The following is a 72,089-nucleotide window of genomic DNA, read 5'->3' as shown; positions in this document are numbered from 1 at the left end:
TACCAACGGGATCCTCTTCGTGTGCAATTCTTGTTCCTTTCGATCCAAAATCTAAACGGGCACTTCCTCATAAGACAGAGTATCTCTGAGTTCCAATAATTCATAACTGATTACATGGAAGGGATCTGGGACGTACTTCCTCAACATAGTTACGTGGAATACGTCATAGATTTTGGATAGAACCGGTGGTAATACTAACATGTAGGCAACTAGACTCACTTTATCCAATATCTCAAATGGTCTAATAAACCTATGGCTCAGCTTACTTCCCAAATCTCATAATTCCTTTTATTGGTACAACTTTCAAGAATACATGATCCCCCACACCGAACTCTAACTCTCTCCTGCAAGTATTTGCATAACTTTTCTGCCGACTCTGAGCTGCTCTGATTCTATCTCTGATGAGCTTGACTTTATCATAAGTTCGTTATACCAACTCTAATCCCAAAATCTGTCTTTCGCTAGTTTGATCCCAATATAACGGAGATCGGCACCTCCAACCATACAATGCTTCATATGGTGTCATCTCGATGTTGGCCTCGTAGCTGTTATTATAAGCAAATTCAATCAATGGCATGTACTGGTTCCAGCTCCCACCGAAGTCCAATACACAGGCCCGCAGGATATCCTCCAATATTTGTATCGTCCTCTCTGTCTGTCCATCAGTCTGAGGATGAATGTCAGTACTAAATGCCAGCTGAGACCCCATAGCCCACTGCAAACTCCTCTAGAATTGTGACGTGAACCGTAGATTTTGGTCAAAAATGATGGACACAGGCACACTATACAACCTAACTATCTCCTGTATATACAACTCTGCCAACCTACTCATGGAGTAGCTAGCTCTGATGAGAAGGAAGTAGGTAGTCTTCGTCAATCGATCTATGACTACCTAGATAGCATCTTGTCCATGAAGCACAGGTGGTAATCCTATGACAAAGTCCATCGAAATGTGTTCCCACTTCCATTTCGGGATGTGAAGTGGCTGCAATGATCCCGCCGGTCTCTGATGCTTAGCTTTCACCTGCTAGTAGGTCAAGCACTGCTCTACAAATTCAATGATTTATTTCTTCATATTACTCCACCAAAAAGACTCCCAAAGATCCCTGTACATTTTAGTGCTTCCAGGGTGCACTGTATAAAGGGATCAATGCACCTTCACCAGGATAATTCTTTTAATCTTAGCATCTACAGACACACAAAGTCTAGTACAAAACCTCAAAGCTCCATCGTCTAAAATACTGAATTCCGTTCCCTAACCACTCTGCACTTTATCCATAATCTTCATTAACTCCACATCTTTCATCTCAGCAACTTTAATTCTTTCCTGAAAAGTGGGCTGAAGTACCAGATTAGCAATGAGTGCCTAGTGATTTCCTTCTACTAGCTCCACACCAAGCCTTTCTAAATCCATCTGGATCGGATGTTGAGTCACTATTGCTGATATTGAGGCATTTCCTGATTTTCGACTCAAAGCATCAACTACCACATTAGTCTTCCCTGGGTGGTAACTAATGGTGCAGTCATAATCTTTAATTAACTCCAATCAGCTCCTCTGCCTCATATTTAATTCCTTCTATGCGAAAAAGTAGTTCATGCTCTTATGATCTGTAAAGATCTCACACCTACCCACATACAAATAATGTCTCCAAATTTTTAATGCATAAACCACCGCTGCCAACTCCATATCATGGGTAGGGTAATTATTTTCATACTTTTTAAGCTGTCGGGAAGCATAAGCTACAACTTTTCCTCGCTGCATCAGAACACACCCGAGCCTTTTGTGTAATGCATCACTGTAGATTACAAAATCCCCTTCTCCCAAAGGAATTGTCAAAACTGGTGCAGTGATGAGTTGTTACTTCAACTCCTGAAAGCTCTTTTTGTAGTCATCTATCTATTCAAACTTCACACTCTTCCTAACCAATTTTGTCAAAGGACCTAACAATTTAGAGAATCCCTCTACAACCCGGCGGTAGTATCCTGCCAATCCTAGAAAACTCCTGACTTCCTGCACATTTTTTGGTTGTGCCAAGTCCACAACCGCCTCAATCTTGCTCGAATCCACTGAAATACCATCCCTAGATATCACGTGTCCAAGGAAAGTAACCTGTTTCAACTAGAATTCACACTTTTTGAACTTTGCATACAACCTTCATTCTCTCAATGTCTGAAGAACTATCCTCAAATGCTCCTCGTGCTCTTCGAGGCTTTTGGAATACACCAATAAGTCATCAATAAAAACTACAACCAAATGATCCAGGTACTGATGGAAAACCCTATTCATCAGGTCCATAAATACAGTAGGAGCATTCGTTAGTCCAAATGGCATAACCAAGTGCTCATAAATGGCCATACCTAGTCTAGAACACCGTCTTTGAAACATCTTCCACCCTAATCTTCACTTAGTGGTACCCAGATCGTAGATCAATCTTGGAAAATGTTTGTGACCCCTGTAACTGGTCAAACAAGTCATCGATGCGGGGAAGCAGGTATTTGTTCTTAATGGTCGCCTTATTTATTTCTCTGTAGTCAATGCACATTCTCATCGACTCATTCTTCTTTTTTACAAATAATACCAACGCTCCCCAGGATGACATGTTAGGCCTGATAAACCTTTTATCTAATAATTTCTACAACTGATCTTTTAGTTCTTTCAATTCTACTAGAGCCATTATGTAAGGAGCTTTAGAAATCGATGTCGTCCCTAGAAGTAAATCAATAGAAAATTCAATCTCACAATCAAGTGGTAATCCAAGTAGCTCCTCTAGAAAGACATTTGAAAATTCCTTCGCTATTGGAATATCAGTAAGTTTTAATTCTTTCTCTGACATTTCCTTCACGCGAGCTATGTACCCCTGACATTCGTCCAAGAGTAGTCTCATCACTTGAATAGCTGACACTAGCTGTAGTGAGGAACGCACATGTGATCCCACAAATCTGAACTCCTACTCTCCAGGAGGTCTAAATACCACTTCTTTCTGATGACAATTGATGCTGACATAATTGGTGGCTAACTAGTCCATTCCCAATATCATATCGAAACCATGCATGTATAACACTACAAGGTCAACTGATAGCACTCTCCCATGTTCTCTGTAAGTACCATAAGACCCGTTTAGCTGCTTTCTAATGGTCTGCTCCTGGATTACTTAAATACCTGCCCAACATCCCAATAACATATGCAATACCCAGACACGTACAAACCTAAGCATTCATTAGACTACCTATAGCCAAAGCATAGTGAATCTTATGCATTTCCTTTACCTCAAAATCATTCTTAGGACACTGATTAAGACTAAATTTGTCTCCTTTAGCCACAGGGGTATCACCTGGTGGTTTGTAATCTTGCATGCCATATCTTTTAAGAACCTTATCGATATAGCTCTTTTGGGATAGTCTTAAAGTACCCCAAGAACGATCCCGGTGTATTTGTATCCCTAACACAAAAGAGGCTTCACCAAGATCTTTCATCTCAAAATTCTTAGCTAGAAATCTCTTGGTTTCATGCAGTAAACCTATATCGTTGCTGGCAAGCAAGATGTCATCAACATACAAAACCAGAAAAATATACTTGCTCCCATTGAACTTATGATACACACAACCATCAACTGAATTCATCTAAAAACCAAATGAGATAATTACATGATGAACTTAATATACCATTGTCAAGATGCCTGTTTGAGTCCATAGATGGATTTCTTTAGTTTGCTAACCATATTCTTTGAGTCTCCTGACACAAAGTTTTCTGACTGCACCATATAGATTGTCTCATCAATGTTACCATTGAGAAATGTTGTCTTTACATCCATCTGATGTAACTCAAGATTGAAATGTGTCACTAATGCCATTAGAATCCTAAAAGAGTCTTTTGAAGAAACCGAAGAGAAAGTCTCTTTATAATCAATACTTTCTTTCTGTGTAAAGCCCTTCGCAACTAGATGAGCCTTATACCTTTCCACATTGCCTTTTGAATCCCTCTTAGTCTTAAATATCCATTTACAACCAATGTGTTTCGTACCTTCTAGAAATGGGACAAGATCCCATACGTCATTGTCCTTCATAGACTTAATCTCCTCATTCATGGAATTAATCCACTTCTGAGAATTAGAACTTTCCATGGCTTGACAAAAGTTAATAGGATCATCTACCATCACTCCAATGTCTACCTCATGTTCTTGAAGAAATACAATGTAATCATTAGGCACTGCACTTCTTCTCTCTCTAGTGGATCTTCTTAATGGCATAGGTTCTCTCCTGGAATAATTTCTTGGGTGGGAGGTTCTACAACATTGTCTTGAATTAATGTGTCTTGAACAGGGTCAGGAATAAAATCATGATCAATGCCAACAACACCTGTGGGAATATCTACATATTCCTCTTCAAAGAAAAAGTCCCTAATTGTATCTCCCCCTACAAACTCAACATCCTCAACGAACCGGGCATTTCCTGACTCAAAAAATGACTTAATTCTGAGATCATAAAATTTGTACCACTCGAATCTTTCAGAGTACCCCACAAAATAACAACTTACCACCCTTGAATCAAGTTTCTTTTCATTAGGCCTATAAGGTCTTGCCTCAGCTGGACATCCCCAAATATGAAAGTGGTTTAGACTAGGTTTTTTACCCATCCAAAGTTCATAAAGGGTTTTGGCAGTCGCTTTAGTTGGGACTCTGTAAATTATATATCTTGCAGTCTTAAGTGCTTCTCCCCAAAGTGATTCTGGCAAGGTGGAATGACTAATCATACTCCTCACCATATCCTTAAGCTGTTTGTTTCGTCTCTCAGCAACACCATTCATAGTGGGCGAACCCAGCAACATTGAGGGACAATACTGCATTCCTGAAGGAATTTAGCAAATGACCCTGCATGTTGTTCACTTGAACCATCATATCTACCATAGTATTCACCACCACGGTCAGATCTGATGGTTTAAATCCTTTTGTTGAGTTGATTTTCAACTTCAGCTTTAAAATTTTTGAACACTTCCGGTGACTGTGACTTGTCATGAATGAGATATACATAGCCATATCTGGAAAAATCATCTATAAAAGTTATAAAATATTGTTGACCATTCCAAGCAACCATAGGGAATGACCCACAAATATTTGTTTGTATAAGTTCTAAGACATCCAAGGTCCTATTGGCTTCGAATCTCCTTTTATTAGTTTGTTTTCCCTTAATACAATTTACACAAACATTAAAATCTGTGAAATCTAAGGGGTCTAGAATTTCTTCTGACACAAGTCTCTCTATTCTCCGTTTGGAGATATGACCTAATCTCTTATACCATTAAGCAACTGAATTCTCCCCGGTTAATTTTCTCTTGGTACCACGTGTACTTAAATGCAGGGATTCATTAAATGAAGCAGTTGTATCTATCATATAAAGATTATCATAACCTGATAAAGAACCAAAACCAACCAATTTTGAATCATGAAACAAACTAAATTTTCCTTTCCCAAATGAACAACAATAACCAGACTTGTCCAAAGTAGAAATAGAAATCAAGTTCCGTCTAAAAGACGGTACAATAAATGTTTCAATAAGATCCAAATAAAATCCAGTTTTTAACAATAATCTAAATAGTCCTATTGCCTCAACTTGAATTGTCTTGCCATCACCCACATAGATGTATCTTTCAGCATCATTTGGCTTACGGCAATTCAGGCAAACCGGCATAGACACACTGATGTGAGTGGTTGCACCAGAATCTATCCACCAAGTTTGTTCAGGTAACAAAATTAAATTAACCTCAGAACAAACCAAATTAAGAAGCATACCTTTCTTAGCACACCAGGCGTGATAGTTGGTGCATTGCTTCTTCCTATGCCCTTCAGCTCCACAGAAGAAACAACCTGTACCTTCCTATTCGGTAGGTTTCTTTTGCTGTTTCTTTTGAGGTGTTGTATCTGCAACAGTCTTATCCTCCTTCCTCTTCTTCCCTTTTTCCTTGAAGGTCGAGGCTAGGTGAGCACACTCTGCCTTATCTTGCTACAGTCTTTCCTCTTCCTGTACACAATGTGAGATGAGCTCATTCAGAGACCATATCTCTTTCTAACAGTTATAGCTCACCTTAAACTGGCTAAACTATACCAAAAGGGATAATAATATGAAATGCGCTAACAAGTCCTCCAAGAGTTCAAGCGTAAGTGCTTTCAACTTAGAAACTAGATGAGACAGTTATAAAATGTACTCCCTAATGTTACCCTTACCCTTATACCTCATTGAAATTAGGCTTGTCAAGAGTGTACTAATTTCAGACTTTTCATTCTTGACAAACCTCTATTCAATATTGGCAAGGAAATCCTTAATTGTCATTATTTTATCTGACATAGTGCCCCTAAATGCTTCTGAAATGACTTTCTTCATGGTCATCATACACATGCGATTTGATTTCTCCCACCTTTCAAAGTCCCTTTTCTCATCAAAGATAATGTTGTCCATAATAGGTGGGGAAGAATCAACCCTTAACGCAAGGTCGAGATCCATGACTCTGAGAACAATTAAAAGGTTCTCTTTCCATGACTTAAAGTTCGAGCCATTAAGCATAGGAATAGAATTGATGTTAGATATAATATTAGTAGGAGTCATAGCTGAACAGAGAATAACGAACAATCATAAAAATTAAAACAAGCTCACATAAATCTTGAACCAAAATTAAATTCAAAAACAGGTAATTCACATCTCAAGATATTGTGTACTCTAATAATATTTTATCATTGAATAAATATATTAATTTGTAAGTGATATCTTGGTGCAGTAATCATATGTTGATAATAAGAATATGTTGAATAATAAATCTTCCTTTGGGCTGAATTATTATTCACATGTTAAATAGATCAAAAAATTATCACGCATTTATTACCACAGGTGCGCATGCAATTCTGTCAAAAATTTATCTTCCTATGGGCCGATCAATTTTAACATACGTTACACGCACACAAGTCGTTTATATTTTAAAACAAAATTGATTTCCACAGGAGTGGTCACTTTGGTGACTTGTTGTTTTAATCAACTTCGTTTCAAAACATATATATGTCCTTAAAAATACCCATATTTGAATTTATTTTATAACTTCCATCCTTTTACCATCCACCCTTTAAAAACTATTGGGCCATAATTTTAATTTGATTTGAATTTACTAAAAGATAAAATAAAAATTTAAACCAAATCTTTATCTCAAAAAATATATATATATAAAATAATAATAATAATAATAATAATAATAATAATAATAATAATAATAATAACTAAATTTAAACTTCAACTAAATATCTCACGATCCCTACAAAGAACAAAATTTCCAAAAAAGCTCTTACTATTATTTTCTTCTTTTTTTTATCCGAATTTCCAGATTTTAAAAAAAAAAAAACAAAGATTTATTCAAATCAACCCAAAATTGAGAAATTATTTCCCAATGATTCAACATGAAGTCACTCTGTTACCACTTGTAATAATTTAAAGTGTATTTCTTTAATTGATGAGAACCATCATCATGCCAAAATTAGTCATGTCAAATCATCAAGAACATTAAACTGAATGCAGAAGCGTACCTGAATCCATAGTGTTCCAAGATGTGTCGAGCCGTGCAGATGACCTTCTAGATCAACACGTAATGTCCAGAAAATTCCTTTTGCGTTCTCTGTATTCTCTTTTGAAGATGGGATGACAAAAGAGAAATTATAGAACCGTTTGTGTGATCCGGGGACCATAACCACTATATATATAATTGTTGGTCATATATGTGTATTTTCATTTTCGCTCATCATAATAAACAGAAATAATCATTAAAGTATCTACACGTTAAAGGTCCACAACCATTTCGGATACATTAAAACTCATTATAATCCAAAATAACCGATCACTTTTAAATAGGGTCTTTCCTAGTTAGACAGTCCACAACACATAATTGTTTCACATATATGCCCATAATTGAATTTTGATTCAACAAAATAAGGTCCCAGAGGAATTGGATAAGGATTCCTTCTAGGGGTCAAAGTTTCATATAAAGTTCTGGCTCTCAAATTTGATTTGGTGTCAAGACTATACATCTTCCTCCATAACTTCCATCTACATAATTTTATCTCGGCTCAAAAAACTACATCCTAAAAGGAGTGTGGGTCCCATTGTTAATGACTAAAGGAAGAAAGATCATATCCTCCAAACTATATCTCTGTGTTGCTAGATTAGTGCGTCTAGGTTTTCTTATAGTTACACTTATGCTGCATTTGGGAGTATGGATTTCAGAACTTCGATTTGCATTTGGATGGATTTGGACAAATTTTAATACAATTTTGTATTATATCTTATCTAAATCCAATACAAACCAAATTCAAGACTTCTCCAAACATGAGATTAGTGTAATGGCTATTACTCCTAGTGTTCAACTAAAATTACTTTTAGTTTTTAGCCTTATATTCCATTTAAACTCCAAGTGCAGACCTACTCCCTTCCACCAACCTTTACTGCCTCTTATTAATGCTCTATATCCTTCATCATAGACAATTCGACACCTTATGAAAAATTATGTCTTCATTCATTAGCACCTTCTTGTCCTCTAAGTCCCATAACTTGAACATTTTAACCCCTATTGTCAAGAGCTAAGGAAAAAAAAAAAAGTCTTACATTTAGGATCTGGCTTTTGATTGAAGCTAGGAATGTAAGCACATAATTGACAATCGAAGGTCATTAATATAGGGTAGTTATCTCCTAATCAGTACAAACCTTCTCAGTCACCCTAAATAAAAGGTAATCTATTAACAATATATAACAAGTCTAGTTGAATGTATCGGTCTCGAAACACTTAGGTGATTCTGCCCCTAATCTCATACTCGTAATTTTAATCATATTCTTGACCACCACATTCTACTAAGGAGTTCTTCAAATTTTAAAATTTTTAATAGTTCTTTGAAGCCTACAAAAGTCTAGAAACTCATTTAACTTGCATTGGGATGCATTATCTAACCTAAGCGATTTCAATAACTTTCTTTTTTGTTACTCAACTTCTATATCTTATATTTATGTATACTTCTAAATTTTTATTTTTATAATAAGCTCAAACTATCCTATAGGATGTTTAAAAGGTTGTACTGCTAATTTTCATTCCCCATGAACAATATTATTTACATTTTGTTCACTAGAAAAAAACTTAAACCTTCTTGAAACAATCACAAATGAAGGTAACAAAATGTACCTCACTGGCACATACAATTTAAATGGTTGTCACAAGACAATATCCACTACTTGGCAATGAAAAACGCCATTGGGGAAACACAACACGTGAATAGTGGTACAAAATAATGTTCAGTTTGGGTATCTCTCCTATGTGGAAAAATCCATTCAACCCTTTAGCTTATTTTCTTTGGGCTCTTTATCGGGCTTTTCTAGAGGCCTTTTTACACCTCATTTAAGTAAAGACAATTAGGGTTGGCAGTGTATAATTCCATTAGAAATTTGGGTTTTTGCTATAGTGTGCAATTTTGATCAACCGACAATTGGAGGATCGAGTTAGTTGCTTTTCGATAGATAGAGGACTCATAGACACTGATTTTGAATAGTCAGATTGGTCGTCCAAGCACTGTAGAGTTAGATATCTGTGGTCCAATCAAGTTGGTTGCTTCTCAACTTTCCCTTTTGATTTTTAAGATCTCTTGTTGTTAACTAAAAATAGAGTTATGTACTCATTGTGATAACTGAAAATTGTGATCTTGTACCCACACTTTTATCATAGTGAAGTTTTTGAGCGGACTCTCAAGTCCTGTGATTTTTACCCTTTGATTTGAAGGGGGTTTCCACGTAAAATTGTGTGTCTCAAGGAGACTTTGGGACTATGCCTTGAAAACAAAAGACCAAGTACTTAATGCGTTTGAACAATTTCAAGCCTCAGTTGAGAGGCAAATAGGGAAGAAACTGAAGTGCATTCATTCTGATAATGGCAGTGAATATAGTTGACCATTTGATGAATATTGTCAACTGCAGACAATCAGACATCAAAAGACACCATAATTGAATGACCTAGCTGAAAGAATGAAAAGGACGTTGATTGAGAGAGTCATATGTTTGCTTTTAGATGCAAAGTTGCCTAGATCATTTTGGGCTGAAGCCTTATATACAGTGGCACATGTGATTAATCTATCTCCTAATGTTCCTTTGCAGAGTGATGTTCCAGAAAAGTTTGGTCTAGCAAGGACGTCTCTTATGATCGCCTGCTTGTGTTCGATTGCAAGGCATTTGTACATGTTCCAAAGGATGAAATGTCAATGTTAGATGCCAAGACTCGTCGATGTGTCTTTCTTAGTTATGGTCAAGATAAATTTGGGTACATATTATATGATCTAATTAAAAAGAAGCTTTTTAGAAGCAGAGATGTAGTTTTCATTGAGGATTAAACCATTGAAGACATTGATAAAGCAGAGAAGATAGTTTCAAGGAGTAGTGATGACTTGACCGACATAGATCCAATTCCTTTAACCCCTTCACCAAATCTAATTGAGAATGACATGCAAGAAGATGTTGATGATGACCAATAGGGCATTGGTGAACTTAATGCTCCCATGGATGATGTTGTGGATGATCAACCCCAAGCACCTATGAATCCATCAGCAATTCCACTTTGAAAGTCTACTAGAGATCAGTAGTCTTCTATGAGGTATTCTTATGACCAGTATATTCTTTTAACTAATGAAGGAGAACTAGAGTGTTATAAAGAGGTTATGGAAAGTGACTACAAAGATCAATGGGTTGATGCTATGAAAGATGAATTTAAATCTTTGCATGACAACCATACATTTGAGCTGGTGAAACTACCAAAGGGTAAGAAAGCTTTGAAAAATTGGTGGGTTTATTAGTTGAAGTGAGATGAGAATTCTTCAAGTCCACGATACAAAGTTAGATTGGTTGTTAAGGGTTTTAGTCAAAAAAAGGGGATTGATTTTAAGGAAATATTCTCGCCAGTTGTAAAAATGTCCTCTATCATAACTATATTAAGTTTCACAGCCTACTATGATTTAGAGGTTGAACAAATAGATGTGAAAATTGCTTTTCTTTATGATGACTTTGAAAAAGAGCTTTAAATGGAGCAACCAGAGGGTTTCAGTGCACAAGGAAAAGAAGACTGTGTACAAATTGAAAAAGAACTTGTATGGCTTGAAGTAGGCTCCAAGACAATGGTATAAGAAGTTTAAGTCTGTTATAGGGGCAGCATGGCTATAAAAAGACTGCTTCTGAGCATTGTGTTTTTGTTCAAAAATTCTCTTATGGTGATTTTATTATTTTATTGATCTATGTTGATGATATGCTTAGTGTTAGTTGTAATGCTTCTAGAATTGACATATTGAAGCAAGAATTGGGTAAGTCCTTTGCGATGAAGGACTTGGGACCAACAAAGCAAATCTTTGGTATAAGGATAACACATGACAAAAAGGTCAAGAAGTTGTGGTCATCACAGGAGAAGTACATTGAAAAAGTACTTCAAATGTTCAATATGGACAAAGCTAAAATGGTGAGCACTCCTCTTGCTACACACTTTAAACTAAGTATCAAAAGAAGGAAGACATGCTGAAAGTTCGTTCTGCTTCAGCCATGGATAGTTTGATGTATGCAATGGTATGCACAAGACCTGACTTAGCCTATTATGTTAGTACAATCATATGGTTTCTTTCTAACCCAGGTAGAGACTATTAGAATGCAGTGAAGTGGATTATGAGATATCTTCGGGGTACTTCCAACTTGAAACTTTGTTTTGGTAATCAAAAATCTGTTCTAGTTGGTTATACAGATTCTGATGCAACTAGAAATATTGACTATAGAAAATCTACTTCGGGTTACTTGATCACTTCTACAAGGGGAGTTGTGGCTTGACAATCTAGATTGCAAAAAAGTGCTGCATTGTCTACTACTGAGTTAGAGTTTATTGTAGTGACCGAAGCGTGCAAGGAGTTGCTTTGGATAAAGAGATTTATTTATGCAAGAACTTGGCTCTACACAGGAGAGGTACATGTTATTTAGTGATAGTCAAAGTTTTATTCATCTTGGTAAGAATTTGACCTTTCATGCTAGGTCTAAACATATTGATGTAAGTTATCATTGGATACGGGATGTTCTAGATGCTAAACTACTAAAACCCGAGAAAATTCATATTGATGATAATGATGTTGATATGTTGACTAAAGTCTTACCAAGAGGAAAGTTTGAAACTTGTTGCTTGATCGCCGAGATGGCGAGCACCTCCACATAGTTGGGAGGGTCCCTCCTATGTGAAGAAGCTCATTCAACCCTTTAGCCATTTTCTTTGGGCTCTTTATTGGGTTTTTTTAAATACTTTTTTACACCTCATTAAGTAAAGAAAATTAGGATTGGTAGTGTTGAATTCCATTAGAAAAGTGAGAGAGAGAGAGAGAGAGAGAGAGAGAGAGAGAGAGAGAGAGAGAGAGAGAGAGAGAGAGAGAGAGAGAGAGAGGAGAAAATCTAGGTTTTTGCTATAGTGTGCGACTTTTATCAACCGATGATTGGAGGGTCATCCGTGGTTCGATCGAACTGAATTGTTATCAATAGATAGATGACTCATAGACGCTAATTTTGAATGGTTGGATTGGTCATCCAAACAATATAGCGTTAGATATCAGGTTTGAACAATAACCACGTTAAGAAAATCTAAATTTTTTTTAGTGTGCAATTTTGATCAATTGACAATTGAATGATCATTATGACTTTTTGTCAGTAAATAGAGGACTCATAGATGCTAATTTTGAACTAGGTATTGGGTTTAAACAGTAACCACATTTTTAGTGAAATTTTCAACTTTCCCTTTTTGATTTTAAGATCTCTTTGTTAACTAAATATAGAGTTATGTACTCATTGTGATAGCTAAAAATTGTGATCTCGTACCCATTTAAGTCCCATGGTTTTTACCCTTTGAATTGAAGGAGTTTTCCATGTGAAATTATGTCTCATGTAATTGATATTTGTGATCATTTTGGGCTGATTTTGTGCTACTGAAAATATATATTTTTGTACTATTATCATATCATAAGAAATGATTTTATTAATTGGAAGAGAAAGACTTCCGATTGCACTTCTGCGATTTTTCGGTAAGTCTCGTTTCTTCCCAACAAATAAGTCAACAAATCATGAAATGCGTAAAAAAAAAATTCCAAGAAACATTTAATTATTTATTTATTTTTATGTTTAAATATGAAAATGCTACCAGGTCAAAAAGAGGGCTACTTACAATGCTTCTTGGTAATTCACTTCCTGACACCTTCATTCTGTATTTAAGCTTCCCGTCTTAAAAATCAAAGGGAAAAGCTTTGAGATCAGTCAACAAAACAAAAAAGGAACAGCTTTAAATCAATCATGAAGAAATTTCATTCTGGAGAGTACCCAACATCTCTGCGATCAACAAGGTGAATGGGATGCTGTATACAATTTCTAAATTTCTGATAACCAGGCAATTTTTTTTTTTATATCAATAAAAGAATGAAAAGTATTTATTACTTAATTCTCATGCACTTGTAAAGAACCTCAGAAAACCTCTTGTACATGTGCCTCTTCAGGTACATCTTTTCCACCTTTCTCCTTCCCCTCATCCCCATTTGCCGACGCACGGATGGGTTTCTTAGCAGAAACTGGATATTTTCCGAAAGAACTTGACTTCCTGCACGGCCAATAGGATGAAGAAGACCTGTTACATTGTGTTCAACAATCTCTTTTGTGCCACCAGACTCTGTTCCAAGCAACTGCTCCACAAATTTTAAAAAGCAAAGCAGTACATCAGAATCAGCTTGATGCTCTTTGGCAAAAGCACGTTTTGATATTCGGAATCAAAATGATGGGGAAGAGGTTAAACAATTCAATCATCAAAGAAAGTTCAAGAATAGAAAATACCATTGACTAAGAAAAAGAATTAAATTTATCTAGAGTTATGGATCATTAAGGGAAGATATTGTTGAGAATTCTACTTGTGAATTTGTCCCACATTGAAAATTTTGAGTAGATGATGGGTGTTTATATACATGGTTAGACCCAATACCCATTAGGCTTGTATTTGGATCAAGTTGGTGTTCACTCATGTGTATCAAGCCTACCCATGGACTCCTCCGATACTAACAAGTGGTATCATAGCTGATAGTTTGTAATTTCTGAGTGAGCGACATCGTAAAAATCGAGACATGAATCCTGTGCTAACAGTGGGAGGACCAAGTAATAGTTGGAATGCAATCCGAGACACATAAGGCTGGCGTGATAAGTTTCATTTGACCAACTGTACCACATTAAAAAATTTGAGTAGATGATGGGTGCTTATATACATGGTCATGCCCAAGACCCAATAGGTTTAAGTTTTTGAATGTATTCTAATCTCTTGTCATGGAACAAAGGGTCATTACTTCCTGCAATGATAAAATTTATCCTAATATGACAAAACCTTTCTGCAGCTAATGGAAATTTTCTCACTCAAAATTTCTAGCCAAAAAGCAATCATTTGACACAACCTAATGAGAAGACGAGCAAAGTCAAATGCTTCCGAGTCAATAAACTTTGGGATACTTGATGGTTTCATATTCACTACCAGAAAAATCGGATTTTATTATGCCAGTGAGCAATTTCTTCAATAAGGCATGTCAAGAGGAAAAAATGCAACAAAATTTATCATAGTTGGCAAAATATGAATGGAATAAAAAAATGCGTTGACACTTATTTCACAACATCAACTTGGAAAGTCCCCTAGGAAACATCCCTGGGGACTTCTATTTGGAGGTGTGAAGTTCGAATCCTAGGAAGAGTGAGAAGGGCTATTGGATGCGAGATCTGCTACCTCCTTCATGTAGCCCAGACCCAGAATATGAAAAATATATATATATATATATATATATATATATAAGAAGCGACTAGAATGGTAACAACTGATAACTCCATAATTTAGTTGCAGTCATTTAAGTTTTCAACATACCAAAACAACAACAGAAGTTGAGGATTTTGTCATGTGATTGCATGAGAATTTACACGAGGTTTGGTTTTGGCATGCCAAAGATGAGGATAAATTGAAGTAAAATCATTTCTCATCTAACAGGAAGAAGCTGCTGTTTCCATAATAAAGAAAAGAATAAGCTCATTATCATACCGGAAGACCAAATGCCATCGCTTCAATTGTAACTCTCCCAAATGTTTCTCCAAGACCCTGTACAGAATCACAAATCAGTTTCAACGTAATATAATCGTAGAATTAATAATGGGCATAAATGCTTAATCTAGTGTGGAATCTGTTATATACCAAGTTCTGAACTTGATGTCTGAATAAAGATTTAATATTTAAAATACTAAGGTGCTATGAAACAGTTATTTCCAGGAAAATAATCATTCAATGCCTAATTTAATGCCGAGTTGGTATTTCATTTATCTACTGCTAAAATTACAGCTCAAAGGGCTAAATTACTTTAGAAATGTTTATTCGAACTAGTCTGGTTGTGCCATATGAATTCTGATGTCATGGATTAAAACATCTTACAGGAAGTGATTTGTTAGTCAAATAGAAAATTGAAATTTAGAAGGCACAAAGTCCTGGAAAAGGTGTATACATTAAACATACTGCTGTGGGAACAAATATGGCCAACAATAACTTCAACCAAGAGATAGAGACATCAAGAAATCTGTTGTGTTTGGTGACTCATTTCTTGGAATGGTTAACATACACAAGGAGAATGACATAGTTAATATCAGCATTCTGGGAAAAACCGTCAACGGTTTTTCTGAAACCGCTGACGGTTTCACTGAAATTTTAGAAATCTCAGAATACCTGCTCTCAGCATTTTCTTCCGTCGACGGTTCTGAGCTGCGAGACTGAATTCAAAATTTGAATTTGAACGTTAAGTTGGTTGGGTTTTGGGGGAAAACCTCCGAACGAAAGTTTATTTATACACTTTTCTGAGTGTATTTTGAGAGAGAGAGATCATTGTAATACAATTGTATTGTGTACTTTAAGAATTTAATAGTGAAACCTCTGCCAATTGCTTCCGTGGATGTAGGCATTGCTGAATCACGTATATTTTCGTGTTGATTCTTGTTGCTTTTAGATATATTGTGTGTATGAATTAATTTTGGTACTTCATTGTTTGCTGCGTTCATATATTCTGCTGTGCAATCCCATACTCTTTTCACAACAATTGGTATCAGGCATTGTTGTCATGGCTTCGAGTTCTTCTTCTGCAAGGTTTGACGTGGTCAAATTTGATGGAACCGGAAACTTTGGTTTGTGGCAGAGGAGAGTGAAGGATTTGCTTGTGCAGCAAGGGATAGCGAAGGCCTTGTATGGTGTTCAATTGGTCGGTATGGATGAGGCAACTTGGAAAGAATTGGAGGCAAAGGCTGTTTCCACAATATGTTTGTGTTTGGCCAACGAAGTGCTCTATCATGTGATGGAGGAGGATACTCCAGCAGCTGTATGGCAAAAGTTATAAAGCCGGTATATGTCCAAATCACTTTCTAATAAACATTTCTTAAGCAGCGTCTTCATTGACTTAAGATGGTTGAAGGATCAAACTTAAATCAACATATAAATGCATTTAATCAAATCATAAGTGATTTAATACATGTTGATGTTAAGTTTGATGAAGATGATAAGACTTTAATGTTACTATATTCCTTGCCTGCAACTCATACTTGTGAAAATTTAGTTACCACTCTTACATGGGGAAAATAGACTCTTAATTTAGAAGAGGTGAGTGTCTTACTGAATTTTCAACAAAGGCTGAAAATAAGTGATGAAGGAGAAGGACTATGGTGAAAGGTAACTATGAACGTGGGAAAGGAAAATCCAAACATGGATTGAGTCAAAAATCCCGGTACTCAATCCAAGAAGAAAAATAATATCTGGTGTTATAAGTGCAGTAAAAGGGGGCATGCAAAACTGGAGTGTCCGGATTGGAAAAAAGGAAATATTGAAAAGCATGAAAGGACTTCAAAACTTGCGAATGTGATTCAAGAAAAAAATTAAGTTTGCACTGATGGTGATGTACTTTTAGTTTTGTTGAGGTCGGATCACCTTACGACCTCATGGATACTTGACTCGGCATGTTCTTACCATATGACTCCAAACAAGGAGTGGTTCAGCACCTACAAGTTGGTGAATTCAGGCTCGGTTCTTATGGGTAATGATGTTTCTCGTAAGATCATTGGCATAGGAAATGTTAAAATAAAAATGTTTGATGGTGCTGTGAGAACCTTAAGTAATGTAAGACACATACCGGAGTTAAGGAAGAGTTTTATTTCACTTGGTACCTTGGATTATAATGGTTTTAATTACAAGTCTGAAGGTGGGATTATGAAAGTATGGAAAGATAATCTGATGGTGATGAAAGGGCAAAAGATAGATGGGAACATTTACACACTACAGGAAACTACTGTTGTAGGTGGAGTTGCAGCCGTAGATACTAAATCTGATGAAACCGTCTTGTGGCATATGCATCTTGGGCATATTAGGGAACATGGAATGAAAGAACTTCACAAAAGGAACTCTTGAGAGGTATGATAACATGTAAGCTGAATTTTTGCAAGATTCGTGTTCTAGGAAAACAAAACAAAGCAAAATTCAAATCAATTATTCACAAGACGGAAGGTATTCTTGATTATGTACATTCTGATGTTTGGGGCCCAGTTCGAATAGCATCAAGGGGTGGACATGTGTATTATGTGAGTTTTGTTGACGATTACTCACAGAAAGTCTAGGTATACTTCATGCGGCACAAGTCTGATACGTTTGCCAGGTTTAAGATGTGGAAAGCTGAAGTGGAAAACCAGACGAGGAGGAAAATCAAATGTATAAGGTCAAACAATGGAATCGAGTACGCTGATTCTAGGTTCATGGAGTTTTTTGAGCAGTAGGGCATTAAAAGACATTTTACTGTTCGTCGGACACCTCAGTAAAATGGTGTGGCTGAAAGGATGAACTGAACTTTAGTTGAAAGAGCTCGGTGTCTCAGGCTTAATGTCGAGCTACCGAAAAACTTCTGGACCGAAGCAGTTAGTATGACTTGTTTCTTGATAAACTGATCACCGAGGGAAAGTGGCAGAAGAGGTATGAATGGGAAATGCAGTAGACTACTTCGAGTTGAAGGTATTTGGTTGTCCAGCTTATGTTCACGTGTCTAGTGAGGAGAGATCAAAACTTGACGCAAAGTTTAGACATTGCATCTTTTTGGGATATCAAAAGGGTGTGAAGGGGTTCAAGCTATGGGATCCAATGGCAAACAAGGTGGATATCAGTAGAGATGTAGTCTTTGATAAGAAGGTTATGGTGAAGCGTACTCAAGATTGTGATGAACAAAAACAAGAGCCAGAAAACTGTGACAGAGATAAACATGTTGTGTAGATGGAGTTACAAGGTCAGGGCAACAGCAATGATCATGGTCCTTTGGTTGCAGAGAGTTCTAACTCAGGAAACCAGCAAGTTGACAATCTTCCTATACAGAGATCCAGACGCATTATCAGACCACCACCAAGGTGTATGGATTTGAAGAGTTAGTGTCTCATACTTTCCTTACTAGTTGCAATGATCCAACTATATTTCAAGAGGTAGTGCACGGCCAAGAGAAAGGTAGGAGGATGGGTGCAATGATTGAAGAAATGGAATCACTGCATAAGAATCAAACTTGAGAGTTGGTGGAACTTCCAGATGGGAAGATGACTATAGGCTGCAAATGGATATATAGGAAGAAGGAAGCAATTTTAGAAAAGAAAGAAGAAAAATTCAAGGCAAGGTTAGTGGCAAAAGGGTACTCACAGAAAAGGGGAATAGACTATGATGAAATCTTTTCACCTGTGGTCCGACACACTTCTATCAGGATAGTGTTGGGGTTGGTAGTTCATTATGATATGCATTTGGAACAAATAGATGTGAAGACGATGTTTCTTCACATTGACTTGGAGGAACATATTTATATGGTACAGTCAGAGGGATTCAGTGAACCACGAAAGAAAACTTAGTTTGTAAATTAAAGAAATCTCTTTACGGGTTGAAACAGTTTCCAAGGCAATGGTATAAAAGATTTGATTCCTATGTGATCAAGATTGGCTACAAAAGATGTGAGTACGACTATTGCATGTATGTGAACAAATTTGATGATTGTTCTCTTATTTTCTTGTTGTTGTATGTTGATGACATGTTGATAGTTGCTAAAGATTTAACTGACGTAAATTAGTTAAAGGAACTATTGCATAAAGATTTTGACATGAAAGATCTTGATCCAGCCAAAAAGATACTTGGGATGGAGATTCACAGGGACAGAACTGCAGGGAGGTTATGGTTATCTCAGGGCGGTTATGTGGAGAAGGTTTGAAAAGGTTTAGCATGACTGATGCAAACCCGGTATGTACACTTCTAGCGAGTCATTTTAAATTGTCTACTGCAGATTGCCCAAGTGTACGGATGATGATATCCAGAACATGTCAAAGGTCCCCTATGATAGTGTCATGAGGAGTTTAATGTATGTCATGGCGTGTACAAGGCCAAATTTAGCACATGCTGTGAGTGTGGTAAGTAAGGTTTTTTCTAATCCAAGTAGACAGCATTGGGAAGCCATCAAATGGATTTTCAGATACTTACGGGGTACATTGAGTTATGGCATCATGTTCGGCAAGCAACAGGATAGTCCTTCAGTTGTGGGGTTTGGAGATACTGATTATATAGGAAATATGGATGACAGAAGGTCGACAACGGGTTATGTCTTTATCCTTATAGGAGGACCTATATGTTGGAGATCCATGGTTCAATCTCTGGTGGCATTGTCCACAACTGAAGCTGAATATATGGCAATTGCCAAAATTGCAAAGAAAGCCTTATGGCTTACCGGTTTGGTCAAAGAGCTAGGTATACAGCAAGATGAAGTTGTGCTGCATTGTAACAGTCAGAGTGTCATTTATTTGGTGAAGAATCAAGTGTACCATGCTAGAAGCAAGCATATTGATGTGAGGTTTCACAGGGTTCGGGAATTGATTACTTCAGGTGAACTTGTATTGGAGAAGGTCCACACATCTGAAAATGTAGCGGATATTTTAACAAAACTGATTACTACTGAAAAGTTCAAGCGTTGCTTGAACTTGCTTCATGTCTCCAAGTGCTAGAAAGGAGACAGACCCAACTTAACGTTTTAAGGTCAAGGTGGAGTGTCGGGCTATGTTTTTCGGGTTCTCTCCTAAGGGGTAGAAATTCGCCAAGGTGAAAATTGTTGTGTTTGGTGGCTCATTTCTTGGAATGGTTAACATACACAAGGAGAAGAATATAGTTAATATCAGCATTCTAGGAAAAACCGTCAACGGTTTTGTTATGGACTGCGAGGCTGAATTCAAATTTTGAATTTGAATGTTAGTTGGTTGGGTTTTGGAGGGAAACCTCCGAAGGAAAGTTTATTTATACACTTTTCGGCGTGTATTGTGAGATAGAAAAATCATTGTAATACAATTGTATTGTGTACTTTGAGAATTTCATAGTGAAACCTTTGTTGATTGATCATGTGGATGTAGGCATTACTGAACCACGTATATTTTCGTATTGATTCTTGTTGCTTTTAGATATAATGTGTGTGTGAATTATATTTTGGTACTTCATTGTTTGCTGCGTTCATATATTCCGCTGTGCAATCCCATACTCTTTTCACAACAAAATCAATTATACAAATATATACACTTAAGAATATTAATCTAACCCTTGCTGTTCAAAATTTTGAAGTTGTATGGCCTATGATTTGCAACATTAATTGTCAATATATAAAAATCAGAAATAAGACAAAACTGCACTTGTTTATTGACATTGTTAATACATTAAATCACCGATCACCTGGGCATTTATGACATAAACATCTGCTGCAGAGTAAAGTGATGCAACGCGTGTCGTTGCTGGAGTCCAGAGAACAGATTTTGACAAGTTTGAGTGCTGTGATAAAAATCTAAGAATTCTTTTGACATAAGGCACTTTGTTGCTCTTAGATCCCACAGAACCAATTAGAACTTTCAGAGCCTGTTCCTGCATCCCCACATTCTCAGACAATAGTTTCCTTTCGTTGTGATTCCACTCCAACGGCATGACATTTTTGTCATCAAAAAAGGCTTTAAGATCCAATAACCGCAAACCATTACTCTTTGGTACACTCAAACTGATAAAAGACTCATTAGAGAAATGTAATTCAGTTGACGTTTTATCAACATGGTTCTCATTTTGAAGTAATGCCCTTAAGTGATGTTCTTCAACCAAGCTGGATTTAGTTTGGCCTATTTCTACTGAATCTTTAATTCCAGAATTAATCTGAGGTGTTCCTTCTTCCATTATCAAGCGTACAGACTCAAGAAGCAAAAGCTGGCCCTTTCCAGGATTTATGCTACTTAAAGATATTACGAGCATATCATTATCAGTCAGTCCCATATCTTTTCTAACAGCATTTCGCAACAACTGCCTTTTCTGCAGCATCTTCTCAGTGCTGAATAATTGAGTATTTAGTGAACAAGCAATGCCTGCTACAAAAGCCAATTCATCGTTAACAGAGAGAGGAATCAGTGCAGGCTCAGAATTTATCTTAATATTTTCTTCTTTACACCAGGAAAGCCATTGTTTAGACTGTGATGCAGAAAGAAAAATCAGCATTTTCACTCGGTTGAGGACAAGCTTTGATCGATCAAAGTACTCCCGTCGGTTTTCCATGATCCACCAGACAATTTTACCTGAGCCAGCCGTAAAATGTGCAATGTATTGCTCTGAAACCAATGTAATGATTCCCAAGTATGAGGCCATAGACATGCAAGGGTAAATGCAAAAGCAAAAGTTTTTTCAGATATAATTAGTTCTACTCCGAAATTCAATTTAATTGTTTATGAATCATGATTTCAAATTTTCAACTCTAATGAAATACGAAAACCATCTATCTGTGTTATACAGGAGCAAAAAGGTGGCCTCCCAAACTAGAGAAAACATTCGTCAAGCTATACATAGGCAGATATAAAATCACATGACTAAAGAAGAGCTTAAAAAAAATCAAGGAGCTAATGCCAGTTACAATATTAATGACTAAATCACCATGCACATGACATTTTATAAGTGAGAAAGTATTAGGAAGCCATAACAATGCCAAAAAGGAATAGGTTCATGAATTAGCACATTGATTGTGATTCAGGACACACCGATACTAGCATAGTTACTAAAACATGGCAAATTATGGTGGAGATGAAAGAAAAGCAAGGAACTTCGGATAAATTTTTAAAAAAAATGGAGGAATATTATTGAATAAGAATCAAAGGCAGCTGTATTCAAAGGAACTCTCTTACAAAACCATGTTTTGTGTGGATAAGACAGCTTAGAGCTGTTGCCTTAAATGCAAAGGCATGAAGCAGAAAACGCTACCTCAGAACACAATGCAACAGTCTCAAGGAAACAAAATTTAACCTTCAACCTCATTTTTAAATCAAAAGTCAATTAAAAACAAGAGCAAATTGAAAAATAGTAACAAAGAATTTAAAATTTTAGTCTAGAAATTCAAGAGTCATGAAAGCATGAATACTCATCACACACATTGATGCACAGCCATCACTGTCTTAACATTTGCATAAGTGAACCTTTCCAACCAGAAGACCAAGAACAATTTTGCTGCCAATGTCACGAGCCAAGGTGGCTTAGGGCATTATGCTTGCCTATGACTGCTTGTCTTATGTGCATGGGATGGGTTACCATAGTGTAACTAAGAGTGCAGGTTTTATGCTTTTGAGTATGTTTATGCCTCACTGTAAAGTAGAGTATGACTCCCTGGTCAGTTTGATGTTTCCTAGATTCAAAGCTAAAACAACATATATTCTTTAGGGGAGGGTGAGTCTTCATCAATCTTGTGAAACTTGCTAACATTTGTAAATATGTTTAACCTAACTTGCTTCCCTCACTAAACTCACTGTGCTTGCGGAGGTGTTGTTAATGAATTCTATTGCTTCAATGTTTATTGCATGCTTGTCATTCGCTTACACGAATTGCTTACTACATCTGCTTACTTTTTATTGAACTATTGTGAATGTGTTCTTGAGGTAAACCACAGTATATTTTTGCATACTAGTTAAGCAAGAGTACTTTAGTTAGGGCCCTTCACAAGGTGTGAAGTGTCCGGTCCATGATAGATTTGCAAATCTTTGGAGAATGGTGGTTATGAACTAACGAAAAAATGTGCCCAAGATTATAATGGATGAACAAAAATATTGGAGGGGCACTCCAGAGGGCAGGAGTTTGGAAGTGGATTAGAGAAGGAGGTGGCACTTTTCCATACAAGTGCATTCTGATGTGAGATGGGGAATCCATATTTTTTGGGGCATCACAGCTGATTTGAGGAGCTCTCTTTTGAAGATAGTTTCCTGGATTTGTTTGTCCTTGAAAGGAATAAAGATGCTTTAATTAGTTTGAGTGCACATCACTCGGCAATATGGCCTGGGATGTAATGTTTGTGAAAGAATGCCAAGGGTTCGTTGGGACATGGGAACAGTCTCAAATTACTTAAGACTTGTTTTATTTACTAGAGTTGATCTTGTAATGAGAGATTCATTAGGCTTAGAAGCAGGCAGTCCTTTAATGTGAAGGTTTGCTACTAAGTTGTTGAAAAGGAAACTGTGTGAAACTGGAAAGGAAACTTGTGAAATTTTTGAAATTAGAATGGAATTTCTGTATTTCTTGAATAATTTTGGACAAGCCAATACAATCTACTTATAATACAATCTCTACTCTAAATATGGAAACAATATCCTAAAGGAATTTCTTTCAATAATATACAATAAATACCCCCTAAATCTCTCCAATATACACGGGATTTCTACACTCCCCCTCAAGTTGGATCATAGATATTGATCATGTCCAACTTGCAGATGAAATCTTCGAAACTCTGTCGAGCTTACCCTTTGGTAAAGATGTCTGTGGTTTTTTCCTTGGTACGTACATACATCATACAAATGGTTCCTTCTTCAACCTTTTCTTTGATAAAGTGTCAGTCCACTTCTACATGCTTAGTCCTGTCATGTTAAACAGGATTGAGAGAGATACTGATGGTTGTTTTGTTGTCACGGTAGAGTTTGATAGGGAATTTTACCGAGATCTGTAATTCTTTCAAGAGTTTCCGTAACAACAGTCCTTCACATATCCCTTGTACAGGTGCCCTGAATTCAGCCTCAGCACAACTTCGAGCCACTACATTCTGTTTTTTACTCCTCCAAGTCACCAAATTTCCCTATACAAAGGTGCAATATCCAGTGGTAGACCTTCTATCTTCTATTGATCCTGCCCAATCTGCATCTGTGAAAACTTCTACTTCCTTACTTTCACACTTCTTGAAGAAGAGTCCTTTTCCCGAAGAGCCCTTGAGATACCTAAGGATCTTGTACACGGCATCTAGGTGAGTCTTTTTTGGTGAATGCATGTGTTGGCTTACCACACTAATTGCAAATGCAATGTCGGGTCTGGTATGTGATAGATAGATGAGTTTACCAACCAATCTCTGATACCTCTCCTTTTCAATTGATATTCCGCAATCTTCAACTCTCTTTACTGCTTCAATGGGGGTTTCACTAGGTTTGCATCCAAGCATGCCAGTTTCGATTAGGAGATCAAGGATATGCTTTCGTTAAGAGACGCTGATACCCTTTTTTGATCTAGCAACTTCCATTCCTAAGAAGGATCGCATTTGTCTCAAGTCTTTATGTGACGACCTGATTTTTCGACCATTATTTTTTTCTAATAAACAATAATAATTAATCAATATCACAAACATCTCTGATACCATAGGTCAATACGACCCGACCCGAAGTAGGGTACCGGGTGATCAATCTATCACATAAGGTATACCTAACAGCAGAAGCCCATATGTATACACCATCCCAAATACAAATACCAGAGCACTAAACCATCACACATACACATATACACATCTATATACGTCCCCAAAATCCACCAAAATACTCCAAGAGTTACACAAAACACCATCACCAACTCAAAATACTTACCCCGACTACTAGGGTACCAGCTCCCCTCTATCTCGGAGCTCCCTCTACTCATTTGTTCTGATTACCGGGAATGTTTAGATTCTAGGTGAGACACCTCTCAGTAAAACGGAATAAGTTATTTACAATGTGTGGCACATGAGTTTAATTATATTATAATACATTCCATTTTAATAAATATATCAGCTGAGAAAAATATATATAGATATTTACTCATAATCACATAAGTACGTGTATCATAGTTTCAAAAGCTTTCATTTCATTTTCATAATCATACATGCATATACTTCCAGTTCTCAAATCATATACATACCCGTTCATTCTCGTGTCATATACATACTCATTTATTCTCATATCATTTACATACTTTCTCATTCCTCATAATCAAATTCATATTCTTTCATGTCCTATATTCATATTCACATTTCCTAGCCTATGGGTGTCCACCAGCATATAGCACTTCGCGTCTGTAACCCATGTCTGTTCATTTCTCATATCAATTTCACATTCTTTCATTTCTCATATTCATATTCACATTTTCTAACCCATGGGTAGCCACCAGCCTATAGCACGACGCGTCTGTAACCCACAGCTGTTCATTTTATTTTTCACTTTTCATACCATTTTCTAACTTAGGAGCATCCACCAGTATATAATACATGTCGCGTCTATAGCTCATGGCTGTCCTAAGGATATTAACATCGTCATGTATTCACCCCAAATGACTGGGCTGTGCGGCTTGAAAGCTGGACCTAACCACAGTTAGCCTACCCGGTTAGATCAAAACAGGGAACGCGTCTGTAGTACGATTGGCCTACCCAATCCTGGTCCGAACGCTAGGGGATAACACAACCCTTCTCAGGCCCAATCGACTGTCTCGCCACTCTGTACCAGACATGTGGTTGCACTAAAACAATGCTAGCAACGGTACCATGCACTGAATACTATGGTCCATCAGGGTTCTCATTTTCACCTTTCTGTATTCATATTTCATCATTTCTTCATTTCTGTATATCCCATCATATTAATATATATTCTTAGCATTTTTTGTATCATTCTCATCATACCAATAATATACCCAGCATTTTCTATTTATAACAGCTCTATGTATATCACGTATATTAATTTTTTCCAGTAAAACATATCTGTATAACATATTTTATCATATCTCTATAAAACATAACTGTATATCTCATATTTCATTATTTCTGTATACATCATATCCATATAAATCTCATGTCTGTATCAAATATATCAGGGTTTCTCACATTATCATTTCTGTATAAAAACATCTCCAAATAACATATATATATATATACATTCCATTTTATCGCAATCCCAATATAAAATATTATTTCACATTCCTCATGTCACACAATTTCATCTAATATTCACAACATTCACAAGGAAAATATCATAATATAGAGTTCCCAAGGAAAATATTCATATCACAGTTTCCTCAAAACTATACACCAAATTCGCATTTTCACATATTTTACTCAACCAGTAATTTCAAAAATAATTATTATAATTTATTCCCCTTACCTGACTTACTGAGAAGCATGCTAAAATTCCTAATTCCACGTCTGCAGCGTTCGGTGCTCAAAACCCTAAAATCATTTTTCCCCAGTTCAATCAATTCAACCTCGGAATAATAATTATTTTAATATTTCTTAAGCCCACACACTCCCAATAGCTAATTAAACTTTAAAAATAATTAATGGATATAATTTCATTATCCTTACCCTAGTCTTGGAGTGGTGCCTAGGAAACCCAAATTAAAAATTTGCTCCGATTAAAATGACGAGAATCGATGCTAGGACCCCATGGTGGTGTCCGATCGTCGATTTGGCTAAAGATTTGAGAAAAATGAGGAGAGAGAGAGAGAGAGATTATCATATCCTAGGAGTGGTGCCTACGACGCTCCTACGACAAATCCACTCTGGTTAAAATGTCGGTGGCGGAGAATGGAACTTAGGAGTATTTTCTGTTCTCCAATCGGCACACGTTTGGCCGAGGAAATTAAGGAGAGAGAGAAGCGAGATAAATGGAGACGTGAGGAGAGAGAGAGAGAGAGAGAGAACGCAGAGAAGCTCTCTGCACATTCAAACTTTAAGTTTCCTGAACTCTCAGGAAACTTTAGTTTACATATATATAACTTAACTTATATTATAATATAATATATTATATTATATAATTTAATTAATAACTATTATTACTTAATTAAATAATTAATTTAATTTAATTTAATTTTAACTTTTAATTTTATTTATTTTTATTTTTTTTAATTTTTTTTTGGAATCACTACCTCTAAATATTTTTGGGGTCGTTACACTTTAACTTCAAACGCAACAATTAGGACTTTCTTCAATCTTTCCATCTCCACTGTATCATCTCCAGTTATAATTATATCATCAACATACACAATCAAAATTGTTTTCTTACCACTTTCAGACTGATGAAAAAACAATATGATTTGATTGCCCTTGTCGGTATCCTTGGTTTTTTATCACCTTCGCAAATCTGTCGAACCATTTAGAAACTTGTTTTCTTGAGTTTACATACCCTGTTTTCTTCACCTCTCTTACTGAAACCTAGAGGTATCATCATGTTGACTTCTTCTTCTAACTTGCCATTTAGAAATGCATTCTTAATGTCGAGTTGCTGCAGTGACCAATCCAAGTTGACTGACAAGGACAGGAGGACCCGAACTGTATTCAATTTTGTCACTAGCTCAAATGTCTTCATGTAGTCAATGTCATAGGTCTATGTAAACCCTTTTGCAACAAGTCGAGCTTTATACCTTTCAACTGTCCCATCAGCTTTATATTTCACTGTGAAGACCCATTTACAACCAACTAGCTTCTTCCCTCTTGGCAAATTTATAACGTCCCAAGTTCCTTTTTTTTTCCAAAGCCCACATTTCCTCCATTACAACTTCCCTCCATTAAGGAATCTTCAAGGCTTCCTGGATATTCTTTGGATTTTGTATCCTGTCAAGGTTAGAAGTAAAAGCACAATATTCTATAGACAGACTTTTATAAGACATGTATTTTGACCAGGGATATTGAGTACATGACCTGGTTTGTTTTCTGACTACAATGGGTAAATTGATGTCATCAAGTACAAGCTTATTAAAAGGGAACTTATGGTCATCTATTACCTGATGGGGATTGGGCATGGACTCATGATTACTCAGAGCTATCATCGGTTCCAACTCTCTTGGTGCTTCAGGTATGAGATTCTCCCTGTTCTTTGTGTTTGGCTTTCTTGAGTAAACTAGTATTTCTGTGTTGTTTTGTTTTTCTACATCTCCCATTGAGTTTAAGTGGTCTTTTGTACATGACAGGTCAGGAAATGATGCAATGGTAGACTCGGTGTATGGCACAGATTCATCAACAAAGAAATCAAAGAATCAATCTTCACTCCATTTCTTCCCCTGAAAAGAGGGCTTTAAGAAGTAAGGAGTGGGTTCAAAGAACGTGACATCATGGCTCACAAACAATTTTTTTGTGACAGGATCATAACATTTGTAGTCTTTCTGAGTAGGAGAGTATCCAATAAAAACGCACTTAATGGCACGAGCTTCCAATTTATCCCGATTGTGAGCATGAACATGAACAAATGCAGTACATCCAAAGATTTTCAGAGAGAGATTGGAGTGGAGCCGAGAGTTGGAAAACATTCCTGGAGTTTCTGAAGAGAAGTGACAAAAGAAAGAACTCAACTAGGCATTCAATTAATGAGATGTGTAGCTATTAAAATGGCATCGCCCCCAAAAAATTTTTTCATTTAGCAACCCCATTTTGTTGAGGGGTATCCACACAGGAACTTTAATGAACAATTCCATTTTCTTGAAGATAATGTCCCAAGATATCATTGAAAAATTCCGTACCAATATCGGTACGTAAAATTTGAATGTGAGTTTGGAATTGTGTTTGAATCATGGAGTGGAAAATGGCAAAAATAGAATAGACTTCAGTTTTATCTTTCAACAAGTAAACCCAACAAATACGAGTATGATCATCAATAAAAGTAACAAACCATCTCGTGTGAGTGCGATTAAGAGAGCATGAGGGGCCCCATCAATAACTGTGAATCATAGTAAAGGGTCTAGATGGTTTGTATGTGGATTTTGGAAAGGAATTACTTTGGTGTTTTGCAAGTTCACAAATCTCACACTGAAGTTCTAGAAGATGTTTTATTTGAAAAAACTAGAAAGAAATAAACGTCTTAAATATTGAAAATTTAGATGACTCATCCTAGAATGTCATAACAAAATTCCACTATCCCTAAAAGCAGATGCAGAATCACAAATAGCAGTTTTACATTATTCACTCACATTTGCCTCCTCAAAGTAGTAGAGTCCCTCACATTCCTTAGCACTGCCAATCGTCTTCCCCGATGATAGGTCATGAAAAACACAATGAGAGGGAAGAAATTTAGCAAAACAATTGGAATTCTTAGTCAACTAGCTAATGGAGAGTAAGTTGCAAGATAAATTAGGAACATGAAGAACGGACTCTAGTGTGATGGAGTCAGAGTCAGATATTCCCTTTGCTTGCGACAGATGAGAGGGATCCATCTGCAATTTTAACTTTCAAATTTCCAGCACAGGGTGAATATGATGAGAAAAGATGATAGGCATCAATCATGTGGTCAAAAGCACTAGAATCAATAATCCAAGGAGTTTTGGATTTAGAGATTATATTCAAGGCTTGTAAAAAATTACCTCTTTGGGCTAAAGAACCCAAAGAAATATTTGTAGAAGACGAAGTTTTGTAATAACTAAACGAGGTATGGTCCACTCCCCACAAGATATTTTTCTCATGTCGCTACTTTTTTTCTCTCTGAAATTTTCATCTCTCTGCTCCTCTCTCTTTATCTATGGTTGTTTTGTAGTTGATTTGCTTCGTTTCCGTAACTTTAATTTTACCAACACTTGCCGCGAAGTGGGCTCTTTAAGGATCTTTGCCAACATGTCGGCGGCTCGTACGAGCTTGGCACCTTGGCCAGGTCAGATCTCGATGTTGTGGATGGATGTTCTGATTCGCATCGCAGAGAGGGGCATGCAGCTTCCAATTTGGGAGTTCATGTTGAGATTGATCATCTGCTTCATCATGAGGCTCTTGCGCGATGTGACAGTGCTGTGAGAGAGCGAATCGAAGGTGTCAGCGGAGAAACTGCGGCGGAGGAGGTTGGTGAAGGCGGCGGATGAAGCTGCACGAGCTCGAGATAACGCCATTAATGGCGTCATTTGGGGTTCGAGGGGGAGTCCAATCGAGCGGAGCATGGATCAAGAAGGAGGATCCGCCAGATCTTGCTACTATGTCGTCCTTGGGATTCACCACGACGCCTCCTTCTTTGACGTCTGTACAGCTTACTGCAAGCTCGCCCTAAAGTGGCATCCGGACCAGTGGATGAGGAATCCGGCGATGGACCCGATCAATGCTGCGCTTGTGAATGTAGAAGGCGGATGGCGTAGATTTGGGAGGTGTGGCCTTCTCCCTTGATGTGGATGTGCATGTCGACGCCGTTGAAGCGGTAGCGGCCGAGCAAGAGGATAGGTTCCAGTGCCCGGTAGGACTTCTAGTAGAATGCAACAAGGGCCTTGGCGATTGTTAAAATCCCAAGTATTATTGTAAATAATTAATAAGGAAAGTGGGTAAATATGGGGGATTTGATATTATTCGGGAAGAAGATTATTTCCTTGTTTAGAATAGGGAATTGTATTAAATAAAGATTGTGATGTACATATGAAGAATTAATTCAATAGAATTCAAAGACTTCCACTTACATGGTATCAGAGCTAGGGTTTCTCAACCTTAGCTAACTATGGCCAACGGCACTGTCAACAGCAGAGGGTCGACCTCGTCTGCAAATATTGACGGCGACTCAGAGGCCATTTCTGTTGGGGGTTCGAATGGACTTGACAACATCTCCTTTCCACTCTCAGTGGAGAAATTAAACAGGAAAAATTATCGTGAGTGGGCTCAATCCATAAAGTTGGTGATTGAAGGAAAAGGGAGACTTGGCTATCTTACCGGCGAACGGAGAAAACCCAACTCTACCGACGTGGTTGCCTTGCAAAAATGGAGGTCCGAAAACTCCTCGGTCACCGCCTGACTCGTCAACTTGATGCAGCCCGTCACTCGGAAAAATCTACCTGTTCTTGCCGACGGCGAAGGATGTTTGGGACGCTATTCATGAGACGTATTTCGACGTCGAGAGTTACTCGCAAATCTTCGAAATCAAGACCCGACTGTGGCAGATGAGGCAAGGGGAGAGAGGCGTTACTGAGTACTTCATGGAGATGACCCATCTTTGGCAGGAACTCGACTTAAGCACCGACGAGGAGTGGGAGTGCTCCGGGGATAGCACACGATACCGAAGGAGACTCGAGAATGAAAGGGTCTTCGAGTTTCTTGCCGACCTGAACCGGGATCTGGATGACATGAGGGGACGCATCCTTGGCCGACGACCTCTTCCCTCAACCCGAGAGGTATTCGCAGAAGTGAGGAGGGAGGAAAGCAGAAGGCGCGTTATGCTGAGACCCCAAAATGACCCTGTCGGGTTGGACCTACCCGTATCCGCCCCAAATCTAAATGGACATACTAATGGGCCTAATGTCTCGGCGTTTGTATCAAAAGGCCTAGGGGGATCCAGCCAACGACCACAAAAAGGTAAATTATGGTGCGAACATTGCCGAAAAACAGGTCATTCAAAAGATACTTGCTGGGAAATTCATGGAAAATCGGCAAATTGGAAGCCGAGACAATACCAAAAAAATCGTGGGTACCAAACTAGAATTGACAGGTCAATTGAAAAATTACAAGGAGAAAAAATCAATACCTCTTCAAGCAGTGCATTCAGTCCTGAACAGTTAGACCAGCTGTACAAAATGATTTCGTCAATTCAAACATCGGGTCAGTCTCTGGTTCCCTGGCTCACCGAGGTAATTATCTGACAGCTTTCAATACTACATCCCGTTACAAATCTCCATGGATAATTGACTCGGACGCATCTGATCATATGACTGGTTCTTATCAATGTTTTTCATCCTACTCACCATATGTTGGGAATTTGAGAGTAAAAATTGCAGATGGCTCTCTCTCACCAGTTGCGGGTAAAGGAAGTATTCGCATATCTGACTCGATTATTTTACAATCAGTCCTACATGTTCCCAAATTGTCTTGCAATCTGTTATCCATCAGTCAATTAACAAAAGACTCGAACTGTTCTGCTAAATTTGTTTCATCTCATTGTGTTTTTCAAGACCTATCATCGGGGAAGACGATTGGCTCTACTAAAGCGCATGAGGGACTACTACTTTGAGGAGGCAAGCTTGAGCGAACTGTGTAATACTGCAATTTGTGATTCTGTATCTATTTCTAGAGATAGTGAACTTTTGTTATGGCATGCAAGAATGGGTCATCCCAATTTTCAATATTTAAAACGTTTGTTTCCATCTATTTGTTCAAATAAAAAGTCTCCTGAGTTTCAATGTGAAGTGTGTGAGCTTGCCAAGCACCGTCGAACTTCCTTCCCATTATCCATATACAAATCATCTCACCCATTTACTATGATTCATAGTGATTTGTGGGGTCCCTCACGTTCACTCAATCGCACCAATACAATATGGTTCGTTACGTTTATTGATGACCATACTCGCCTTTGTTGGGTTTACTTGCTAAAAGACAAAACTGAAGTCCGCTCCATTTTCATCAATTTTCATTCCATGATTCATACACAGTTCCAGACAATTATCCAAATTTTACGTACTGATAATGGTACGGAATACTTTAATACTATTCTGGGAACCTATCTTCAAGAAAATGGGATTGTTCATCAGAGTTCTTGTGTGGATACCACTCAACAAAATGAGGCAGCTGAACGAAAAAATAGACATATACTTGAAGTAGCCCGGGCATTAATGTTCACTACCAACATGAAAAACTATTTTTGGGGCAATGTCATCTTAACAGCCACACATCTCATTAATCGAATGTCAAGTCGAGTATTTTCCTTTGTCACTCCTCTTCAGAAATTCCAGGAACACTTTCCTGTCTCTCGTCTTCCATCTAGTCTTCCGCTAAAAATCTTTGGTTGTACTACGTTTGTTCATGTTCATGCACACAACCGGAACAAATTGGATCCACGTGCCATTAAATGTGTCTTCCTTGGTTATTCCCCTACTCAGAAAGGATACAAATGCTATGATCCGGTCTCCAAAAGGCTATTTGTTAGTCTTGACGTTACTTTCTTTGAAACCACTCCTTATTTCCCCAAGCCCTCTCTTCAGGGGGAGACATGGAGTGAAGATCGGTTCTTTGACTTCTATACTTTTGATTCTATGTCATCTGAACCCATACCATCTATTGAGCCTTCTGTTGCTTCATTCCCTAACCCATCTATCGAGTCTTCCATTGCATCAATTCCTGACCTGCCAAACACAACAAAACACTTAACCTCAGGGGGAGATACAGGAAAGCAAAACAACGCAGACTTACTTGTTTACTCAAAAAAGCCGAACACAAAGAACAAGGAGAATCTCATACCTGAGGCACCAAGAACGTCGGAACCGGTGATGGCTCCAAATAACCATGAGTCAATGTCCAATCGTGATCTGGTAGTTGAGCTTTCTTCTGATAATCTTGTACCTGATGATATCAACTTACCTATTGCAATGAGAAAACAAACCAGGTCGTGTACTCAATACCCCTGATCTAAATACATGTCTTATAAAAGCTTGTCTACAGAATATCGTGTTTTTGTCTCTAACCTTGACGGGGTGAAAATACCAAAGAACATTCAGGAAGCTCTAGAAATACCTAAATGGAGAGAGGCAGTCATGGGAGAAATGCGAGCTCTAGAAAAAAATGGAACTTAGGAGTTGGTAAATTTGCCGAGAGGGAAGAAGTCAGTGGGCTGTAAATGAGTCTTCACAGTGAAATATAAATCTGATGGGACAGTTGAAAGATGTAAAGCCAGGCTTGTTGCAAAAGGATTCACACAGACTTACGGCATTGACTATACAAAGCCATTTGCACCAGTGGCAAACTTAAATACAGTACAAGTTCTTTTATCCTTGGCAAACAATTTAGATTGGCCATTACAACAACTTGATATTAAAAATGCTTTTTTGAATGGCGAGTTAGAATAAGAAGTATACATGACCCTACCACCTGGATTCAGTGGGAAAGGTGAAGAAAACAGAGTGTGTAAACTCAAGAAGTCCTTGTATGGGCTCAAACAATCTCCCAGAGCATGGTTTGACAGATTTGCAAAAGTAATAAAGAATCAAGGTTATCAACAGGGGCAATCAGATCATACCCTATTCTTCCAGCAGTCTGAAGAGGTAAGAAAACAATTCTAATAGTGTATGTTGATGACATAATCCTTGCTGGTGATGATACAATAGAGATGGAGAGATTGAAGAAAGTTCTGGCTGCTGAATTTGAAGTTAAAGACTTGGGACAAATGCAGTATTTTTTGGACATGGAAGTGGCAAGAACGAGAAAGGGAATTAGTGTCTTTCAGCGAAAGTATGTTACTGATCTCCTAATTAAAACTGGCATGCTAACCTAGCAAACCTAGCAAAACACCGATTGAAGTGGTAAAGAGGGTTGAAGACTGTGGAATACCAGTTGAAAAGGAAAGGTATCTGAGGTTGGTTGGCAAGCTAATCTACCTATCACATACTAGACCAGATATTGCATTTGCAGTCAGTGTTGTAAGCCAACACATGCATTCACCAAAAGAGGCCCACTTAGATGCCGTATACAAGATCCTTCAGTATCTCAAGGGATCCCCGGGAAGAGGACTCTTCTTTAAGAAATGTGAAAGTAAGGAAATAGAGATCTTTACAGATGCAGATTGGGCAGGATCAGTGGAAGATAGAAGATCCACCACAGGTTATTGCACATTCGTCTGGGGAAATCTGGTAATTTGGAAAAGCAAAAAACAGAATGTGGTGGCTCATAGTGGTGCTGAAGCGGAATTCAGGGCAGTTGCTCAAGGGATATGTGAAGGACTATGGTTACGGAAACTCTTGGAAAAATTACAGGTCCCGGTAAAATTTTCTATCAAACTCTATTGTGACAATAAGGCAGCTATCAGCATCTCTCTCAATCCAGTTCAACATGACAGGACTAAACATGTGGAAGTGGACAGACACTTTATCAAAGAGAAAATCGAAGAAGGAATTATCTGTATGATTTATGTACCTACCAAGGAACAAACTGCAGATGTTTTCACTAAAGGGTTGGGACGACAGAACTTTGATGATCTCATTAGCAAGTTGGAGATGATTAATATTTATGATCCAACTTGAGGGGGAGCGTTAAAATCCCAAGTATTATTGTAAATAATTAATTAGGAAAGTGGGTAAATGTGGGGGATTTGATATTATTCGGGAAGAAGATTATTTCCTTGTTTAGAATAAGGAATGGTATTATATAAAAATTGTGTACATATGAAGAATTAATTCAATAGAATTCAAAGACTTCCGCTTACAGCGATGCTCTGGCGGAGGCACCGTTAAAGACGGAGATGGCTAGATGCAGCGACACTGGTGACGAAGAGGAATCCATGGAGTTCTCAAACCTTGTGGAACTCTGCTGGAGGACCTCGTCAGAGGTCATCGAACCTCTAATTTGGCTGGCGGTTTTCTCCATTGATAGCTAGGTTTAATCTCCTAGCTCTGATACCATGAAATCAAAATGGAATTTTTGTATTTCTTGAATAATTTTGTACAAGCCAATACAACAATACAATCTCTACTCTAAATATGGAAACAATCTCCTAAAGGGATTTCACTCAATAACATACAATAAATACCCCCTAAATCTCTCCAATATACACGGGATTTCTACATTTTTCTTATAAGGCAGTCTGGAAGATTTCCTATTTTTTTTTTTGATAGATTTGAGCTCCTACTAAAGTGACATTTTTTGCTTGGGCAGTATTACAAGAAGGACCTTAGCTACAGAAAATCATAAAAAAAGTAGAAAGATTATGGTGAATGGATGTTATATGAGTAAAATTGGGGCTGAAATGTGCAGATTTTTTTGCTATATTGTAATCGAACTTCTTAGACATGGAATCTAGCTGGCTCTATAGTGGATATGTTGATGGTTGCTTCAGGATTGGTGAAAGAAGAGTTTGGGCTTGGAAGGGCAGGTAAAGATGCACAGAGAGATAAAAAAAAAAGTTATTTCTATAATCCCTCCCATAATTTTTTGGTGGTGTGGACTGAAACCAATAGAAAATCTGTTGCAGGAAAAGAAACTTCTCTGTTGTCTTTTGAAGGCAGATGGCAACAAGCATTAAGGTTTTATTTTCTAAGCATATAACTATTGATGCAGTGAATGTCATAGAAACACATTTTTCTTTACCATCAATTATTTAGCTTGGTTTACAATAATTACAGTCCTCCCGACATCCATAGGTTTTTTAGTTTCTTCTCTCCTCCATACAGGAAATATTATAATTAGATGATGTATAATATATATATTTGATGCATGAACTTATGCATTGTCTGATACTCTTAACTCAAGACTAAACATCCTTCAATAAATTGTATAAAAAGCACTCTCATGCCACTGAACCAAACATAACCGAGCTCAAACTGTAATTCAAGTTACACTGTTTGTTAATAATATGTAAGATATTGGTGTCAAAATATGTAAAAAAAATTCAATGCTAGTATTCAAAATCACTGTTATTTAAATATTGCAGAAGCTCTTTAGATTCCTACCTATCCAAGATGCACAGACTGCCGACCCTGCAATGACAAGATCAGCCTTCATGGAGACTTTGAAGCTGTGGTCTGCTCGGTCATCAAGCACTTTGATCCTTCGCCTAGCAAGCTCTGGCATCAACCCACCCTTCTTGCTAAGAACAACAGCAGAAACTGTGGCCCCACAACTCAAAAGCTCTGTTGCCAATTCCATCATTGAAAGTGGAGCCCCAGTCATTGACAGCTCATGGAATATCAAGACAAATTTTCTTGACCAAACAAGACGTGCAAACTCCCCCTTCCTCTCACAGGTTCCAGATCGCTTTTCAGGACTCCATTCTAGTATTCTGTCCTCTGTTGAGCCAAAAGGACCAACAAGCAACCCATAAGAAGTGTTCTTCTTAGGAATTTCCTCTTCCTGCACCTCCATATTCCTCTCTTCAGCATCCACATTTGCTTTCTGTATATTGTGCATCTTACCACGCACTCTGCGTCCAGATCTCTTACTCCTCCTCTTTGAAGACGCACTCTTGCGGGATGAAAAACTATTCTCTTTTTTTGCCAAAACCACATCTAGACTCTTCAAATTTGACTTCTTTTCAACATCTTCCAACTGATTTTTGCTAGTCTCATTTTTAAACTCCAAAGAATTTTCACTGGCCATTAAATCTCGCTGCTGATTCTGATCAGATTTTGAAATTTTGTTTCTTGTTTTACTTCCAAACCCCCAAAAATCATCTTTGTTATCACCATGGGCCCACTTGGATTGAACATAGAATCCAAGATAGGCCCAAAGAGTAATCAGAGTCAACCAAAACACTAACCGATTACTCCTAAACCACTGAGCTCTAACCCCACTACTTTTTGCTTCCCTACGCGGAGTCCGGCTTGAATGCAATCTGCGAAATGACGGAGAGTTTCTAGGAGTTGATCTTCCTGACAATGTGGACTTCAAGCTTCCACTAGGCCTTAAAGAGGACTGTCTAACTACATTTCCGTGCAAATCCCCTCTACTGCTTTCTTCCTCCATCATTCCCTTCAACTATATGATCTTACCAAAAAGCATAATTTTCATTGCTTGAAATACACAAACTTCCCAAAATGATGGCCACAATTCTGAAATTTTGAATCACCGTCTAATTCAAAAAAATAATCCTTGAGTACATTCTTGTATGGCTCCTCCAGTTTTGAATCTACACTAAACAAGAAACCACAAGTTTTTAAAGAAAATACAAGATTAAAAAAAAAAAAAGCACACATAAAAATAACTCTCCACGTGAGCCAGGGCTTAGGCCTGAAAGTTCATCTCCCCCTTTTCCATATTGGTGAGGGGGTTTAACCTTGAGGGAAATCTTGTGGCATTTCTGGGCATGCTTGTTGTGGCTTTTGAGCATGCATATGCTATACATACTGTGGGGTTGTTGGTAGGTATCTTTGGGGTGTTTGGGTGGTGTTATCAGCCTGGCTCCTACAGAGGAACCCTAATAAATAAAAATAAAAATAAAACTCTCCATTTGACTGCCAACTACTGCAGATAACAAAGAAGCAAAAATTTCAAGCGTTAAGTCTTCTATTTACTGTTTAATTGATCACACAAATTCAAAAAAAGTGTGACGAACTGAATTTGGACATAAATTTATTATCTCTCTTTACATTTTCTAGTAAATTGAACAGACCTAATACACCAAGAACAGTTCACATTGTGTTTACGTTAGGCATCATTTGCATAGCATTTCACTTTATTTGGTAACTGAAACTGCATTCATTTCAGCTCTGAAAAGCAACAAAAAAAAAATACTTCCAGATTGCAAACAAAACAGCACCTGAAGAAAGAACTGCTTCATGATTGCTCAGTAACTCATTTATTAAATATTAAAGCCGGGCAAACAAATAAAGAGGCTCTCTCTTTTTGAAAGGTAATGTAATATCAAAGCCGGCTAAACAAACAAGCAAAGAAGTCGACTCAAAATCCCCTAGATACCGTTAGGTAGCAATTTGGAAGCAGTTTTCCTGCATTCAGAAGGTAAAAGCCAAAACAAAATTTCCAAAATTTAAAGTAAAACGACTCCTAAAATCAAGAGACTAACTGAATGATTGTTGCGAAGAAGTAATCAGATTCAGTACAAACAACCAGTCTTCAAACTTCAGAGTGAAATGAAGGTAATGTAATATCAAAGCCGGCTAAACAAACATGCAAACAAGTCGACTCAAAATCCCCTAGATACCATTAGCAATTTGGAAGCAGTTTTCCTGCATTCAGAAGCTAAAAGCCGAAACAAAATCTTCAAACTTGCCAGCAAAACGACTCCTAAAATCAAGAGACTAACTGAATGATTGTTGCGAAGAAGTAATCAGATTCAGTACAAACAACCAGTCTTCAAACTTCAGAGTGAATAAATGTTTACATGGATTTCGGATAAGGCTGGAGATCTGAGACGACGCTTGAAGAGACTCAAATCTTATATATGACGACAGACGACGCAGCAGAGAGGTTTAGGCAGAAGCAGAGAGAGAATACAACTCCTCTCTGTTACTCCAAGATTGTGATCTTGCAGGAATCCATGAGAGAGAGGAGAGCAATAGAACGAGACAGAGGGTGGGAGAGTATGAGTTGCAGAGTGTTCAATGGAGAGAGAGAGAGAGAGCAGGGCTGTCTGAAATTGTCACGAGTTTTCTAACACGTATGAACGGAAATTAGATTTCAGATTTGGGATGGGGGTAATGATAGCATACAGCCGTCCTCGAAAGGTCACCGTAGATCTGACGGTGGGCCATAGCTGATGGCTGAATCATGTGCGCCCATTGTCATCATGATCACCAAAGTACTATTTAAATCTTCTGGATGGCTGTCACGGCAAGCTGGCGACGTATCACGTTATTAGATGAAACTCACAGCCCGTAAATTTAAAGAATTCTCTATTACCTTTTTTTTATTTTTATACTTCATCACTTAAATATTTATAGTAGGAGTCTGAAGTACATTAATATTATTTTGTTTTATTATAAATATTAAATGCTCTGTCTAATCAACGTTTTAATCATTCAATCCAATAATTTAATATAATTTTATTTTTTTATTTTATGAGCAAGAATTAATAAAAAAAATTTTACTATCTGTGACAAATATTATTTATACTTCACATTTATTATTTATTTTTTAATTATTACTTAATAAATAAAATAAAATAAAAATTGTTGGCCTGACAAGGTTTAAAACCTTGTTATCTTATTTTGATGCTAACAAATGAAATTTAATGTATTTGTGTGAGTAATGATATTTCAGAACTTATATATGAGAAAGCAAAGGTCAAAGTGTTTAAGAGGATCAAATGAAACTTAAAAGAGTCTAAGCATGGATTTAAAGATGATATATTAAATCCTGAAGAATATAAAGACATGAATGAGTTGTTGAAAGCCAAGCAATACTAAAAGATCCAAAGAAAGGCAAAGTGATAAAGTTCAAAGAAGATGGAAGCTTGAAGAAACAAAACATGAAGAACTTAAAATAAGAAAAGTTTTAGAATTTTTCATGTAAGTACTTTAAATGTTTAAAATACCGTTTGCAATATTTTGAACCTCTTAGGTTAACTTCTTAGACCTAAATACCTTTTAAAATATCTGTAAAATAATTTTATGAAGTCAAAAATTATTTTAAAAGGGTTAGAATCATTTTTGGAATAAAAAGCACCAAAAAGGGTTTTTCTGTTTGCTATCAATTTTGATACAGCCGTATTCAGGTATATTTTTCACTATCAAAACTTCATTATTTTAAAATGATGAACATGAAAGTTTTAGAATTTTCTCTTAGCTTTCTTTTGACACCAAGAACACCTAATTTTGAGTTATACATAAAAAGTTATGGCTAAAACACTGAAGGGAGGTCACTGCTGTCAGTCAGCTGAACACTGTTCACAGGTGCGATTTCAGATGACTGAACAGATGACTTCAGACGACTAAAGATTAAGTTCAGTAGACTGAAGATTTGTTGGACAGAATATACAGCAGGCAGTAGCGGTTCAGATGACTGAACTTGTGACTTCAGTCGACTGAACTTGCAACATCAGATGACTGAACCTTGATTTCAGTCAACTGACCCTGTATCTAGTTCTATATTTTTAAGGGGTTAAGAAATTTCAGTTGACTGATCACGACACTTCAGTCAACTGAACTTTGTTCAACGGGAAAATTTTTCAAATTCTAATATTTTAAAATATAGCCGTTTGAGCTCCAAACTTTCTATAATATTGGGAAACATTTAAAGGAAACTTTTGCAACATGGAAACAAGTTTGAAAGCCTATAAATACATGGTTTTGCAAATCAAAACTCATCCAAGAATTGAAAAATCTTCTTGTAAAGCTAAAAGCACTCTTGTTCTTCCAAAAGCTCTCTTGCTCACTCATTGCAAATCTATTTTGCTGAGAAATTCTGAAGTGCTAATTCTTCCTCTTTTGAATTTTTATTTCTAATCCTTATCTAAGAAGGATATTGGTAAATTCTACACTTGAGCTTCATTATATTTCATATTGATATTTTACATTCAAAGTACATAGTGCTGAAATTGTACTAACTTGCTCTTTGAGAGAGTATACTTGTATGCAAATCTTATCTTGTGTTTCTTATAGTTCTTTGACGTTCCAAGGGTCGTTTGGATCGTTGGCTAAGCAAGGGGACATTGCTTAAAGAGGCGGACTCTAGCCTATGTAAGGAGTGACCGAACGAGGGAATATCGTTTGGAGAAGGCGGGCTCTAACCTTAACCAAGGAGTGTTGTAATCGGTATTGTTCCACCCGTCAACGGAACTGAACTAGTGAATCCTTCGGTGGTTTGCCAAAGGCGAGGACGTAGGCTGGGTATAAGCCGAATCTCGTAAAAATCTTCGTCTCATTCTCTCTTTCCCTTACTCTTTATTTTCAGCATATTTAAAATTGCGTGGATGGTTTAAAATTTAGGAATCATATAAACTACATATATTTAAAAAATGAAACAAACTTAAGGTTTAATTTTGATTTGGGTTGCGGAAACCGAAAGGGAGTACGTTGGTGACACCATATCTTGCGGAAATCTTACGGGAGTACTTTACTTGGTTAACATCCCAAAGATAAATTTACCAAGAGTTTATTTGAGTTCTAAATATCTGGAAAGAGTGATTTAATTCATCTATACAGGACTTTATATCAGCAAGCATAAATTCTCATTCACTACAGAGCTTGATTCAAATTTGGCAAATATAAATAAATAACCATCTTGAGTTGTTATATTACCAAAGTGCTGATACTTTATATTTTGGTTTGATTATTTGTTGTTTGACTTATACTTGGAAAATAAATTGATTGTTTGGTTTGTAGATTGCGTTTAATTGATTGGTTGTTTAATTAAGTTGTTGTGTGATTGGTGAAATTAAACAAATAAATTAAAAAATTGGTTAAGTGTTTAAAAAAGTTAAGGATTCTTAAAAAAAGTTAAAAGAAAGTTTTAAAAGCCAATTCACCCCCCCTCTTGGGAAGCTATTCATAATTTCAAAAACAAACTTGTTTACTATACGAAAACATAATAAAATGTTAACATTATTTTTTATATAAAATTTAACAATAAAAAAATCTACTAACTTAAATAAACACGTTGCTTTCACTTATCTTTTTATTTTTATTGCAATAAAATAAAAAAAATGAAAATAAAAATGCGGACCAAATGCTTGATTTTAGCATGAGCACTTTGTGAATTATCTTATCTTTTGGTCTAAAAAATGAAAACAAAAATCTCATATTTACAAGCTTTTAATTCAAATTTTATATTTAGATTTACATAAATTTAGATAAAAATAGGTTATAAAACTGTAAAATTTTATTTAAATTTATAAAAATTTAAATTTGAAACTCTTTCGAAAACAAATCAGTCCTATAAAAAAATAAATATATCTTCAAATTTCTCCAAGTTGTTATTAGTTAAATTAAGTACTTGTGGGAATTGTTAATGAAGATGACCTTTCTCCTTCCCACTTCCTCAACCCCAAACATTAAAGATGGTTCTTTCCTTTCTTAATGATGAATTAAGATTAGGTTGTTGAAATGAAAGCTCCACTGATTGTTGTTTTTATATTGCATTTCTATTTTCTACTACCAACTCTGGGGACTACAATGCACATAAAAACCCTCAGCTCTTAATAGTATACCATTTATATTTAATATAACACTAGTAAATAAGTTCATCTTTACCTGCAGAACAACTTAAATGTAAAATTAATTTTAGAAAATAAAATGCAAGCATATGGCATACTAAGTTAATAAGAATTTAAAATATAAAATTTTAGGAAAAATATTTACTCTACACATTTCATTCAAATATTTTTAAAAATATAATATCTGAACAGTGTATATTATAATAAAATGTTATTACAAAAAAACTAGTTTTTAGTAACGAAATTATTAGTGACGGATTCAATTTCGTTACTAAAAGTAGGTATTAGTGACAGTTTTAGCAATCATCACTAATACGGCACTATTAGTGACGGATTTAAAACCGTCACTAATAGTTTCGTCACTAAAAATCGAAAAATATCGCGAAAAAATATTTTTCACACATAAATTATTTGGAAAAATATTAGCGACGATTTGTACAGTATTAGTGATGAATTAAATCTGTCACTAAAAGACTCTTATTAGTGACGATTAAATAATTATTACTACTATTATTTAAAAATAAAAAATATATATTTCGCAATATTAGTGACAAATTTGAAGATTTGTCACTATTAGTCCCTTATTAGTAACGGATTTGGGAACCGTCACTAATACTTCTTTTATTTAAAAAAAATAAGAAAAAATTTATTTCATAGTATTAGTGACGAATTGGTAGATTCGTCACTATTAGCCTCTTATTTGTCACGGATTTAGAAACCGTCACTAATACATTTTTAATTTAAAAAAAAAATTTATTTCGCAATATTAGTGATGAATCTTCACATTCGTCACTATTAGTCAATTATTAGTGACGGATATTCGAATCGTCACTAATAATTCTTTTATTTAAAAAAATTGAAAAAATTTTATTTCATAGTATTAGTGACGAATGTGAACATTCATGACTATTAGCCAATTATTAGTGACGGATTTGCGAACCGTCACTAATACTTCTTTTATTTTAAAAAATTAGAAAAATTTTATTTCATAGTATTAGTGACGAATGTGAACATTCATGACTATTAGCCAATTATTAGTGACGGATTTGCGAACTGTCACTAATACTTCTTTTATTTTAAAAAATTAGAAAAATTTTATTTCATAGTATTAGCGACGGATGTGAACATTCGTCACTATTATCCACTTATTAGTGATGGATTTGGGAACCGTCACTAATACTCTTTTATTTTAAAAAAATAAAAAAAATTTATTTCATAGTATGTTAGCTTTGGTGCAATCCCAAGAGGGGGGTGAATTGGTATTTTAAAATTTATTGCCTTAGGTCAAACCACTAACAACAGTATTACACAAGCTTAAGGTCAATCCAGTGCATGTAAAATAAATCAATGTAAATATACAATGGAATTTAAACTGTAATAAACGTTTAACCAGGCATGCACCATAAAGCAATAAAAGAGACGACACCCAGAAATGTTATCGAGGTTCGGTCAAATTGCCTATGTCATTGCCTTGGCCAACAAGCACAAAGATTACCACTATAGGCTCACTTAACGAGTGGAGCGGCACCTAAACAACCAGGTCAAATTAACACAGAGCTGACCTCAACCTTAACTAGGTCAATTAGCGGGGCTAACCTTAACCTACACGCCTTAACAGGACGACGCACCTAGCTTTCCTAACCGGGTCTAAGCCAATTCGGGACTATTCTAGGGCTAGTCTCCCTCTTCAGGCCCGTGCCTGGAAATACAACAGTTTTGAAATACAACAAATGGTACAGTGATTGTGCTTTCGTGTAAAGCAGATATGTACCTAATTACGCACAGTATAATCAATACACTACCAAAAGATAGGATTTGATAAGCTCGATGTAGTCTAAGTGTCTACTCTCAAATATTTATGCAAATATAGCAATCAGTGCATGAGAGTGTAAATGATAGGATCTTTGTGTCAAAATAATTTTTTAATCACAATGCACCAACAAAGATCACAAGCACACTTCAAATATCTCAACAAATAATATTTCTCAATATAAACCACAAGAGATATTTAAAAATGATTTGCAAAAATTTATTTGATCTTTGTATCAAGATAAAAAGATATAGCAACAAAGATCTTCAATATGCTAACAAATATCTCAAAATATTTTTCTCAAGATAAATCACAAGAGATATTTGAAATTTGTTTGTAAAATATTTGATCTTTGTGTCAAGATAATATTATCAATCAAAAGGTGCAATAACAAAGATCTTCATAAGCAAAATATCCCAAAAGTATTTTTCTCAAAAATAAGCACACAGGATACTTAAGAATGGTTCGTAAAAATTTATTTCACAAACAAGAAGCAAAACAAACTCTTGAGTATTGCAATGATTATGCAAAACTCACAAGCTCTACGAAGTTTTCCTACGGAAGACTTATTAATGAAGTCTCCTAGAAAAACTTCAAACTTACTTTCGGATAAAAATATATATCAAAGATTCTAAAACTAGCGAGAGTGTAAGATTTACTAGATACTCACAATAGCACTCTTACTTAGCAAGATTTGCAATGAGGATGAGTAAGAATGAAGAAATAAGGTTTGGATGTAAGAAATAGAGCTTTTGAGAATCAGAGGATTTTTTTGCTAATTGTTTTTCTAATCTTCTTGCTAATTTTTGCAAATGAAACCCTATATATAGAGATAGGAAAAATTATAGCCATTAGGACATGTAGGGTATTATTAATATAGTTTTAAACCAATTTAACCCTAATTAACCCCGTTTTAAAAAGTTAACTGCGGTAAAAAATATGGGCAACTCGAGAGGTCCGGTCGACCATAACAAGTTTGGTCGACCAGGTCTCATATGGTTCGGTCGACCAAGGGACTTTTGAACTGAGGTCTTGGTCAACCAGGAGAAGAAGATTTCTTAATTTTTCGAGGTTCGGTTGACCAGGCCATTTTGAACTGGCTGGTTCGGTCGACCAGACCACTGGGAGTTCTCCCGAGGACCCTCCGGTCGACTAGGTAGTTGGAGTACAAAAAGGATCGGTCGACCAGATGGTCAAACTTTTGACCCCAGTGGGTTTCGATCGACCAGGGCCTTATAAACTACTTGGTTCGGTCGAACTGGTGGTCAAACTTTTGACCTAAGGAGGTTTCGGTCGACTAGGGCCTTTTGAACTACCTGGTTTGGTCGACCAAGTGGTCAAACTTTGACCTAAGGAGGTTTTGGTCGACCAGGGCCTTTTGAACTACTTGGTTCGGTCGACCAGGTGGTCAAACTTTGACCCAGGAGGGTTTCGGTCAACCAGGGATCTGTGAACAAATTGGTTCGGTCGACCAAAGGGTCAAATTTTGACCTAGGAAGGTTTCGGTCGACCGGGGATTTTGAACTATAGCAGTTCGGTCGACCGTACTATGGTTAAATGGTTGACCAAGTCCGGGTTCGGTCGACCAGGGGTATTTGTACTGTGAAGTACGATCGACTGAAAGTACCCATTTAGAGCATTTTGGTCCCATTTAATCATGCGAACACCCTATTTAAATGACCATTCAAATATATGCATAAGTGAGTGTCCTAGGGTCATTTCTAGGCCTTTTTCAAGACACCGAAAAAATCTGGTGTCGGTCGACCAGAGTGTTCCCTAAAGTCCATCTATGGTCTTGAGCTTATCAATCCTTCCATGTAGGTAAGGCATTAATTATTACAGACCATGTTCTCCTAATTACTATTACAAACCCAAATGAATGATTAAATTACAATACAACATAAATAGGGTCTTCAGGTCTTCACTTCATGTGTTGTGTGCGTGCACCATATTATACGTTTGATCGGTCCTGTACACAAACTCATCAAACCATTAAATACCAAATTTGTCATAATCAAAATAGGGTATGACCCATAGGGTCAACATAGTATTAGTGATGAATTGGTAGATTCGTCACTATTAACCACTTATTAGTGATGAATTTTGGAACCGTCACTAATAATTCTTTTATTTTAAATAAGAAAAAAATTATTAAACACCATTAGTGACGAATTTGAAGATTCGTCACTAATAGTCTAACACTGAAAAACCGCACGCGGATTCCCCAATTCCTTTCCCTCCAAGCCTCCTCATTTCCCTCCATCTCTCAATCTCTCTGGTCTCTCACTCTCTCAGTCTCTCCATCTCTCAATCTCTCTAGTCTCTCTCTCTCTCTCAGTCTTTCCATCTCTCTTCGTCATCGTCGCTGTAGTAACCGGAGAAATTAATTAAGGCCTCGTTAACGAACATAAGGGATTCGTCGACGAGGATACATGAGGACCTCGTCGACGAGGACACATCTTGTCGACGAGAAGATACCGAGAAAGGGTTTGTAAGAGTCTGAAACTCATCGACAAGGGGTGCACGTTCGCCGATGAACTTTCTCCATGGACTCATGGACAAGATGACGTGTCTCGTCGACGAATTTGGGTCTATAAGTACTTCTAAAATCGAATTTTGACATAATTTCAGCGCAGAAATTGTCCTCTCTCTATCTCTCTCTAAAACGTTCCCCTCCCCTTCTCTCTTCGATCCTGGCTCTGGTTCTCACCGGATCGACGATTTGAAGCCACCACGACGCTCCAGGAAAAGTTCTCTACAAGTCTGCCGGAGCGGATCGTCGATGGGGTTAGTTTGAAATTCATCTCAATCCCATGGTAAGGCCTTTTATCTAGTATTAGCCTTTCCCACAGTTATAAGAAATGTAGTATGCAAAGAAATACTGATGTTTGGTTCTGGGGGATGTTGTTTTCAGGGTGTTGAGTGGGGAACCCTGTGAGTATAAAGTCAGGATACAGTAGGGACTTTTCAGAATTTAGGTAAGGGAAATATGTTATGCTAGAGATTTTTAATATGTATAATATAAGATTTTGAATGTGTATTTACAAGCATGCAATATCAGATTATTTTTCCAGAATATCATGAATATTATTTTTATAGCAAAATTACATAAATTGAGCATGAGATTTGATTACTCAAATGTGTGGCATGAGTATATTATAGTATAGTATGCTGATTATGTAACATTACAGATACTCAGTTATACAGACTATGTGTAGAAAATGAGACTTATAGTATTTCTCAGAATAACATGATTTCTAAACCATAACACTCAGACAGAGATTACAGATACTACTGATAGAAATTACAAATATTACAGATAGAAATTACAGATGCTACAAATAGAAATTACAGATATTACAGACAGTCATTAGAGATATTATAGATAGAAATTATAGATATTCTAGATTTACAGTGTTATGGTTGTTTTGAAATCATGTTAAAAGCAGCAAAATAAATATATATTTATATATGTATATAGTATTACATGATATTAGAACTCTATGGAAATTACAGACAGATATATATAGAGTAGAGCACAGTACCGTTGCTATTACAGATAGAGTGCAACCACATTACTCAAATAGTATGTGGATTCCGTCTAACCGTGCCAGCAGAGATTGCAGTCTCCCCAGCGAGCTAGGTTGAGGTGGTCGATTAGACGATGTTAGAGTTTGGAGATTGTCCGAAGAGATTGCAGTGGGCCAGATTGGCGGATGTTACAGATATAGATTGACTTGCCTAGTAGACCAACTAGAGTAAGTCCAGCCTACGGGCCGCACAACCCTGTCATAAGGGGTTAAATCATGACATACAAATCTAAGGGTATAGCAGAAGTTCCTATGTACAGATATATCACACAACAGCAGTTTATATTATTATATTAGCAGTATGTACAGATAGCAAACTCAGATACACAGTTATACTTTAAATTACATCATTTATATTCTATACAGTTTATCAACTTACTTAGATTACAGTATCAGTATTATTTCAGTATTTTAGATGTGTAACTCAGCCGTCACACACTAGTAATAGCATATTTTCTCTTACTAAGCGTCGACTCATCCTAGTGATTTACTGTTTTTCAAAAGATCCAGTTAAATGAGTAGATTAGGCTCGCGGGTAGAGGTTGTTTTTTGCTGCCACACTAGAAGGGTAGGTGTTTATATGATACTAGTGTTTTGGGGTAGTTTCCACATTTTGGTGATGTCACTAGGTGTTTTGTGTTGTAAATATATTTCAGAATAATATAGTTTTCTGGTATTGTATATAGCAGTTCCTAATTTTTGTATATCGTTGCTTAGGCATGTATAACACTTAGGATTTCCTCAGTGCTCCTTTGAGCCTGAGATATTTTTAATAGTTTTTCAGACATATGGTATTTATGAAATATAGAGAAAAAAATGTTATATAAGTAGCAGGTCGTTATAGCCGCCGCTGACGCTCCAAATCCGTCCCCGTCGCCTTCGCCGAGGAGATCAGCCGCCAGAGGCCTTCAAGGTATTCTCAATCTCTCCGATCTCTCTCTACTAGTCTCTCCATATCTCTCAATCTCTCTGGTCTCTCTCTCTCTCTCTCTCTCTCTCTCTCTCTCTCTCTCTCTCTCAGTCTCTCCATCTTTCTTCGTCGACGCCGTTGATGCTTCGGATCCGTCTCCATCACCTTCACCAAGGAGATCAACTATCGAAAGCCTTCCAGCCTTCAACGTATGTTTCTTTGAACTGGAATTTCAAGAATTTGTTTTTGTGTTTTTTGTTTTCAATTTTTGATTTTTATTATGTGTTTGTGTTTGTTTCTCTTAACTTTATGAACTTCTTTTTGGATATGGATTGCAATGTTTCCTTCTGTCTATATTGTAATAACTCAAGAAATTGATCAAGGTCTCATCGACGAACACAAGGGATTCGTCGACGAGAATACATGAGGGTCTCATCGATGAGGACACGTCTTGCCGATGAGAAGATACCAAAAGGGAGGTTTGTGGCAGTCTGAAATTCGTCAACAAGGGGTGAAGGTTCGTCGACGAACCTCTTCAGGAACTCATCGACGAGATGACGTGTCTCATCAACAAATCAGGGACTCTAAATAGCTAAAACCCAAATTTTTCAATAAAAGTTGGCGCAAGAATCCTCCCCTCTCTCTCTCTCTCTAAACTTCTCTCTCTCCTTCTTTCTTCGATCTCGGCTCCGTTTCTTGCCGGATTGACGATTTGAGGCCACCACGACGCTCTTGGGAAAGTACTCTACAAATCTACCAGAGTGGATCGTTGGTGGGAGTGGTTCAAATTACATCCAAAATTCAAGGTAAGGCATTTTATTCAGAACTTGCCTTTCTCATAGTTATATAAAATATTGTACGTAGAAAAATAATGATATTTTATTCTAAGAGATGTTATTTTCAGGGTGTTGAGTGGGGAACCTTGTGGGAGTAGGACCAGGCACACTTGGGGGCTTTTTACAGAAATCAAGTAAGGGAAATATGCTATGTTAGGAGTTTTTAACCATGTTATCAAAGATTTTATGATATACGCATGTATACCAGTTTATTAACCAGTTTTTACAGAATAAGAGTTTTAACGTTTGTGTGGTCTGAGTAGATATTTACTTGATATAGAATTTATTCAACTTTTTCCAGTATGTCATGATTTACAGTATGTACAGATATAGACAGATATACATAGATATTTATAAAGACAAATATAAAAAAATTTTATTCAGATTAGTATATTACAGTATTTACGGAATGTCATGTTTCCTAATACCATAACACTCAAATTATACAAACAGTTTATACAGACAGATTATATGGACAGATTACACAGTTAGATATATAGTTATAGCATCCAGATGCTACAGATATGATATTTAGATATACGGTATTTTCAATACAGAATTATAGGGTTATGGTTATTTTGGAAACATGATGAAAATAGTAAGATATTTATAGTAGTATATATATACAGTATCAGATCCCTGTGAAAATATTACAGATAGATACAGTTTATAGAGCACGATACCGTTGCTATTTATAGAATAGAGTGCAACCATATATCTCAAATAGTGTGTGGGTACCATCAACCGTGCTTGGAGTGGATGCAGCTCCCCAGTTTCTGGGTTGAGGGGGGCGGTTCGACGAGGTAGTAGTCCAGTTCCGTGCCTAGTAGAGGATGCAGTTTGGCTGGCCTGAGGTAGTGTAGATTATAGTGACTTACCTAGTAGGCCAACTAGAGTTAAGTCCCACCTACGAGTTGCACAACCTTGTTATGAGGGGTCAAATCATGACATATAGATTTTCAGGGAAAAACATAGTTATGTATATGTATATAGTTTTACAGCATTTGATAAATATAGTATGATATTAGCAGTATGAAAGATAGAAAGTTCAGATGATACAGTTATATTTTAAGCTATGATAAATGTAAGATATATATTTTTACTGATTTTCCAGCTTATACAGTTTCAAATGTTATTATTATAGTTATGCAACTTGGTCGCCACACACTAGTAATAGCATATTTCCACTTACTGAGCGTCGACTCATCCCATTGTGCTAACATTTTTCAGGTGAACCAGTTAGGCGAGCAAATCAGGCTCGCAGATAGAGAGACCCCTTTGATTGCCCTGTATATACAGTAAGTTTGTATAGGAAAATTGAGTTTTTGGGGAGATGGTACTGGTATATGTAATTATGACATGGGAAAATACTGAATTCTGGTATTGTATTTATATATATATATATATATATATATATATATATATATATATATGATTATGTGATTTATGTTTTTCTGCTGCATAGGTGTGCCCATTACGTACAGAAATACTTCAATGCCTATCTAAGGCCTGAGAGACTATAGCAGGGATATCAGAGTAATATATAGATATTTAAAAAAATAGAATAATTTTTGGGTTGTTATGCTAGGTTCTGCAGACTCTAGAGTGCAACGGAAAACAATACCAGAATTTAGAAATAGAATTTTAAGATGAGAAGCATAATCAGTTGGTGAAAATGATGTTGGAGAAATTAGGATGAGAATTTAGGGTTTTGTTCTTTGGTTTGGAGGTAGAGTTTTGGGGTGGTTTATGTGATTTTCCTGGGGTGATGATTCCAGGAAAACCATAGTAAACTATTGATGATTTCTATTTTTATGCAGTAGGGCTCGACCTTAAATTAGTAATGAGAGGATAGAAGTATTTTAGCTAGTATAGTATTGTAGGATTCAGATACTCAGGTAATTTGGTTATATTGCAGGATGGACCTAGGAGGTAGTAGTGCCCACGCTTGTGGTGATGATGGAGCTGGGCCTTATGGTGCTAGAGGTGGGGATTCAGATGCTGTGCTACACAGTATGGCTCAGCATATTATGGCTAAGATAGCTCAGAGCTCTAGGGAGCTGGGAGGTCCATCTCCAGCTCAAGGATGTACCATAGAGAAATTTATGAAGATGAACCCACCGACATTTTCAGGAGCAGTTGACCCTGCAGTTATAGAGAACTGGATGTAGGAGGTAGAGAAGATTCTGATGGTACTTCATTGTACAGATAAGCAAAGGGTTCTATACGCTACATATAGACTGGCAGGGGAGGCTGAAAGATGGTGGACGGCCACTAGACTGTTGGAGGAGCAGAGGACGACTCCAGTGTCAATGACCTGGGCCTGATTTAGGGACGTATTTTTCGATAGATACTATCCTGCCTCAGTCAGAGAGGCTCGAGTACAGGATTTTCTGAGCTTATCCGAGGGATCATTGACCGTCCAGCAGTACGCGGTGAAATTTATTGAGCTATCGCATTTCTGCCTTTATATTGTTCCAGATGAAGTTAAGAAGGCTAGAATGTTCGAGAGAAACATGAGGCGTGATATTTACAGATAGGTGGCAATATTGAGGATACAAAATTTTTCAGAACTGGTTGATCGGGCTATAATAGCATAGGAGAGTTTGCTAAGATACAGAGCCAGAAGAAGAGGACCACACCCTCAAGTTTTCAGGTGGGTCCCAGCTAAGGCCCTTGGAGAGGAGGTAGATCTGGATGGGGTCAGAGGCAGATGGTAGAGCACGGTGGGTTTCAGGGTGGACAGCTTCTTGCCACTTGTCCCAGATGTTAACGGAGACACCTTGGTGAGTGCTAGCTGGGGGAGAATGTCTGTTATCGCTATGGGAGGCTCGGCCATAAGGCTCGATCGTTCCAGATTGTTGACCATATTGGTCATGTCCCATTTTGATTATGACAAATATTCTGATATTTAATGGTTGATGAGTTTGTGTGCAGGACCAATCGGAAGTATTATATGGTGCACGCACACGGCACATGAAGTGAAGACCTGAAGGCCCTGTTCATGCTGTATTGTAATTTCATCATTTTGGGTCTGTAATAGTAATTAGGATAACATGGTTTGTAATAAGTAATAATTAATGCCTTACTTGCATGGTAGGATGGATAAACTCAAGACCATAGATGGACCTTAGGGAACACCCTTTGGCTGACCGACACCAGATTTTTTTGGTGTCCTCAAAATGAAAAAGACCTAGAAATGACCCTAGGACACTCACTCATGCATATATATGTTAGCTTTAACGTGATCCTAAAAGGGGGGTGAATTGGTATTTTTAAAATTTAATCCCTAGGTAAATATCCTAACAACAGTATATTCACAACCCTATGGTCAATCTAATGCAAGTAATGTAAATATATACCAAAAATTAAATAAAACAATTTAATTAAGAACACATGCACCAGAGAACAGTAAAGTGAGAGTGACACGCAGAAATGTTATCGAGATTCGGCCAATTGCTTACATCCCCACCTTGGCTAACAAGCACAAGGATTACCACTATAATTGCTCACTTAAACGGGTGGAGCGGCACCTAAACAAACCAAGTCAATTAGCACAAGGCTGACCTCAACCTTTACAATCAATCCTTACCGGGCTGGATTACCGCCCCCTTAGGCCACGCCTGGAAACACTCAGATTTTACAATCAAAGAATATTGGTACAGTGATTATGTTTTCATGTAAAGCAGATGTACTAAATTAAGCTCAATCACATACACCACCAAATGATTTAATATGTAAGCTTAATGTGATTTAATATATCAACTCTCAAATATATTTGCTATCAATGTAATCAGTGCATGAGAGCGCAAACCAGTATGATCTTTGTATCACAAGATATTTTAATCAACGTGCTCAAACAAACTTATTAATCAAGTCTCAAATATTCCAATTAGCATGATATCTCAATCGTGTAAATATCAAATAACGTATATGCTTGGTTTGCAAAAGAATCTTAATCTTTGTATTCAGCAAATGATATATGAATTAATAAATATTGCAACAAAGATTCTTATCACATAAACAAATATATTTTCAAAAGTATGTCAAGATAAATCACATAAGATATTTGAAAATGTTTTGAAAAGATTTTGCAATCCAAAAACAAATATAAACTTCCCAGGATATTGCAATGAATATCCAATACTCAGAAGTTTAATACAAGTCTTCTTAGGATAGACTTATCAACCAAGTCCCCTAAGAACACTCAGATTTGGCTCTCAAGAAAATCGTATCAAACAAACAAATCAAGGGGAGTAAATCTTTCAAACAATCACTAAAATTAAACTTACGAAGAGTTTTTGCAATGAGAGAAGGTAAAAGTGAGTGAATGGAGTCTAGAAATGAGTAGTAGGAATTTTGAGATTGAGAGAGAATTTTTAATCAAGTTGGCTAATTAAGTTACTAATCATTCCAAATGAAGGGGCATATATAGACTTCCCCTGAATTATAACCGTTAAGGACATGATTGGAATAATTAGAAAAGATTTAATAATTTTTAATTACTTTAACCCTGTTTAACTGAGTTAACCATGGTAAAAAAATAGGTCCAACCCAAGAGCACCGGTCGACAAGGACAAGTTCGGTCGACCCAAGTTCTTGGGGTTCAGTTGACTGGGCCAAAAATGAACTACCTGGTTTGGTCGACCGAACATGTATGTGCTATGGCAATTTTCCAATTCTTGCAAGGTTCGGTCGATTAGGCTGATTTTGAACTAGGCCTGTCGATCGACCAGATCGTTGAGTTCCCACATATGGGAACTTGGTCGACCAAGTTGGTGGTATTCAAAAATCACTCGGTCGAACAGGAGGTCAATAAAGTTGACCTTAGGGGTGTTTGGTCGACCAGGGCCAAATGAATTGCTGGAGTTCGGTCGACCGGGCTGTGGTCAACCAGTTGACCTGGTCCACGTTGGGTTGACCAAGGACCAAATGAACATAAATGTTTAGTCGACCGAGAGTGCACATTTTGTGCATTTCAGTCCTATTTTATCTAACAAACACCCTATTCAAAAGTATAACACATACAAGTGAGTGAGTGAGTGTCCTAGGGTCTTTTCTAAGTCCTGTTTTAGTTTCGGTTTGAGCTTACATATTAGATCATGCATGTAATGTGTGTGTGATTATTACAAACCAAAAACCCTAATTACTATTACAAACCCTTTTCATAGATGAAATACATTACAACATAAACAAAATTGGGTCTTCAATCTTCACCCTCTCTATATGCATTATGATCTGTCAATTTAAGTTCCTGCACATAACCTCAAATACTCATTAGATATAATGAGTATTTGTCATTATCAAAACCGAGCATGATCTATAAGGTCAACATTCTCCCCCTTTTTGATGATGACAAATACACTCAAAAAAAATATGGGTATAAGCCTAAGAAGGCTCCCCCTATCAATATGCATTTAGGGAAAATCAAATTTTAACCCAATTATTTTATTTTACCCAATTTTTGCCTCTTCATCTCCCCCTTTTTGCTGTTCCTTTTGGAAATAGCAAAAAAAGCCATAAGAGTTAAGAGCTTTAGGCAATGGGTAAGTATTTATACATTATAAGTTTTGGAAAGTTTTTGAAAAAAATTTGGTAGTGTCGTTTGAAAATTGGGCTTTCCAAAACAAATCATGTATAATTAATAACCTATTTGGGTTTATAAGTCACAACAGTTTATCTACAACTACTCAAACAGTTTAGTATCATCAATAAAATAAAATACAAAGTCCAATATGATCATGAGGTGGATATAAGAATTATACATCACAAACAATAGTCAAAATTCACAAAGTCTAATCCACTAAGACATATCAACAATAATATGAGTTGCGAAGACTTTTAAATTTGACTTGAGAGCTCCCTGTAAATTTAAGCAAATTATGAAACATCTAAGAAGCTTCTCTACTGTGTATTAGACCTAACTCACGTCTAATTTGTATGAACCTATCCTCGGGAAGTGGTTTAGTGAATATGTCCGCCCACTGTTCATTGGTGCATACAAACTCAAGTGCAACATCTTCTTTCTACACATGATCACGAAGGAAGTGATGTCTGATCTCAATGTGTTTAGTTCGTGAATGTGAGATAAGTTTTTTAGAAATGTTGATTGCACTAGTATTGTCACATTTAATCGGTATTGTATTATAGTGCAATCCATAATCCATAAGTTATTGTTTCATATAAAGAGTTTGGGCACAACAACTTTCAGCCGCAATATATTCTGCTTCAACTGTGGATAAGGCAAATGAGTTTTGTTTCTTGGAGAACCAAGAAACAAGAGATTGTCCTAAATAATGACAAGTTCCGCTGGTACTTTTTCTATCAACTTTACTACCGGCAAAGTCAGCATCAATATAACTCACAATCTCAAAGGTAGTATGCTAAGGGTACCATAAGCCTAACTCTATAGTCCCAACTAGATACCTAAGGATTCATTTAACTACTTTTAGATGGGATTCCTTAGGGGCAGCCTGAAATCTAGCACACATACACACACTAAACATAATATCAGACCTACTAGTAGTGAGATATAGGAGACTCCCAATCATGCCATGATACAGTTTCACGTCAACAGGGATTCCTTGCTCATCTTTATCAAGCTTAATGGAAGAGTTCATAGGTGTACCAAGAATTTTACAATCTTCCATATTAAATTTCTTTAGCAAGTCCCTAATATATTTAGATTGGCATATGAAAGTTCCATGTTTAGCTTGCTTAATTTGTAGCCCTAAGAAGAAATTAAGTTCACCCATCATGCTCATTTCAAATTCACTTTGCATGCACTTGGCAAACTCATTACACAACTCATCATTAGTTGCTCCAAAAATGATATCGTCCACATAAATTTGAACAAAGAGCATATCATCATTTTTGGATTTGATGAAGAGTGTGAAATTAGGATAGCTTCCCAAGAGGGGGGTGAATTGGGAATTTAAAAACTTTCTTTTTAATTCCTTTTAAGAATACTTAACTTCTTTTATTGTTTATCTAATTCTTTTACTTGCTTGTTTAATTTGTCAAACACACAATAACTTGGTTTCTTTTATACAATCAACAACACAAGCACTTAAACAACTAAATCACCAATCAACCTTTCAATTAACCACACTATCCAAACTAACCAAACACAATTTGAAGGCAAACAACCAAACCAAAATTAAGATATACAGTAGTAAGAAATTAGGATGGTTGTTTGTTTATGTAGGCCTTATAAATATGAATCAAGCCTTGTAGTTGAATGATATGCTTGTTAAAATAAATTTGCTTCTTTTATATGATTTACAACCACACATCCACACTCTTCCCAAAATTCAGAATTCAAATAAACTCTTAGTTAATTTTCTTTAGGTGTTTTAACCAAGTAACGTACTCCCGTATGATTTCCGCAAAGTATGGTTTAACCAACGTACTCCCTTTTGGTTTCCGCAACCCAAATCAAAATTAAACTTTAAGTTTGTTTGATTTCCAAATAAACGTAGTGTATATGATTTCAAATTTAAACCATCCACGCAATATAAATATGCTGAAAATAAAGAGTAAGGGAAAGAGAGAGTGAGACACAGGATTTTACGAGGTTCGACTTCAACACAGCCTACGTCCTCGCCTTTGGCAAAACCACCAAAGGATTCACTAAACCTGTTCCTTTATCGAGTGGAACAATACCTTTATACACTCCTTCAGAAGGCTAGAGCAGCACCTCTCTAAGCGATAATCCCTCGCCTAGCCAACGATCCAGCAAACCTGGAATCGTCACAATCTACAAGAATATAATATAAATTCTGCGTACAAAAAAATACTCCCAAAATTTAGAGCAGGTTGTACAAATTCAAATGTAAATTGTACTTCAAAAAACCAAAGCAAAATAGAATATATGAAGCTCTAAAGTTTTTAGAAGTCACCAATGGTTCGTTTAAAAGAGAAATGGAATTGCAACCCGAAACCAAACTTCGATATTTTCAATCTACCAGAATTGTAGAATTCCTCTCTAGCAAAAGATGTGAGCAAAGAAGAACTTCAGAAGAATTTCAGCACAAGATGAATTTCAAATTTTGTCTGATTTCTCTTTTTTCTTGTGTTTTTCAAGTATTGTGTTTTTTCATTACCCAAAGAGGTATTTATAGGCAATTTAAAAAATCAACTTCCACATCAAATTAGGTAAACTTTGAAAAAACATTTAATTTGTTGACTAAATTTTGAAAGATCAACATTCACATCAAATTAGGTAAACTTTGAAAAAACATTAAAATTGTTGACTAAATTTTGAAATTCAAAATTTTGAAAGATGTTGTCCATATCAAATTAGGTAAACTTTGAAAAAACATTAAATTGTTGATTAAATTTTAAAATTCAAAATTTTGAAAGATGTTGTCCATATCAAATTAGGTAAACTTTGAAAAAATATTAAATTGTTGATTAAATTTTGAAATTCAAAATTTTAAAAGAAGCTTCCCTTTGAGATCTAAAATTTGCTCCACGTGGCAGTCGTCTGCCATGACATGGCAGTCATCTGTCATAGTTAAAATTTAAACCCAGAATACTTTTATTAAACCCTTTAACTTGCCAGTCGTCTGTCCATAAACAGACAGTCATCTGTCAGGTGCACTGCTTATCAGAAACTCACTTTTTATTTTGAATACTTTCCTTCCTTTAAGACCTTTGTTACTTTACTTTCAAAAACATGTTTTAAGCTCTTTAAAACAAAGTGTTTCTTAGTTTCTTTTGATTTTATAAGAGCTTCACATATCTAAATGACACTTGGTTTTGAAGTACTTACAACAGTTCTTCTAATTATGGTCTTCTTAAATCCTTCAGCCTCCTTCAGCCTTTTGAGGTTCACTTTTGACTTTGGGTTTGCTTGCCCTTAAGCTTCTTTATTTTTTATTCATTGCCTTCAATATTCTGAGGCACTTTCACTAGATTAACATTGAGCTTCAACTTATCAACCTTGAGAGTTCTTTTACCTAAAACGCATCACTTAACATCATATGTTAAAACATCCTTCATTTTGTTATCATCAAAACAGGATTGAAAAGTTCAGTTAAGTCAACAGAGTGTAGTGTCAATTTTGCCACGGGTAAACCCATTTTCTAGTAGAAAACCACTAAAACTCTCATACCAAGCTCTAGAAGCTTGTTTCAATCCATACAAAGCCTTAGACAACCGGTAAACATGATCTGGATATTTATGATTTTCAAAATCGAGCCGTTGTTCTACATATACTTCTTCATTAATATAGTCATTTTGAAAAGCGCTTTTAAAATCCATTTGAAATAATTTAAAATCTTTAAAAGCGGCATAAGCAAGTAGCATATGAATGGCTTCTAACCTAGTAACAGGAGCATATGTTTCATCAAAGGCAATTCCCTCCTCCTGATTATATCCTTGGGCAACTAGTCTAGCCTTATTCCTAGTTACTACCCCATTCTCATCTTTCTTATTTCTATACACCAATTTAGTTCCAATAATTGTGTGATCATTAGGCTTAAGAACTAGAGTCCACACTTTGCTTCTTTCAAATTGACTAAGTTCTTCTTGCATGGACATCACCCAAGACTCATCCTCTATGACTTTTTTAATATTTTTATGTTCTTCTTGGGATAAGAAAACGGAATGATTCACTAGATTTCTCCAAGAGGATCTTGTGGCTACACCACGGGACGGTTCACCTATGATTTGATCTAGAGGATGATTTATAAATTTCCAATCTCTAGACAACTCTTGATTTTCATTTTCATTATCTTCAGATGATTTTTCATTTACTTTTGGGTTTTCATTTGCATTGTTTTCAATAGATAATTTTTCTAAGCATTTTTTAATATCAATATCATCTTCATCATCTTTCTTAGAAAATGGATTAGATTCATCAAACACAACATGAATAGATTTAATGAAAGTCAATGTTTTTTTATTGAAAACCCTATATGCTTTACTATTAAGTGCATAACCTAGGAAAATACTTTCATTAGATTTAAAGTCAAATTTTCCTTACTTTCATCAGATTTAAAGTCAAATTTTCCTAAGTGTTCATTATCCCTAAGCGCAAAGCATTTACAACCAAACACATGAAAATATGAAATATTAGGTTTATGATTGTTCCACAATTCATAAGGGGTTTTATTTATTGACGGCCTAATCAACACCCTATTCATAACATAACATGCAGTATTTATGGTCTCTACCCAAAAATATTTAGGTAAGTTATGTTCATTTAACATTGTTCTACCCATTTCTTGTAGTGACCTATTCTTTCTTTCTACCACTCCATTTTGTTGAGGTGTCCTAGGTGCATAGAAGTTATGTGAAATACCCTCAACGTCACAATAATTTTCTACGCCCTCATTTTTAAATTCCATGCCTCTATCACTTCTTAAACGAGTTATTTTATATCATTTTTCATTCTGAATTCTCTTACAAAGTTTGGTAAACTGTTCACATGATTCATTTTTATGTGCAAGAAATAACACCCATGTGAATTTAGAGAAGTCATCTACAATTACAAAAGCATATTGTTGGCCTAATAAGGTCTTTCAATCAGTTTTGGTGATAACAAACAAAGGACAATTTAACTTGGAAAGGTTGAGTTTTTGTCTTTCAGGAAATATGGATCAAGTATGGATCAAGTGTGGGTCATCAAGGAAGATTAACTATCAAATGATCCGAAGAGAAACTAAGGCATTTGCAGATAAAGCTAGCTCAAGCAAATATTCAAAGAATTTCAAGAGCAAAGAATGAGAATGACTCATATAAAGTCTTAGGAAACATATTGTAAGTATTTCAAAACTAAATATCGTTTGAAATATGTTTTGAAACTTTTCCAACAGATTATGAGGACCTAAAGACCTATTTAGGATTATTGAAACAAGTCTTGTAAAAATCAGAATAAGAGAACAAATCATTTTTAATGAAAAATATTTAAAAAAAAAAAACAGTTTTTTTGTTTGTTCAGATGATTGAAGTGGTAACTTCAGATGGCTGAACTTCATGTTCAGATGTCTGAAGATTTTCTGGGACAAAACAGAAACAGGCAGTAGCTGTTCAGATGTCTGAACTCAACACTTCAGACATCTGAACCCAACACTTCAGACGTCTGAACCCACTCTTCAGACATCTGACCCTGTGTCCAGTTCATTTTTTATAGGGTTTCAAGAACTTTAGATGACTGAACTCGACTCTTCAGACATTTGAACACTGTTCAACGGGAAAAATTTTTAAAATCTAATATTTTATAAAATAGTCGTTTTGAGCTCCAAATTTTCTAACAACTTGGGAAACTCTCTAAGGAAACTTGTTTGAAAGCCTATAAATACATGATTTTTGTAAATCAAATTAGCATTGAAAATCTCTCATAAGCTCTCTTACTCTCAAAGTCTCACCTTAATCAATCTCTTGCAAGCTGAAAGTGCTGTGATTCTGATATTTCTTGTTCATCAATTCCTGAAGTTAGATTACTGATTTCTCATCTGAAGAAAAGGAATTTGGTGAAATCCTTGTTAAGCTTCAAAAGTGTATTTCTTTCTTGATATTTATCTTTTGAAGTACATAGTTTCAATTTGTACTAATTTGCTCTTTGTGTGAGCATCTCTTGCACACCATTTTCTTATTATTTCTCTTGTAGATTTTGGACGATTCTAGGCTGTTGGATCGTTGACCAAACAAGGGTATATTGTTTGGAGAGGGCGAGCTCTAGCCTTGGCCAAGGATGATTGTAAACAGGCATTGTTCCACCCGGTAATGGAACTGCTATAGTGAAACCTTTCGTTATGTTGCCAAGGGCGAGGACGTAGGCTGTGTTGAAGCCAAACCTCATAAAAACCTTGTGTCTTTCTCTCTTCTTTACTTCCTATTTTCTGTACGAGCTGTTGTTGTGTGATTTAAAGTGTAGGTTGCAGGTTTTAAAGTTAGAAATAAAGAAAGACTCTTGATATTTAGAAAGTACATCTTGATTGACCATTTGCGGAAACCCAAAAGGGAGTACGTTGGTTAATCTGCGGAAATTTTGATCAAGAGAAGTGCATAAGAAGAGGTTATCTAAAGAAGGTTGTGAACATCTACAGGAAAATTGATAAAAGTACTAAGGTTCTTGCTTGAGTGGTTGAATTGTTTAAGTTTAATTGATTGGCTTGTGAATTTCACTTTCAATATTTTTAAGTGTGATTATTAGTTATTTATTGTGTTTCTCTTGGTGTCATAAGTAAATCTAAAAAGAATATTAAAATTCAAAAAGAATCCAATTCACCCCCCTCTTGGGAAGCTATTCCTAATTTCAATTGGTATTAGAGCCTAGTTATAGAAATTCCTAACAAGAAACTATAAAAAGATGAAATGGCAAATATTGGAGTAGCACCCTTCGGTGAGGGCCAATCCTTAACGCGTCCACCAATTTTTTGTGGACACAATTATACCTTTTGGAAAAAAAGAATGGAAATATATCTCCAACACATGGATTGGAAAGCATGGGAAGTCGTTATGGATAGAAACCTTATTCCCACTATGATAGTTGATGGAAAACACATTCCAAAAGAAAAGAAAGATATGACCAACTTAGATTATAAAATGCTTCAAATAAACGCAAGTGCTATAAATGCGTTATATTGTGCATTAGATGCTAATGAATTTAACAAAGTCATGGCTTGCAAAACAGCTAAGGAAATTTGGGACAAATTAGAAGTAACACATGAAGGAATAGTTGATGTTAGAGAAAATAGGATAGACATGTTAACAAGCGAATATGAAGCATTCAAGATGAATTCTGATGAAACAATATCCAGTATGTACACCAGATTTACCCACATAATAAATTTCCTAAGTGCTTTAGGGAAAACCTATACTACCTATGAAATGATCAAAAAAATTCTAAGAGGTCTTCCCTCCATATGGGAACCAAAGGCTACAACTATCACAGAAGGTAGAAACCTTAAGACTACCTCTTTAGATGAACTTATAGGTTCACTTCTCACCTATGAAATGACCTTAAAAGAAAGGAATCCTGAACCAAAGCATAAAAGATCCATAGCACTAAAAGCATCTAGTCACAACACTAGTGAAGAAGAAAGTGAAACAAGTGACTTAGATCAAGATGAATTAACATTTATTACTAAGAGACTAGGAAAATTCTACAGAAGAAATAAAAGGTTTCCTAGAAAGTTTAATAAAAAGAAACCCGAAAAAGGAGAAACATGTAGGAAAGAAAATAAAGTTAAGAATGAACCACCAATATGCTATCATTGCAAGAAGCCAGGGCATATCAAACTAGATTGTCCGTTGCTTAAGAGAGACAAGAAGAAAAAAAAGGAAGCTATGAAGGCTACTTGGGATCACTCCAGCTCCAGCGAAACAAAAAACGAAACAAGTGAACAAGAGATGGCAAATATGTGCTTCATGGCGAATAACGAAGAGGTAAATTCTTACTACTCTTCAACCAAATCTCAAAATGAGTCTTGTGATGAGTCATGTGATAGTTTGCCTTCTTATAAGGAATGACAAGCTGAGTTATTCTCACTACATAAAAGATTCATAAAAATTTCTAAGAGAAATATAACTTTGAAAGATCAAAATAAAGAACTAGTGAAGCAACTTGAATCATTCAAAGCTATTGAAGAAGAAAAAAATTCTCATGTTAAGAAGTTGGAAGAAGAAATAAATATAGCAACACAAAAGTTAGGTAAAACTCATAAAGATAATTTGAATAGAAAGGATCTAGAAATAAATGAACTCAAAAAGTCAGTTGAGGATAAAGAAAAGATTATCTATAACTTTAGCAAAGGTAAAGAAAACTATGAAAAAATGATTGGATAGCAAAGGCTTCATGGGAGCAAAGAAGGAATAAGCTACAATGGTAAAGCAAATAAAAGGAATAAAAAGTTATACATGGGATACTTTGTTAAGGAAGCTAAGTACTATGCTAGCATTTCATCAAAAAACAAATATAAAAACACCACTTGCTATATGTACAAGACTAAAAGGTCATGTCATGTTTAATTGTCCATTAAAAAGAAAGTATGTTAAAGTTCAAGGAGAATGGAAAGCCAATGGTGGAACTAATAACAAAACAAAGAAAGTCAAAAGAATTTGGGTTCCAAAAACTAACACATAGCATCCTTCATTGTAGGTTTGCTTTAGGACAACAACGTCAACAGATAAATGGTACTTGGACAGCGGGTGCTCAAGGCACATGATCGGTGACAAGACCAAGTTCACTATATTAAAACAAAAGGATAAGGGATATGTCACCTTCGGCGATAATGCCAAAGGTAAAATCATTGGTATCGGAAAGATTGGTAAAGAACCTTCACTCACTATAGATAATGTGCTATTAGTAGAAGGGCTAAAACATAATCTTTAAGTATTAGTCAACTAAGTGACAAAGGGTTCGAGATAATTTTTATTAAAGAAAAATGTGTTATCCAAAATCCTAAAAACAAAAAAACTCTGTTTATAGCTTATAGAATAAATAATGTATATTACATAAATCTTGAGAAATTAGCAAATCAAAACATAACTTGTTTGACAGCTATGAATGAAGTAAGTTAGTTATGGCATAGGAAACTAGGACATGCAAGCATGGACTTACTATCCAAATTATCTAAGAAAAATCTTGTAAAAGGACTACCAAATACTAAATTCATAAAAGACAAGACGTGTGATGCATGCCAAAAGGGAAAACAAGTTTCAAAAAGAAAAAAAAAAATATAGCTACCAAAAGACCCCTAGAACTCTTGCATCTAGACTTATTTGGTCCAACTAGAACCTTAAGTTTAGGAGGAAAACAATATGCTTTTGTAATAGTAGATGATTATTCAAGATTTACTTGGGTAATATTTCTAGCAAACAAAGATAAAACTTGTAATCTATTAAGAACCTTATGCAAGAAATTACAAAATGAGAAGAGCTATAATATAACAAGCTTTAGAAGTGACCAAGGAAGAGAGTTTAAAAACAAGGAAGTTGATAAATTTTGTAATGAATATGGAATAACTCATAATTTTTCAGCACCTAGAACTCCACAACAAAATGGAGTTGTAAAAAGGAAAAATAGAACTCTACAAGAAATGGCAAGAACAATGATTAATGAAAATAATCTACTTAAATACATTTGGGTAGAAGTTGTAAATACAGCATGATACATTGTAAATAGGGTATCAATAAGATAAAAAATAGACAAAACACCATATGAACTTTGGAAAGGTAGAAAACCTAATATTTCCTACTTTTATGTATTTAGATGCAAATGTTTTATCCTTAACACTAAAGATGATTTATGAAAGTTTGATGCAAAGTCAGATGAAGGTATCTTCCTAGGTTACTCTACAAATAGTAAAGCTTATAGGGTTTATAATAAAAGAATCTTTACCATTATGAAATCAATACACATAACTTTTGATATATCAAATAATCATGACGTTAAAGATAAGAATGATGAAAAAGAAGATACTCCACAAAAAGAAGAAGTCCCTGAAATAAAAGAAGAAAATAATAATGATGCTCCAAATGAAAACCTTATAGAAAATCTAAAACTTCCTAAAGAATGGAAATATGATAAAAATCACCCAAAAGAACAAATTCTTGGTGAAACATCAAAAGGAATAACCACTAGAGCCTCACTAAAAAATATTTGCAATCATTATGCCTTTTTATCCCAAGATGAACCCAAAAACATTGAAGAAGCCTTAAATGATGATTCTTGAATTATAACTATGCAGGAGGAACTAAATCAATTTGAAAGAAGTCAAGTGTGGGAACTTATACTTAAACCCAAAGATAAATCAATCATAGGAACTAAATGGGTGTTTAGAAATAAGAAGGATGAAAATGGAGTTGTTGTAAGAAATAAAATTAGGCTAGTAGCACAAGGGTATAATCAAGAAGAAGGAATTGATTATGATGAAACTTTTGCTCCAGTGGCAAGAATGGAAGCAATTAGGATGCTTCTAGCTTATGCGCATAAGGTTTTTAAGTTATATCAAATGGATGTAAAAAGTGCATTCTTAAATGGATATATAAATGAAGAAGTGTATGTTAACCAACCTCCAGGTTTTGAAAATTCTAAAAATCCAAACCATGTATTCAAATTGACAAAAACTCTTTATGGTTTGAAACAAGCTCCAAGAGCTTGGTATGAAAGGTTAAGTAAATTTCTACTTAAAAATGAATTCACAAGAGGAATGGTTGATAGTACTTTATTCATTAAATCCAAAAACAAAGATATGCTAATAGTTCAAATATATATATACGATATTATATTTGGAGCTACAAATGAAGAGCTATGCAAGGACTTTGCCACATGCATGCAAAAAGAATTTGAAATGAGTATGATGGGGGAGTTAAATTATTTTCTAGGATTACAAATTAAACAAGCTAAAAATGGAACATTCATAAATCAAACTAAGTACATCAAGGATATACTCAAAAACTTTGATATGGAATAAAGTAAACCCATAGGAACTGCTATGAGTACATCCACAAGCCTTGATAAAGATGAAAAAAGAAAACAAGTAGACATAACACACTATAGAGGAATTATTGGTAGTTTACTATATTTAACTGCTAGTAGGCCTGATATTATGTTTAGTGTGTGTATGTGTGCTAGATTTCAATCAGCACCCAAGGAATCCCACCTAATAGCCGTTAAGAGAATTCTTAGGTACTTGGTAGGATCACTTGATCTAGGTTTATGGTATCCAAATGACACTGATTTTAATATGATGAGTTACTCCGATGCTGATTATGCCGGATGTAAGATTGATAGAAAAAGTAAAAGTGACACATGTCACTTTCTAGGACAATCCTTAGTATCATGGTTCTCAAAGAAACAAAATTCTATAGCCTTATCAACCTCCGAAGTTGAATATGTGGCAGCCGGAAGTTGTTGTGCACAAATCTTATACATGAAACAACAATTAAAAGACTTTAATCTAGAGTATAAAACAATACCGATAAAGTGTGATAACACAAGTGCCATAAATATATCTAAAAATCCAATTTCACACTCAAGAACTAAACATATAGATATAAGACATCATTTTTTGAGAGATTATGTTCAAAAAGAGGATAAAAATTCTTGAAATTATAAATACAAGTGATCAATGGGCTGACATATTTACAAAACCCCTAAGTGAAGAAAGATATATACATATTAGGAGAGAACTTGGGTTAATCCATAGCAGAGAGGTTTATTAAAAAATATATATAACATTTATCAGAACTTCAGATGTCTGAACTTCACACCCCAGACGTCTGAACACTATTTAAGATGACTGAACCTGGGACTTCAGATGTCTGAGACGCTACTGCCTCTTCAAATTCTGAACTTTAAAATCTTCAGACGACTGAGGTTATCTTCAGTCATCTGAAGACGCGGGGTTTAAATATAAAAAACAGGCAAAACCCTAATTTCAAACTTCTGAAGTTGATTGCTCCACTTATCTGAATGCCTTCCTCTCCATCTTTTCTCATCCTCACTTCAATCTGAAGCTTCTACTCTTCAACGATTCACCCCACGAACCCTAGGGTATTCAAAATCGAGTATCTTCATGTAACGACCCCAATTTCCTTAATATATAATGTAACATAATATATGGAAAAGTCGACCTGAACTCGTGGGTAACAGGGACACCTGTCAATCACAGCGGAAACCTAAGTAGCAATAAGTATAGAATCTCAAACATCCAATCATAAAACGTAATACCAGAGTTTATTATATCATCAAAATACTGTTCCTATATACAACCTCCAAAAATTCAAAATAACACTAGGATCATACAACAAAAATCTCCTGATCCTAGTTCAACGCTTACCCTTCTAGTAGGGAAGCTCCAATCACTCAACGGCGGCCCTGACCCGCCGGTCTCTCTGGATTTCCTGAAAGTCATTTAATGTTCGGGGGTGAGACACTTCTCAGTAAGGTAAGATAAACTAAATACAGCTGTGTGGCAACATGAACATATATAATACATTTCATATATCTGTAGACATTTATCATAACATACTGAATAATCATATACTTTCATAATTACTGATAAATCATATCGTACGTAAACATCTATTATACTGGTAATACTGAAAACATACTCTAGATGAATAGCTAGCTAATGTCATGAATTACCCCCCATGACGGGTTGTGCAGCCCGAAGGCAGGACCCGACAATGGCTGGTCGACCACTGCCGAGTCAAAAATGTATGTAAGTACGATGGGCCCGCCACACCCTGGTCTGAACTGCCAAGTGGACGTCCACACTCTACTGAAAGCCACATCGACTATCCATCTCCCACCCCCTCATGGAGTGGTTAGCACTAATATGAATATAGATATCTGATCTATATAGCTACGGTACCGAGCTCCTGAACTGAACTAAGCTAACATTTGGGTTCTGATAACATATAGTAAATGATAATATATATAACATCTTTCATAATATTATAAATATGGCCTTGCACCAAATATTTCATAAATCACGGCCTTGCGCCGAACATTTCATAAATTACGGCCTTGCGCCGAATATTTCATAAATTATGGTCTTGTACCGAACATATCATAATTACGGCCTTGTGCCGAACATATCATACATAAATACGTCATTCTGAAAATAATCATTCTATCATGCATTTATCAGAATCATAATATACTGTATACTTTCATAACTTCGCAAATCATAATGCATTCAAGTCATTATCATATCATAATATTTCTCTACGTAAAATAATATCCATGCCACACATTTGCTGTATAAAACTATACATTATATTCTGAAAATCATTATTTCTGACATCTCATACATATATACATGTTTCCAACATAATAACAGTGTTTTCCTCAAACATACATTTCCTACGTAATATACAGATATAATATATGCTTTTCCTAAAAATAACTTTTCTCATAAATAACAATAATTTGCAAGAAAGTAACTACTTTAGTTTATTCCCTTACTTGACTACTGAGAAAAGCCCCTATAAACTCTAGTCTCACACCCGTAGGGTTTCCTAATCAATACCCTAAAAATGAAAACTCGCAAAACTAAACTTCAGTATTTTCATGCATACATCATTTCCTATAACTACTATAAGACCAAATTTGGCTTAAAAAGCCTTACCTCAACCCAGGGATGATTTTCAACTTACTTTCACCAACAATCCGCTTCAGCAAATTTGGAGAGAACTTCCCCAAGAGTGTCGTGGTGACTTCAAACAGTCGATCCGGCGTAAATTTAGCCCAAAATCGATGAGAGAGAGAGAGAGAGAGGGCCTAAGGGGAGAGAGAGAGAGGAGAGAGTTAACTTAACTTTGAAGTAAAAATTAGGATTTTTCTATATTTATAGAACTGGATTCGTCGACGAGCCACGTCATTCGTAGACGAATCCTTTAATAATTTTGTCGACGAAATTCAGTCCTCGTCGATGAAATTCAGTCGGCTCAAAACCTCTCTCGGTATTTCTTCATCGACGAATTCTTTTATACCCTCGTCGACAAATCCCCTGTATTCGTCGATGAAGCCCTGTGGATTCCCCCTCGGTTATTCCTTCCAAAGTGCAATGTTGTCGACGAATGCGAAGCGTTCGTCGACGAAGTTGACCTCCTCCTTCTGTTACCGTTTCCATTCCCCTTCCTCTTTATTATTTAAATTCCATTTTTATTCGGGTTGTCACAGTTCATGCCTCGAATCAAGCAAACTACCAACAAAGGTTCTTCATCGAGGAAAGATGCTCAAAACATTGACAAGTGGCTGGTGGCTCCTCGAGCTCGAATTCGTTATCGTACTTCATTAGGTACAGTAGAACCAATCTTAGGCAAAATTCTGAATGTTTCATTCTTCAATACTGAGTTTCCAGATATCCTTCCATTATTTCATGCCATTGGTTGGTTTGATTTCATCACTCAACAACCCAAAGGATGTTTTCCCCATCTTGTCAAAATTTTCTATACTAATATGATGAATGAAAATGGGATTATTTCTTCGGAAGTTAAAGGAAAGAAAATTTTGCTGAATTCTGAAATATTGTCTCCCATTTTTAAAATTACTCTAGGTGATTTTATCTGTCCTATGTTTACTTAATCCTGGATTCTAGAACAAGGATTTACTCCTAAAGCTTTTCTCTTGATGATTATGGAAAATGAACCTATCTATTTTGGGCATCCTTCGCTATACAAACAATTAAACTTAAAAGGCCAGATTCTACACAAACTCGTTTCAAACAATATCCTACCTAAACAAGGCTCTTTCGATCATCTTTCCAATATTGAATGTTTTGTTCTTTGGTGTCTTCTTAAAGGAAAGAAGCTAGACCTGACTAGTTTAATCATTAGGTGGATGTGGACCAAACTGGAATCTTCTCGAGTTATCCTACCTTATGGAGGAATTCTTACTCTTCTCTTTAATCATCTTCATATTACCAATAGTTCTGAATTCTTCATAAAAAGAACCCGATATGATCTTTTCAATGAGACTTCCCTAAAGCAAATGGGGTATGACAAGGGGAGTTCAGGATGGTACTTGAAAATAGGAAGGACTCAACATGCAACACCTGCCTCAGTAGCAGCCTCAGGGTTAGCCTCAGCCTCAGCCTCAGCACCAGTATTAGTAGCAGCACAATCTTCTTCTACATAGGACCTTGGTTCATCTCATGACACACCTTCATTGTTCTTATCCTTCCAAAAGGATTTCTCCAGTTTTTCATCTGAAGTTCGCACTAGGCTTCAGAATATTAAAGAAAAAGTCACATCACTTGATAAGCGTGTCACTCATATAGAAAGATATCAGGCTAAATCTTCTAAGGGAAGTGATCCCATGGATATTAGCTCAGCTCCTCAAAGTGGAGATGATGATTCTGATAATGACGCTACTGAAAATGAAGGAGATTTTGAAGGAGAAGGTAACCGGGAAGATGAAGCCAATACTGAAGAAGAAGGAACCCAAGAAGAAGAAGAAGAAGAAGCAAATAATTTTTAATGAAAAATATATATATTTTTTAAAAAAACAGCTTTTTGTCTGTTCAGATGATTGAACTTTCAAGTTCCGATGACTAAAGTGGTAACTTCAGATGGCTGAACTTCATGTTCAGATGTATAAAGAATTACTTCAGACATCTGCTTCTTCAGACATCTCAAGAATAAGTGCAGACGTCTGAAGATTTTACGGGACAAAACAGAAATAGACAGTAGTTGTTCATACGTCTGAACTCGACACTTCAGACATCTGAACCCGACACTTCATATGTCTGAACCCACTCTTCATACATCTGACCTTGTATCCAGTTCATTTTTTAAAGGGTTTCAGGAACTTCAAATGACTGAACTTGACTCTTCAGACATCTGAACACTATTCAACGGGCAAAATTTTTAAAATCTAATCTTTTATAAAATAGTCGTTTTGAGCTCCAAATTTTCTAACAACTTGGGAAACTCTCTAAGGAAAATTTTGCAACAAGGAAACTTGTTTGAAAGCCTATAAATACATGGTTTTTGTAAATCAAATTATACCAAGCATTGAAAATCTCTCATAAGCTCTTTTGCTCTCAAAGTCTCACCTTGATCAATCTCTTGCAAGCTGAAAGTGCTGTGATTCTGATATTTCTTGTTCATCGATTCCTGAAGTTAGATTACTTATTTCTCATATGGAGAAAAGGAATTTGGTGAAATCCTTGTTAAGCTTCAAAAGTGTATTTCTTTCTTGATATTTATCTTTTGAAGTACATAGTTTCAATTTGTACTAATCTGCTCTTTGTGTGAGCATCTCTTGTACACCAGCTTCTTATTATTTCTCTTATAGATTTTGGATGATTTCAGATTGTTGGATCGTTGACCAAACAAGGGTATATTGCTTGGAGAAGGCAGGCTCTAGCCTTGGCCAAGGAGTGATTGTTTCTCTTGTAGATTTTGGACGATTCCAGGCTGTTGGATCATTGACCAAACAGGGGTATATTGTTTGGAGAAGGCGGACTCTAGCCTTGGCCAAGGAATGATTGTAAACAGACGTTGTTCCACCTGGTAACGGAACTGCTATAGTGAAACCCTTCGGTATTTTGCCA

The 72,089-nt window shown here is 36.1% G+C and overlaps 1 protein-coding gene and 1 long non-coding RNA gene across 15 annotated transcripts; both read right to left on the bottom strand.

Annotated features, from left to right (window-relative positions):
- Positions 1-13,347: 13,347 nt before the first annotated feature.
- On the bottom strand, positions 13,348-39,465 carry LOC131157766 (uncharacterized). Of its 14 annotated transcripts, none has more exons than XM_058112141.1 (5): positions 39,151-39,465; positions 36,764-37,943; positions 20,831-21,741; positions 15,125-15,181; positions 13,348-13,660 (listed from the first exon to the last, which is right to left on the bottom strand). In XM_058112141.1, the coding sequence occupies exons 2-5, from the start codon at positions 37,776-37,778 to the stop codon at positions 13,622-13,624; spliced, it is 2,022 nt and encodes a 673-aa protein (XP_057968124.1). In that variant the 5' UTR covers positions 37,779-37,943; positions 39,151-39,465; the 3' UTR covers positions 13,348-13,621. The 14 variants fall into 14 exon arrangements, with proteins under 14 accessions (XP_057968124.1, XP_057968121.1, XP_057968122.1 ...); XM_058112138.1 differs by having other exon boundaries at positions 13,348-13,742; positions 36,764-37,938; XM_058112139.1 differs by having other exon boundaries at positions 13,348-13,742; positions 36,764-37,938; positions 38,569-39,424.
- Positions 32,794-33,705, bottom strand: LOC131157768 (uncharacterized). Its single transcript, XR_009137317.1, has 2 exons — positions 33,564-33,705; positions 32,794-33,448 (listed from the first exon to the last, which is right to left on the bottom strand). It is a non-coding gene; the product is annotated as an uncharacterized LOC131157768 (long non-coding RNA).
- Positions 39,466-72,089: the final 32,624 nt, after the last annotated feature.

The sequence above is a fragment of the Malania oleifera genome, chromosome 6 (genome assembly GCF_029873635.1).
Source record: "Malania oleifera isolate guangnan ecotype guangnan chromosome 6, ASM2987363v1, whole genome shotgun sequence".
Lineage (NCBI taxonomy): Eukaryota > Viridiplantae > Streptophyta > Magnoliopsida > Santalales > Ximeniaceae > Malania > Malania oleifera.
Note: the sequence above shows the minus strand (reverse complement) of the source record. Positions and strands in the feature narration are given on the sequence as shown.

Bases quoted from the DNA above. Each gene is read 5' to 3' on its own strand.
- LOC131157766 (XM_058112138.1), bottom strand. From the start codon at position 37,778: ATGATGGAGGAAGAAAGCAGTAGAGGGGATTTGCACGGAAATGTAGTT. The intron at 15,182-20,830 runs GTGATCGGTGAT...GATTCTGTACAG, and splicing joins TTTATGTCATAAATGCCCAG to GGTCTTGGAGAAACATTTGG. The intron at 13,743-15,124 runs GTATGATAATGA...TTTGTGGAGCAG, and splicing joins CGATGGCATTTGGTCTTCCG to TTGCTTGGAACAGAGTCTGG.